Raw genomic sequence first — 72,089 nt, 5'->3', positions numbered from 1 at the left:
TGGGGAAAAAATAAAAATTATAATTTAAAATTTTAAAAAAATAAAAATTTTAATTTTAATTCAAATAAAAAAATAATTTCAAATTACTATCCCCATTTTAAATTAATTTTTTTAAAAAAATATCCTCAAAAAAATAACTCAAAAAAATTAAAAAATTAAAATATGCCATAAAAAAGGAGAAAATGGGAAAAAAAGGGAAAAAAATAAAAATTATAATTTAAAATTTAAAAAATAAAAATTTTAATTTTAATTCAAATAAAAATCAACTTTTCAAATTACTATCTCCATATCAAATTAATTTTTTTAAAAAAAATCTCAAAAAAAAAAAAATAGCTCAAAAAAAATTAAAAATTTTAAAAATGCCATAGGAAATGGCATGTTCAAAAACGTCATTTCTCATGGCATGTTAGCTGGTTAAGATCCAAAAAAAGAGAGAAAAAAGCATAACAAGAACTCACCTTGGCGGCGAGCTCTGGTGTTCCCTCCGGCATGTTCCTTCTCCTCTCCGACGGCACAGCGGCGAGCTCCGACGGTAGTGAGCTTCCTCTTCTCTCTTTCCTCTCCCTCTTCTCTCCTTTTCTTTGGCCCGCCGGCAATAGCCAGCCGGCAGCAGACCCGGGCGCCCCCTATGTCGTTGGCCCGTCGGTGGACCGGTGATGGCCGCCTCGCCCCTCCCCTTCTCTTGGCCGGTCACTCCATCCCCTTGCTTGGCCGCCCCTCCCCGCGCCCTTCCCCCTTGCTCGGCCAGCGGCGGCCGGCCAACGGTGTGTCGGCGGCCGCCCCTCGGCAGCGGCGCTGCGCGCCACCCTCCCTCCACATCCTTGGCCCGACGGCGGCCGCCCCCCCTCGTTGTTCCTCCCCCCTCGTCGGCATTATAAGGATCCAGCATATCAGGTTACACATCCAATTTTTTTTTTTAAGTTTAATGATTGAATCATTTATTCTTAATTTCAATTTGTTATCTACTAATTTGACTGCTAACTGTATAGAGAAGATGTGTCAGAATGCCGTGAATCGGGCGAGACAGACCGTACCGTATTGTGGGGGTTCAAAGTCGTTCGCTCGTCACATGGAGTAGATGGTAAGTAATTTCTAATTAGTATATAATTCTCTAACTATTTAAAAATTTTTGAATTAATTGTTCTCAAATTGCAGAGAGATGCTGAGAGTAGCAGGCTCCTAGTAAGATCGATATCTACTAGTGGACCCACCAGTGACGATTAGGGGAGTGGACGATGGGGAGCCAGAAGCTTTTTGTATATTTTTTTAATTATTTTTTTTATTCACAGTTTGATTTTCAGTATGAAATTAAAATAATTATAACTTTAATTTTAGGACCGTATGATAGACATCAGATCCCAACCTATCCTTAAGGGCTCGATCGTACCCATAAATGATGAAATCTGTGATCAGATGCTTGGTACGAGATCCTGTTATGTTAGGGATCTAGGGCATGGGATCACTCTCCCTCATCTTCACACTCGTCTAGAGCTGACATCCATGCTACCTGTGATGCTTGGCTAGTGGAGGTGTAGAGGCAGACTGAGCAGCGAGCTGATGAGTCGACTGCACGTATTGACGAGTACCAGTGACTCCGGATCCAGATGATAGAGCGATAGCACAGATGGAGTAGATAATGCAGCTGATGAGGCAGCAGCAGGCCGGTCCGAGCTCATCTGAGCGCTCTCCTTCCCTAGTCCGTTCTCCTTCTGCAGATGCCAACACTTGATGATCTATTTGTGTAGCTTTTTATTTTTATTTTAGATTTTTTATAATTTTAATTTAATATAATAAATGATAAAATTTATTTATAAATTTATTATATAATTTTTTATTTTTATTTTTATTTTTAATTTATAAAAAATATTATAAATATAAATTAAATATATGTATTCATAAATTATTTTTAAAAAATATCTGTAAATTATTAGCGATGGAATTATTCCCAATGAAATATTGGTCACCAAAAAATATATTAACGATGAAAAATTGATCGTAAATAATTTTTTAATAAATTTAAAAATATTAAAATTTTATATTAAATTAATAGTAATAAAATATTTTCATCATAAATAATTAAAAATTTATTATCGATGAAAATTTACGTCAAAAATTGAAATATTTACGATGTAAAATTTATGTCGCTAATATTTTTTTAAATTTAATTTTTATAAAAAATTTTAATTAAATTAATAGCGATGAAAATATTTTCATCACAAATAATTATATTTATGATGAAAAATTTACATCACTAATATTTTTTAAATTTAATTTTTATAAAAATTTTTAATTAAATTAACAGCGATGAAAATTTTTCATCGCAAATAACCATATTTGCTATAAAATTACGTCGCTAAATTTTTTTTAAAATTTGATTTTTATAAAAATTTTTATTTAAATTAATAGCGATGAAAATATTTTTATCGCTATTAATTTAATATTTATTAGCGATAAAAATTTACATAAAAAATTATGATAGTTGTGATAAAAAATTTACGTCACTAATAATTTTTTAAATTTAATTTTTATAAAAATTTTTAATTAAATTAATAGCAATAAATAAAATTCATCGCAGATAATTAATTTCATTGTAAATTATTTTTTTTATGACTAAAATTTTTCATTATAAATAGTTTTGTGAAAAAATAATTTTTTTTAATGATGAAAATTTTTCGTCGATAATATCAGTTATTTACGATGAATTTTTTTTTTCGTTGTAAAAAATTATCAATGACGTGATTATTTGTGATTAAATATTAGCGACGAAAATTTTATCGCTAATATCTGTTAGTAACGAAAATAAGTTATTAACGATAAATTTTTTTATCATTAATATTTTATTTTGTTGTAGTGTCAAATAACATACGAGGTTATTTATTCAAACCAATGATTGATGTATAGAAATGTATCTGAACCCGAAGTAATGCAAGTCCAAGTAGCAAGGCAAAGAATTATGAGAGGTGCAATAGGTGCACTAAAGCCATCTCCCTCATCCCTCCTCTCAACCTCTTTCTCTCACTATATCATAGTTAGACCATAGTGGCAAGTAGTTCCAATAATCTCAAGATATACCAGGGCTGATTTGGGCACACTAGGATCACAAAGCTAGGCAGGCCAAGGGTAATCTCATGCTCGATATTATGATGCCGATTCAAGCATGATGAGTTTGATATGCCAATTAAAATTTTTGGCTTTATGTTGAACGAAGGGCCAATCTAAATCTAACCTAGTCCGATCTACGTTCGGATTAGATCTACCGTGCTCTTGCGGGTTGTTATCCTCCTTTAAGCGTTGCCATAGAACTCAGCTTTTTAAATGCAACAATACCTATAGATAGAGAGTGTGTGTTCAACATCACATGTGGGGATATAAATAATGATTGTTACCATCATTGTAAGCGACAGTTAGTTGCCCATTATGATGGATTTGTTATTGTTATTGGAAGCTTATCTTGACCGAAGAGCAGGGAGGTTCCTTTCTTGAATTGTCGCTGGCATGCGATATTCGTGTCCGTCCATATGATTGACCCACGTAAAGGTTTCGTAAGTCTTGTTGACGAATACTTTCGTAGCAGACGTCACCCGAGGTGACCAAAGCATGCGACGTCACAACCCTGCGTCATCGGGTGACCAAAGTATGCGACGTCACAACCCCTGCGTCATCGCCATTAGTATGTGGAGAGACATTTCAATCGCCATCAGATGATCGGATGGCTGAAATAAAGCGTCTCGCTTTACCCATTAAATACTTTTGTCGGACTCTAATGGGGAGGTGCAGTACTTTATCTAATTAATTTAAAAAAATATTATTTATAAAAATAATTTAATTTTTAATTTATTTATCAAAATAATGCAAACAGAATAAAACGTCATTTTGAATGATATTTTATGATGTCCACATCATCCATCTTTTTCTTTCCATTTGTCACGTAGACGATGAAAAAAAATTAAAATCGTCAAATCAAATGACATTTTTTAAAACATCATTTCAAATAGCATTTAAAAAATATCATTTAATTTGATGATTTTATTTTTTTAAAAAAATAAAAAAATAAAAATTATAATTATAATTTTAAATTTATAAAAAAATAAAAATTTTAATTTTAATTAAAATAAAAATCATCATTTTCAATTAGTATCTCCATTTTAAATTAACTTTTTAAAAAATATCTAAAAAAAAGTTAGTATAAAAAAATAAAAAATATCATAAAAAATTAAAAAAAATAAAAATTATAACTTTAAATTTTGAGAAAATAAAAATTTTAATTTTAATTCAAATAAAAATCATCATTTCAAATTACAATCCCCTTTTCAAATTAATTTTTAAAAAAAATATCATAAAAGAATGAAAAAATGAGAAAAAAATAAAATTATAATTTTAAATTTTAAAAAATAAAATTATAATTTTAATTCAAATAAAAATATCATTTTAAATTATTTTCTCTATTTAAAATTAATTTTTTTAAAAAAATATCCTACAAAAATCTTAAAAAATTAAAAAAAATACCATAAAAGAAGAAAAAATGAGAAAAAATGAGAAAAAAATAAAAATTATAATTTTAAATAAATTTTAAAAAAATTCTAATTTTTATTTTCTTCCCATTTTTTTTATTTTTTTATTTTTTTATGGTATTTTTTATTTTTAAAGATTTTTTTGAGATATTTTTTAAAAAAATTAATTTGAAATGGAGAAAATAATTTGAAATGATATTTTTTATTTGAATTGAAATTAAAATTTTTATTTTTTTAATTCAAAATTATAATTTTTTTTTTCTCATTTCTTTCTGATTTTTCCTTTTTTTATGGTATTTTTAATTTTTTAAGATTTTTTTGGGATATGTTTTTAAAAAAATTAATTCAAAATGAGAAAAATAATTTGAAATTATATTTTTTATTTGAATTAAAATTAGAATTTTAATTTTTTTAAATTCAAAATTATAATTTTTATTTTTTTCTTATTTTTTCTTTTTTTTCTTTTATGGTATTTTTTAAAAAAAATAATTTGAAAAGGGGATTGTAATTTGAAATAATGTTTTTATTTGAATTAAATTTAAAATTTTTATTTTTTTAAAATTTAGAATTCTAATTTTTATTTTTTTCAATTCTTTTTTTATGATATTTTTAATTTTTTTACACCATTTTTTTAGATATTTTTTTAAAAAGATAATTTGAAATGGGGATACAAATTTGAAATGATAATTTTTATTTGAATCAAAATTATAATTTTTATTTTTTTAAAAATTTAAAATTATAATTTTTATTTTTTTTATTTTTTTTTTAAATTAATAATTAAAATCATCATTTCGAATGGTATTTTTGAAAATGTCATTTAGAATGATGTTTTCAAAAATATCATTTCAAATGATATTTTAAAAAATTCATTTGAAACGATAATTTTAAATTTTTTTCATCGTCTACGTGAAAAATGGGGAGAAAAAGTGGGTGATATGGCATCATAAAATTCATTTTGAATGACGTTTTATCCTGTTTGTATATTTTAATAAATAAATTAAAAATTAAATTATTTTTTAAATAATTTTTTTAAATTAATTAGGTAAAGCACTCGAGAAGATGATGTTACTTGTAGATGGCTCCACCACTTGCAGGTGTCCTTTTTGTTTAAAAAAAAAGGGAAATCGCACCCATGGGAAGCGAGCACGTATGACATGATGGCTCTCGTGGGCCACGTGGGGAATAAATGACGCAATCTCACGTGGGCCACGACATTTGGTGCGGTGGTGCCACAGACTGTGTCGTGGCGTGCCAGAAGAAAGTAGCGGCTCAAGTGATCATTGAAATTAATTAAGGTTGCGTTTGGTTAGTTATTAAAAAAAAAATTTTATTTTTAAATTTTTAAAAAATAAAAATTAAAAAATAATATTTGATAATATCTAAAAAATAAAAAATTAAAATTAAAATAATTAAAATAATTATTTATATGCAAATAAAAATTTTTTGTTCTTAAAAATTTATTTTTCTGTTTTTTTTTGTTTCCCGACGTTTAAAACGTTAAACCAAAAGTAAAGACCCGAACTCTTTTTTTTGTCGAGCTCTTCACCTTTCTACTTCTTTTTTTCTCCCTTCTCGAATCTTTCTCTCTCATGAGTTTTTCACCTATCATCTTCGAACGTTGCTTTTTCTTTATAGCAAGATAATTATCAAATATATTTTTATTTTTTTATTTTTATTCAATAAAAAAAAAAAAAAAAAAAAATTTTAAAAATCAACCAAATGCACCCTAAGTAGCTTAATTTATGTCCTTCAGTTATGTTTATTTATTTAATTTATGAGATTCCATTGTATGATTGTCATGTAAGATTTTTATGATTAAAATATCTATATTTTGATGGTACCATCAACACATGGTAGGAAAGCATCATCATATATGATGATACAATGATTTGTCCAACTTAAACTTGGCTTCAAGCGCTATCTTCCAATAGCTTAGCCTATAAGTACTTTTTTTTTAATTTAGTCAATAATCTATGAAAAGTAAGGATGTGCTTGAATCTTAGATCGATTTAGGATTTTCAAGTCGAATCAACTCGAATCAATTTTATAAAATTAAAATCAAAATCCAATCGATCATATAAAAAAATCGATTCAAATCAATCCAAAAAAATCGATTCAGATCAATTTGGTTTACTGAATCGCAAGCTATTAGGCTTCACCAAATAGACAGTTTATAGAATAGACTACAATTCATTTTAAGTTCTAATCAAGCTAAATGGATATCTTATGGAATGACCTAAATGAACTAAATAGAATATGACTACAGTCTTCTTTGAGGAAATAGGATAGCTTATGGTTTATTATATATATATATATATATATATATATATATATATATATATACACACACACACCCACACACCCACACACACACACACAAGTTGATTCAGTTTAGTCAAATTTTTTCAAAATTTAAATTGAAATCAAATTAATTTTTTTAATTTTAAAATTTTTAAACCAAAACAAAACTAAGCCCGAAAAAATCCAATCCAAATTGAACCAAAATTGGTAGTTCGGATCGATTTTGTGTTTTGATTGGTTTAGTTGCATACCCTTAATGTAAAGTATAAGTTTGAAGAGACTAGAACCACCAAAGCCCACCACTTATCTATGTCTTGATTAATCATGCTCATTGTATATTAATTCTACTATAATTATTATTTTGCCTAAAAAAATTCTATATTTTGTATGGACAAATATTGAAAAGTATAAGCTATGACATGGCCTAGCCAAGAAAAGTGTAAACATGTCATGGTATTTCTTAAGATTGTCGTCCTTGTTGTCAGAAGATATTGGTGACTGGATTGAGGGGCAAAGCTCTTTAACTAGTATGGATGGATCTATGAAAAAGAGTGGGGGCAAGAAGATGATAGAGGAGTTGAGAGAAGAGCGGATCAGAAGGGAGAAGAAAAGAGAGTGAGCTCTCCATGCATTGGTTGTGATGAAGGGAGTAGATCAATAGCTTCTTAGGAAAGAAAGTGGATGCTCATTACCTTATTTCTAAGGTCAACGACCTTACCACTGCCCTTGTCTAGGTCGAGCCCAACCTAGAATCCCACCTCCCCTGCACCTGTATTGTTATTTTCACCATCGACAATAAGGCCTTCTCCGCCCTCATTTAATCCTTTCTCCTGGTGATGTAGTCCACCCAATCAAGATCAATTAACAAGTAGGCACTCCCAATGAATCATCTCCATGTCACCTACCTATAGGCACATCTGATGAGCTAAGGATGGTAAACTATATTGCAACAATATGACAAATATAGTGTTGGTGTTATAGCAATTAGACATGTAATGAGATATTCGCAATTCAATACAAAATGTAGGAGGAAATTTATTTTTTAGACTATTATTTTTCATAAAAGAGAGCCCATCTTTTAATATAAACAATTACTATCTCAAAGGCGGATTGCGTTATATATAGGAGCCCAATACAATTAGAACTAGGTTCATATTCAAAGTATGACTGGTTAGCACAAATAAATGCACACATTATGCTATCCACCTATATATATATATATATAGAGAGAGAGAGAGAGAGAGAGAGAGAGAGAGAGAGAGAGACCTTGTCTTGAATATATGCTTCCAGCAAGATTAGTTATGGGAAATTTGGTGAAAATATTGTATGAAATTATATGTGGAGGGGTGAACATCCTATTTGCCACATGAGTGCCATGATTGTGGTCCCATTAGGGAATCTGCTGGGCATTTAGAACTCCTTATCTGATGACCACCAATGAGTAGCAGGATGAAGCAAGCGGACAAAGTCAAAAAGCCTTCACCACAGGATTTTCTCTGTTTCCCAACACGAATCTCGTGATGCCTTCCTTGTTCCATTGCTTGGTGGACCAGCTACCATATGTCTTCTTTAGAATTACTTGGCCGGTGGTCATCACCCCACCTCCCCTCCAAGGATCACATGAAGGAATTCCAAAGAATGACTTGTGAACCAGAGTTGACCTCTCCTCGAAATCCGAGAGCACAAACGCAATACCATGGCTTGAAGGGTACGTGGCTTCGCCGGAATCACGAGGACGGCAAGGGTTCTTCCAAAAGAGTGGTGATCGGTTGAATTAGATCCACCGACCAGATGATGATGGACTAGTCCAATCATAAAAGGATACATACAAATATAAATAAAAAAATTATTGGCGAAAACTTTTCTATAATTTAGACTTCAGACCGCCCAGTAGAAAGTTATCCAGCAAAGACTATCCTTAGAATTTTGAATAATTTTTTTTTTATCGTTATTCAAAATTGATTGAAAATTTTGAATAAAAAAAAATTAAAATAATAATATTTGATGAATAATATGATGATTTTTTGTTAGATGATGCAAATTTGGAATAGCTGGATAATTCTATCCAATAATTTTCAGTGTGAATGAGGAGCAATACTTTACCAAAAATAGAAAAAAAAGAGAGCAATTCAGATGGTGGACCTGGTCAAGCGATGGTTTCACCTTCCGAGCTGGTCTGAACGGGTGTGGCCGGTTGCGGTCTATTGCAGCGCTCTTTGGGGCGGGGACCCGCGAAGACTTGAAAGGCAGCGTACTTGTAGAGCAGCCAGCACGGCAGAGAAAAAAAGTATGAGAAATGGAAATAAATAATATAAGATGATTAAAACAGGCTTGTCAGAAACAATTTACATCCGTGATCCCCGACTCGATGCAATATGTGGCGGATGGAGGAATTTTTGGTTTGTATCAAAAAAAAAAAAAAAAAAAAAGCCTTGCGGTTGACCATCAAAGTGGTGCTTTTCTCAAAACATGCTATCTTGGAAACAATACCTAAAGACGAGTGAGGACACGAGGAGTTAGTTGCTGGATTTGAATCTATGAGTATGTTCCCATTTGCATGTGGTTATAAATTGCATATATTAGACTTGCGAATAATTTGTGATGTAGAAATAGAATGAATAATGATATGTTTTTGTCAACCAATCAATGAGCCTTAATTTTTTTGAATAAATTAAGTCTCTTTTTTTGATGCTCTGGTACCTTAATTATCAGGCAATAATTTATGTTTTAATCTTTATCTAGCGGTAGAATTGTGGATTTTAATCTCCCTTGCATCAAAGAAAAATAATTCTAAGCAAAAAAAAAAAATGAAGAGAGCTACGCAATTGGAAGATAATATTTGTTGATTCACGGAGGCAAGACATTTTATCAAACATAATAGTTTTTTTTTTTTTTTTCTTTGGAGATTGACCGAGGAAACCTTTCTTGGTCGGTTGGGATATTTTTCTCTTTTTTTCACTTATCGGTCAAGATTTTATAGATGCATGTTCATTTCTCGTACGGCTTCTTTTAGTGCACAATTTATCTATCTTAATATATAGACAAGTTAAATAATGAAATAGATAAGTTATATGCAACAATGCTTTCAAGTAATGAATGTTTTTTTTTTTCTGTTAGAAAGATCTTATCAAAATATGGATTGTACTAAATAAAAACTTAGAGAGGTATTGTCATGAAAAAGTATTCGTATAGATGACAACAGATTGAGTTAGATTAGTTCGTATCGAATAAAATAAGGAGAGCAATATACAAAATCTTGACCCATACTTAACCTTTTAACGGTCAGGATTTCTCGATCCATCCCTCTCACAAATCACTTCGATACAATACTCAACCTCTAATGGATATAAACTACCTATCAAATCCAACATATACAGTCTCTAGCAGTTAATTTCCAAAATCATTCGGGCAATCAATACCAAGTAGGAGACCAATCACTTTAATTTTGTTATCCAAGATGATGACCGAATCTAATCTAGAGTATTTCGAGTCCAACAGGCTCTACTCTTGATCTAGATTAGAACAAAACTTTGACTCGCACAACTTTATCCAAATTAGAAAATTTTATCCATGCACAATTCTAACTATAAATTCGATCCAAGCCCAACGTAAACAGAGTGGAGTCTGGACAAGTTTTTCAGGTCAATTAATTTTTGCCAACCCCAGACAATTTGGGTTGTTGTGACAACTAAGTACATTGAATTTTAATCTCAACAACAACATTGGACCCACAAAAAAATATCTCATGTTTTCTAAAATAGATTTATTGGAAACAATTTAGACATATGTTTACATTGTGGACGCGCACAAGAAGCAAAGTATTAAAAAAAAAAAAAAAGGACTTTAAGATTGAACCAAATACAGCGTGCTATTTCACTCAGCAGAGTTCAGGACGATCGGAACAGAAAATAAAACAAAATTTGAGTTGGAGATGTCCAATTAAATTGAAAGAGGCCCCACGTGACTGACACGTTGTGCTCACCAAAAGCCCAGGTTTTCATTACACACGTGGTCGTTGGCTGGCCTAACGCGGACTGGTAGACCCGTCCCATTCCCATCCCACTCCCTCAGTCATGTGGTCCTCCGGGAAACAACTTCCCTTCCACCTCTTTTCTTCCTTGTTTTCTTCTCTCTCTTCCGTCTTTTTTTTTTCCCTTCTATAATCTATACATAGCAAGTAAGTAGATTTTTTTTAGAGATTTGAAGATTTTTTTTTTTTTTGAAGATTGAAGTTGTAATAGAATTGAAACCAAGAGGGTGACAACCTCTCCCTTTCTTTTTTTATCCCCTTCTTTATCTCTATACTTCCCATTCCCTCTCCTTGCGTTCTCCTGGCTCTCTACATATAGGAGTGGACGCCAGCTGAGCTGCTCCTCAGTCCAGCTCACTTTCTTGCCACCAGACCACAACCAAACAAGAGAGCAAGAGGATGGATGACATGGAGGGCTACAACTCGTATTGGGAAACCAAGCGCTTCTTGGAGTCCGAAGAACTCGACAGGTTATCCCTCCCACCACCATGGCTCACGCCATATGCAAGTATCTTTCTCTGTTTCCATTTCCTTTCTCCAGGTTCTTCTCACCTCCACCACCTTTCCTATCAGTCATCAAACCAATAGGCCGTTGCACAGTAGCCTTCTCTCCTAATGGTACCGGATGCAGTCCTTCAAGAGCTTCTTCATCTTGGTGACTTCTGATTGGATTCCAGTATATTCCAGAAATTATCTTGGTTTATGGGATGAGTTACCTTCTTTTTCTTTGTATGCCTTTCTCCAACGAGACCAGACGCATTCCACCATCATCATTCCTCACCAAGGCATTGATGGATTCAGTAATTATCTGATGGCTTTTTGAGTCAAAAGAATCGCATACTTTGTTTTGGGACATCCCAATCTTTCTGTTGCTCTTGTTTGTGGTTTGGATATGTTTTAGATTCCCCTTGGATAGAATCCAATTGACTCAATTTTACGTTCTTCCTCACCTTTTTCCATTCGAATCCTTTTATTTGGAAGTGGATGTCTCTTTCTTTCTGCCTTCTTTTCTCTTTAAGACACTTGTGCTTTGACTGATGTTCTCTCAACTGAAGCAGCTGGGGATTGGATGAAGCTATATCTACCTACTATGATTCCAGCTCCCCTGACAATGCTGCGTCATCGACTGCTACGAAAAACCTCGTCATGGAGAGGAACCGGCGAAGGAAGCTTAATGAAAGGCTTTATGCCCTTCGAAGTGTCGTCCCCAACATTACCAAGGTAATTAATTAGCTAATTGTCCCCCAACAAACAATAAGATTCTTGTACAAAGAATGCTTTGATTGATTCAAATTCTCAATTGAAAGCAACGGTTTAATTGTGGTTTGTTCATTGCTTACTAATTGGTGGGATGGTTGGCTGCAGATGGATAAGGCATCGATCGTCAAAGATGCAATAGATTACATCCAGGAGCTTCAAGAGCAAGAAAGGAGGATACTAGCAGAGATATCTGAGCTGGAGTCAGGGAAAGAGGAGAAACTACCAATTGGTGACACCAAGCGCGAGGATGTGTGTTTCACGCAAAGGAAGAAGATAAGAACTTCACCAGCCTCACCCTTGGCTACTGGATCCCCGAGCTTGCGATCGATCCAAGTAATAGAAGTAAGCTTTCTTTCACTCTGTTTTTTTGGACTTGGGAGTAGCCAATGGAGGGAATGAGAAGATGAAACAGATTTTTGATTATGTTATTAATGTCTTTTTTTTTTTGGGGGTGAGATGCAGCTTAGAGTTTGTGAAGTGGGTGATAGGACTTTGGTTGTTAGCATCTCTTGCAATAAGAAGAGGGACACTATGATCAAGGTGTGTGAGATCTTGGAGTCTCTCAACCTCAACATCATCACTGCCAGCATCACCTCTGTCTCTAGAAGCCTCTTGCACACTCTGTTTGTTGAGGTATCCTCTCTCTCTCTCTCTCTGTTGAATCACCTGCTGAGGTCATGGGGTTAGAGTACACCAAAGAGGGATCCACATGAGACTTTGTATGGGGAGTCACATCTGAATTCCAAGTACCAAGAAAAGTAAAAAAAAAAATTATCTCCTCTACAAAGAGGTTAATTATTTTAATTAGTTGTTTGCTAGTTCAGTTAGCCCATGTTTTCAGTATGAAGTTTTGTTTGTAGGGACATAACAGCTGGTTTAGCTGCTTTGTAGAGCATGTGCCCTCTCCCTACAATGTTTTAAGTTATTCTTCATATGCTCTACCTCTGTATTTTATTCCCAATCCAGCATGTTCATGATCAACTAATTAAAAACACCATGGTTGCAGGTTTTTTGTTAATTCATTACTAACATAACCTAGACTCCAATTTTGGACATATGGAGAAATCTTATTTAACCTATTCAGAAGTCGTAACGAGATGCCTCATGAAGCTAATAATTTTATTGTCATGCATATCTGTGATAACTGTGGAGGCTTCCTCTGTAGCACTCTTGCAGTTACGCAACTTCCTGTAACTTTTGTCTCTGAACTTCTTCTGAATAAAAAACTAGATGATTAAACCTACCGCTTCATCAAAAAAAGGGGAAAAAAAAAGCCGATATGCGCTAATTTGGGTTCTTAAATTCTTTCCGCATTGTTCATCTTCTTTGTGAGGAAGTTGAACAAGTTCATTACCATGTGCTAGTTTGGCTTATTAAATTGTTTCCACATTTTCTTGCCGGTTTTCACAAGGTGTGCTTCCATGGCCTGCATAATTCACACATGATCGAAAGAGGCTTTGTCTGTCTGTAACCAAAAGAAAACTTTGCCTGTATGAGGAACTTGTCGGATTAGTTGGAAGTTGTAGTGAAAATATATGAAATCTGGGTCATATGTCTCATCACCTGACAAATGGCATGTTGCTATGGATTTTTCAAATCTCCACTGTTGCACATTGTTGAATGATCTATCGTGTGCTTTTAATCCATCTTGGTAAAAACATCATTATCAAGAAAGGACATAAAGAGAGGCATCAAACATGTGAATGATATAATTTGACAATATAGTCAACATTAGATCGATGACGCACCGGAAAGGAATTCTTTTACAAATTTTATCTCTGTCAAGTAATAGGTTTCTGTATGTAATCTGATAAAAAAATCCATTCCCACTTGAAAGAAAATGAGCACAATTAGAAGTACTGGCATCTATATGTTAATTGTTTTCTTTAGAACCATGGTGATTTGTGATCTAGGAATTAAAAGTGAATACCAACGATATTGATTTCCCAGTTGTGTTCTTTGAACCAAAATGACAATAATCCCCAACTAAGTGAAACTACTTGCAAAGTTTTTAGAATCATTAGCTGTTCAATAATTCACAACTACTGTGACTATTTTAAATCCATGGGTTTTAGCAGTTTGGCGTTGGCTGTTGATTACTTTTCCTGTGGCATCTCTCATGCTAGTCGTCTTTACATGAATTAGTATAAAGATACAGGTATTTTCCCCAACATTTTTTGAATATCTATTCACAATTCTTTCATCTTTCTGGTGAATTCACTATTTTCCTGATGTTCTGACATAGTCGAGGAAAGCCTGACATGGCGAAACTAATTAAGTAACAATTCAAGCTGTCTAGCAAAAGTCAAACTAAATTTAGCAGTAAGAAGTAGAAAAAATAAATTCTAAAAACTAGAGGAATATTAAGTAAATAAACTATGATGATTATATCTTACTGTCTTGCTATGGAGAGGGCTTCACCATGATGATTATCTCAAGGACTCCAACTAATGCTGCTGTAGATGCTGCGGCCTAGGAGTACTCTGCCCACTAGCCTCATCATTGATCCCCAGAATCTAATAGAGTTTGTGTAGAGTTCACCACGCAAAAATATTTTGGAGCAAATATGAGTTAATATGTACAATGGAAAAAGCAAACTTTATTGATTCATGAAGACAGAATATACAGGGGGTACTTATAAGCCCTGGGAGCCTTTGCAGGTGATAGGGTCAACTTAATGTCCGAAGAATTTGAAATTAAGAAATAAACTCTTAAATCTTACTAAGTATTTTTGTCATTATCAGTTTTTACAAGAGACTTTCTTTTGATTATTAGATGCTTAACCTGCGTCCTCGAGTCGAACTCAAACTCTGTGATCTTAAAATGGTGCTTTAGGATCTTCGGATGGTTGTGGGACTGCTGTTGGATATAATGGAGTCCATCTCAGATTTAGTTGCTTTAGGAACTAGCCATCTAGAATTTCCATTTTGATCATGACCTGAGCACTGTTGGTTGTTTCTGGTGGTGGTTGCACCATCATCCAAATAGTATTAGCAGGATTTAGACCCTCTTTGTTCTAACAATGGACTTGCAGCTGTTAGTTGCTTTCATACAGTGAATACCAAATCATTGGATGTAGTGACAGTGATCTTCTTACAATCGGTTTAGGGTTTGGTTTATTTGGCTTTACTGCTGCTATTAGGCCCTTCATCTTGATTATTGAGAATTCCAGAGCATAGAGCTCAAATGTAATTAAAGCCAAGATTGCAGAACCATGGGGTCTTTGATCTGAATCATATTCAGAATCCCCTAACAAGTTGTTCTTACATTCTACACTTCTGTCACTGTGGTCAGACTTTATACTTTTATTCCATATTTTCAATAATATCTTGACAAGGTTGTTTTCTGTTTACTTGGAAGACTGAGCAATTGATTTAAGCAATGCTTCCTTTTGTTTCCCATCCAAAAAGAATGAAAAAAAAGGGATTCTTTCGCACTTGATAACATGCCAAGATCCTCTAACCTTTTCCCTACAGCACTTGCTGTGTTATGACATATCAATAATCTGAAAGATTCCTTCTTCTGCACAATCTTTTATATTACTGATATATCGAAGCTCTATCCTTCCTTCTTCTGCACATTCTTTTATATTACTAATATATCAAAGCTATATCCTTCCCATAAATTAGCTGACTTAAACAAATCATTTGTGTGCAGACTGATGACATGGATCGTGCTCAATTGAAGGAAAAGATTGAGACTGCCATCGCCGAACTTGATGGCTTCAGAAGCCCAGTGAGTTCAATAAGTTATTAGTTGGAGAAGAAGCTACCCATGCCTCTGAATCCTCTTTGTTCTTCTTTCTCTATTGTTACCAAGAAGACTGGTTCCCTGTTGTTAAGAGGAAGATATTTGTAATAGGCGTTCGGTAACCTTCTGTTTTCCATATCATCTGTAACGGGCTCCAGAGGATTACTGGTGTAGTAGTAACTTTGTGACCTTATACGTATGCTATTCTTTTAAGCCTCCACCTTTGTTTACTTGCAGATATACTACATGAAGAAAGAAAATACAAAATAAGAAGGGAGAGCAATGTGGTAATAGGATTAGAGGGACTCCAAAGAATTCCTCAAATAAATACTATAGATTTATAAAACTTAAAGTGGGAGGCTAGTCGGAGCACCACAAGTAGCAATTTTACATGTAAAACATTAACTGAAATATCATGGATGAACTGATCCTGTTAACTTTCAACCAGCTCTGGCAACCAGTGTGCCGGGACTAATTCAAATATTAGCAGACTCAATACCTTGAAGAATTCAATTCTGCACTATTTTGGACGCATGGAGTGCTGAGATTAGTTCAAACACTAGTGTTAAAGTTAAAACTTATTTCTTCTTCAAACTCGCTCCCGAATTGAACATTCTCTGATAGGATTGGGATCCTATGGTCACTCCAGGGAGGTAGCCATTCTGGGATGCCCCCCTCTAACCCTTCTTACTTTAGCAAAAAAAAAAAAGTTAAAACTTATTTAGTAAATTTAGATTATGTGGATGCATTGATTTTATTAGCTTTAAGCTAATTCCTGCGACCAGTCTGCCGAGACTAGTCCAAATATTATATGGTGTTATGGATAGCAGCTTATCCCCTTATAATTGGACGGACTAATTGAAATTCACATGAAATATCAAATGTTACAGCATGGGAGCCTTTGGGTGTATTTTTAGTGGTCCACATTACTTCTTTGCGAGATAATCATTTCCTCCTTGCCAATAACCTAAGAAATCTAGCCAAGTAACTAAAGTTTGCAATTTGATTTGCTGCCTTGTTGTGATGATAATTGGCAACAATCATTACGAAGCAAACAAGATTCATATTGCAAGCCTAGTCTATTGCACTTCTAAAGAAATAAAACTAAAGAAATAAGAAGAGAAAATGAAAAAGACACCATATTAGATCTGTTCATAGATTGGCTGAACTCGAGTAGGACTTATCAAAAAAAAAAAAAAAACAACATAATTTTTTTAGGCCTAACCGACTGAGTAGAACCTTTGGGCCTATCTACCAGTTCGAGCCTAGCACCTGAACTTCAAGCTTGGGCTAGGCCTTAGGCTTCATTATCATTTTTAATTTTTTTAAGAATATATTAAAATTTCATACAAATGCTCAAACTATTTTAAGAAAATTGCTAAATGTCAATAATTAAATATTGCTAATAACATACAACATGGCTATTATCCCACTAAGTTTGTATATCAAAAATAATTATCAATTAAATATACAAGCAAATCAAATATAAATAAATAACACAAGCAAAAAAAAAAAAAAAGAGGAGGGGCAAGGCGCTAGCCAAGCTTTAATTCCAAAGCCCCAAGTTAGCCTATTTAGTAAATAAGTTTATTTTTCAAGCCCGACTTGGTCCAATGGGCCTAAATCTTTAGTCCGAACCCACTCAAAGTATTTCGAGCTTGAGTGAGTTGTCTAGCACAAGAATAGATCTACTTGATATGATCAAATAACACAGAAAGTGAGGCTTTGCACCCTTCCTCTAACCGAAGTGGGAGGGAGAGCAAGGATAGGCATGCTTGGAAGACATAACGATCAATAATTTTTTTCTATTTTCGTTTAACTATATAAAACCAACTTGATCATTTGATTTTTTTTTTAATTTCAAAAGTAGATCATATTATATTATTTAAAAAAAATCCTGATATTATTGGACTTCAAAATTCAAGATTTTATGTATAATAAGTCCTGCCACTATATAATCCAAATTCAAAATAATTTATTGGTTACAACAAAATTTTAAATTTTATGCAGATAAAATATAAGACAAATTTTGTCTAAAATTTGTGCAAAGGGAACTTAGGGCACGGTGAACCACTGAAGGAGAATTTAGGATTTCACTATTGTTTGAAGGTATTTTTGATTTTTATTTTTCCTAACAAAGAAACTAAGAACAGGATATTAAAGAAGAGCCCTTGGTCATTGGTGGATAACTCCTAGCTTTAGAGAAGTGGAGGCCTAATTTCTGACTGGGCTAGAGTGCTTTTAGAAAGGCTAATATGCGGATTAGAGTATCACGTTTGTAATTGGAGTCATGGGATAAGGATAGTATTCTCAAGACTATTTTGATGATAGATTGGTCTCTGTTTTTGAATGATTGAATCCTTTCCTCAGCTAGAATGAGCTTTACTAGAATCTATGTGGAACTTAATCTTTTGAAGCCATTGTGACCAGGAGCAAAGGTTAGTGTTAAGGGTTCAATAGTGTGGCAAAAGTTTATCTATGAGGATATTCCGGATATATGCTATGGTTGTGGCAAAATCGGGGTCTTGATGGAGGATTGTAACTATGAGGAGGTGAAAGATGGTTAGTTGTTGTTTGGACTATGGATTAGAGCAGCTTCAATTCTAATATCTCTGATTGCTTAGGAGAATGCTAAGTAGGGGTCAGCCTCCCCATCTACTTTTTTGATAACTCAAGATCCTAAGCTCAGCCACGGCATACGCTAAGAGACCAAGGTAATCAGATTTATATCTTTTCTTAATAATAAGAACTCTATTATTGGAGGTGCACAAATTATGGATTTTGCTTTTACGTTTGCGTCTAAGCTAGTTCTTCTGAGGTATTGGTGTTTAAAGAGAAATGAAAAAGATCCTTTGTGAAGGAGAAGTTTGCAAGATCTTTAGGGTCTGAATCACCACACCAAAAGGTGTTTGTTGTTCGGCTTCATCTTCGACTGGAAAGGTCAATGTAACCGATACTACTATAGGGGAGTTGGACAGATAGTTGCAGTCCGTGAAATTCCAAATGAATCACGTGGTGCTAGGTTGTCTATTTTGGAGACTTACCACTCCATCGTTGGGTAAAGATTACTCTCATAATTTTCTAGACTTAAGCAATCAACCTAGCTTCCTTTATCTCAAGATGGTTCAGAGCAGTCATATTCAAGGTTAGATAAGTGAAAGCTATGTTTGGGTTATCTGTTGATCAGTCTAGAAGTACTTCTAAGTTATCTCTTATATTACCTCATGAAGATTTTATCTTGAAATTGTAGTGAGTGTCTAAACCTTTTTTTTTTAATTATGCTAAGTTGTTAGTTCATACTTATCGGCTTGATATTTGTTGTTTCTTTGAAATCTATCTTTCTGATGACTTGTATTTATCGGCCTATATGGTTCCTACTATTGGTTTGTCAAGAGATATGGTTATTTCTTGATGCAAGAACTTAGGGTCTGTTGACTTTATTCATACTTTGTCAAATTGCTTTTGATCTTATTTCTTTCCATGATTTAGCCCCTTGGTTTTGGCGGTTCTTTATGCTAGTAATTCAAGTGTTTATCAAAGGATGGTGTGGGATCAAGTAGCTGCAATACAAGCATTGGGTATCCCTCTTGCTCTGATAGAAGATTTTAACTTTATTTTATCATCTAAGGACAAAAGAGGATGTAGGCCTTTTTGTTTGGATCAAGATATCAAGGAGTTGGGGAGTCCCGGTGCTTATACCTATTTGAGTAAATTCAAAGTGAGATTTTAGAGCCTTTCTTTGGGGCCATCATTTAGATCACAAAGGTCTTCACTGATTATCTTGGTCCTAAGTTTGATCTCCCAAATTAGTGAGTGGGCTTGGCTTGAAAACCTTAACTATTCGGAGGCAACCTTGCTTGGTAAAATAGCAGCCCAGTTGGTAATTCATCCAAATTTTTTATGGGCAAAGTTAGTATCTATTAAACATCATTTGTTGGGATCTTGAGCTTCGCCACCAAGAGGATGTTCCTCTATTTGGACTGCTATTGCTAAAATGTGCCCCTTGATTTAGTTTCAATTCTTGTGGTCAATCGGCAATTGAGCGTCTATTAATGTCTTGAATGATCTTTGGGTTTCTTCTCTCCTATTAAGGACTTGGTCAACATTATTAATATGTTGATGGATTGGACCCAAATGAAGCTTGATCACTTTATGCTGGCTGATGGACATTGGAATGTGCCTTATCTGAAAATTTTATTTTATGCCGATATGATGATAGTCATTGAAAGTATTTCTATTGCTTATAGCCAATAGTTTGATCAGTTAGAATAGTGCTCTACTTAATCTCCTCATGTCTCTATTAAGAAGCTTTTAGCTATTATTCCTCGAGAGCCTTCAAAGGGGCATGCCTTACCATTGTGATTGGATTTGGTGGCTCAAGATTTCTATGAGGGTTAAAATATTTTGCTGGAGATCATTTTTCAGAAATTACCTACAAAATAGTTGCTTTATAATAGAGATATTCTTTCTAGTGAATTGCTTAACTATAATCTATGCATAGCTGATATGAAGAATCGTAATCATATTATAGCTTTTTGTCCATTTGTTACTACAGTTGGCTGATACTTGCTAACATGTGCTGACAGAATTATTGCCCTCATTCTTTACCGGCTCTTATGCAAATCTTATATGGAGCCATTGTAGAGGACGACTATAATCTCTATGTGCATGTTTGGCTTGATTTATTTGGAATACTCGAAATGCCAAAATTTTTTAGCATACTTCTACTCATCCTTTGGCACTGATTAGATAGGCTTTTGCTAGGTCTTCTTCTTTTCTGTCATGTTAGCTTCACTTATTTGATATTGGTTAAGGCCCTCGATTGTTTTCTTCCTTTTCAATAAAGGATACTCTCCTCAATTTTGGTGGTATGGCAGCCCCCTCCCTTTGGGGTGCTTGAGCTGAATTTTCATGGAGCAGTCTCTTCTCATGTAGCTACACCAACCTATGTTTTTAAAGATAACAAAGGTAGATTAATTCAAGCTGGAAGAAGGGTTTTGCCACATTATTCTATGTCTTTTGCTAAATTATTAAGGACTACCCTTATGGGATCGGCCCTAAGTTTTATTCCGATCTACCTCCTAGCGAATATTTCGGTCTACTTAATTGTCTCAAGGGGTTGGAGCAATTATTCCGGAACTTCTTATGGGGCTTAAGATATGATGGTCATAGGCTCCACCTACTATCTTGGGAGGTGGTCTGCTAGTCTGTGAGGGACGGAGATCTTGAGATTCAGTCCCTATTGGTCAAAAGAGAGTCTATGATTGCTAGATATATGGCTAGATTCCTCATCCAGCTTGATTGCTTATGGAGTAGGATGATGATGATTCACTATAAGATATATAGCCAGAGGTCCCAAGTCCGGACTGATCACGCTGCTCCATCTAAAAGGAGATTTGTGCCCGTACTCCAGCGATGTTGGCCATAGGATGGTTGATTGAGGACGAGACATTGGTTGATATGAGCTAGGATACCTAAATTTCTAGTTTACTCTCCTATTGGCCAACCTACATCAGCATGGAGGTGGATGACCATTGTGGTTCTGTGACTTATTCACTACTAACAGCAGGGGTTGGAGAGCACAGGATATTATCTATCTTTTGATGGTCAACTCGCTGATCAGATTCTTACCATTCTAATCTCCATCTATCAAAGCCAGAACTTGAGGGTGTTGGGTCAATCGTATTGTCCAAAGGCTCCTATGAGGGCTCTCTTTGAGATGTGAAGACTACACCAGATATTGGGGCTGATTGAATTTGGAGTGATTGCTCATCTTAGGATGAGACTCTTTCTCTAGAAAGTTGCTTAAGATTAGCTTCCGATGCATGTATTACTCAGGGATAGGAGAATGGAGCTTTTGATTTTTTGTTCAGTTAGTAGATTGGAGGATAAGTGGACAGAGCATGTCCTCCTATATTATCTAAGGACGAGGTTGATATAGAGGATGACGGGTGATCAGTCTTAGGGGGCGAGCAGTGGTCCTTGGCTGGACTCCTTCCTAGACATGATCCATCAGAGTATAGCCAAGGTGTTGATCTATATTTGGAGAGGTGAAATGATGTATGTCGTCTATCAAATCTGGCTTTCCAGGAATAACCTAGTCTTCGAAGTAGAAGTTGTACCTACACATCGGATGCTGGAGAAAGTCATTTACTTGACTGTGAAATATTGCCGTTTCGACACTACTTGTTTGTCTCTTAATGCCTCAGATTTTTGAGACTCTCATGTTGCTGCTATAGCAATCTGAAGGATTTTTTTTTTAATTTCCTAGGAGCCTCCTTTGGGATTTGTCAAGATTAACTTTGATGGTAGTGTTAGAGATAGCAGGAGTGGTGCTGACTATGTCATCCGAGATTCGGACGTCAGATTGCTGGTGACGGGGGGCTCATATCTATTTGAGCTTTCCATCCCAGGAGTTAAGCTTCGAGTCACTTGGACAGATGTCATTTGCACCAGGCAGGAGTTACGGGCAGAGAGAATTCTCATAGAGAGAGATTCTCCCACTATTATCAGTTGGATCCAGAACAAGATGAAGCAACTGAAGGCTCATTCGCTTCTCCACGACATTTGGAGTTTTCTTTGTAATTCTCTCACAGTATCTATTCAGCATATCTTTCAGGAGGTGATCAACATGACAGCTTGGGTTGCATCATACATTACCAAGTATACCGAAGACTGGATCTAGCATCAGAGTGAGGCTTGCTTATGGGTCCTATAGGATCTTTTGTTTTCTGACTATTTGGGTTGTACTCATACTAAAGTGGTGTGATCGTCCGTATGTATCAAAAGAAAGAAAAGCATAGATGGACATTCATATAGCTATTTTCTCTTTGCAAATCAGTACCTTTGGGTAGAGGTGGATTCTCTAGGTGTTATTCATTGGCTCTATAAGTCTCAACCTGTAGATCACTGCTTAATGCCTTTACTTCATGATGCATTAGCATAGAAAGCAACTTCGCCACAAATAAATGGTCTTTCCTGTCTTTAGAGAGACCAACCAGGTAGCTGATTGGCTAGCGAAATAAAGCACTGTATCAGACTCTCACATTTCAAGCATCTGATGTTTTGCCTTCTCATCTATGTGCTCTATTATAGGCAGATGCCTATGGTGTTTCTTTTGATGGACCAATTTAGCTTTGGACTTCTTATGCTCATTCTATATGGCTGTGGCAATTATACTTTTCTTTATCTCCCAAGTGTTTTGGTTCACTATCCCACTGGAACTCTGATAATGTCAGTTGTGTTTCAGCTTCTTCGGTTCTAGATGTGGAGGTTATGTGTTGCAATACGATCTGTCTTGAAGATTTTATTCGCTAATGTGCTCTATTTGAATGCCCGGATGCTCTCTTTTTGCAGTTTATATTCTAACCAAAGCGTGCCATTTCCATGCCTCTCTCTCTCTTAGTACAAATGAGTGATCATACGACTTTGGTGTGAGTACACTCCATTAAACCAGAATACAAAACATCCTACAGGACTCGAGGGCATCATTAGCTATGTCGCCAAATCCAATCTCCCAAATACTTAGCGATAAAAGAAGCAACCCAATTTGCCGTTGTTCATCTCTTGAAAGATATGACAGACTGACAGCTTGATAAACTCTCCAATGAAAGCCCAGATGTCATGGAGAGGCGATGCACCTCCAGCTGTCTAGTATTATCTCAGATCTAATGGATAACGGTCATCAAATCACTTTCAATACAAATCCTCTCCGCCTGCAGTACTTGCATGCCTCTCCATAATCCAATTCAGCTGTTTATGTTCTATGTTTTCAATTAGTTCTGTGTGGGCTTTTGCTTTGCTTTCTGTCATTTTGATCTGGGCCTCGTTGGCTTTGTATCTATCTGTGCTCATCTTCACCCTTCAATATAAGCTTCACATTTATCCCCAGAAAGGGGCGCCACAAGAGAGTACTCTCTGGTACGCTTCCAAAAGCTCTGGGCTACCCCACAAGTCTACCCAAGAATTTTTAATAAAAAATAAAAACAAATATCAAAAAAATAAAAAAAAAAACTTCATGTAGATTTGATTATAATTTACAATCATAAAACCATGCAAAATACAAAACTTTGGTATAAATTTCTTTTTTTTAATATTTATACCCATTTATAAGATGCAACATCCGAAAAAAAAAAAAAAGACAAATATAGATTAGACCTTCTGCTCACCCTTCTACTCTCTCTCTGTTCTCCTCTCTTTCCCCTCTCTCCTCTATTTCTCCTATTTTACCTTGAAACAAATAGAGAAGAGCATCAGACTCTGTTTCTCCTCTTTTGTCTTGAAAGAAAGAGAGAAAAGAGCGTGAGACGCCTTTTCCCTCAAAACTGAGGTCCCAAATCAGTACAAGGCCCCACCACGCCCGGAACCTAGTAGTTCTGGGTGGTTTAGTGCACATGTTTGTACACAAATCCATGTTGAGACAATGCACCGGAAAAATTCCTGATCAGTACAGTACAGTAAACCTGATCGTTTGGTTCGGTACTGCATCCCTAATTCATCAATGCACCCATCAATACAATTAATCTCATGCTACATCCACGGAAATACTCAAGTATGAACTCATCGTTGTTAACCCAATCTTATTTAAATCAACAAAACTTTATACACTTTCGTTGCTCAAATATGAGCTTGGAGACAGGACGTTCTTTGTGATCGCTGCGAGTATATTCGATCCACTTTCATTCTTCTAACCAAGGACCTTCTCATGTTATGTCACGTTGACCTACAATCCCCCTTGATTATCTTTTGAAGTGCTTTCTTAGCTTCCTCCAAAGTCTCCACTCCATGCTCCACTTCGAATGATAGCCTCTGAATGTTGAACTGCATAGCCAACGTTTATGAGTCCTCAAATAAATTATAAAAAAAAAATCACGTGATCATTTAAAATATGACCGACTGTAGATTTACAGAGACTGCTGCAATAGCCAAAAGCATTCACAAAAGCATAAAAGCATATATTAGCTAATTCCCAGACAAGCAGGATTACAGGAAGATATGGTATCTTGACAGCGGAAGGATTGAGATTAGTCAGCATTAGAGAGAAAAGACGGATCACTTGGTAAGATACTCATATTTAGACACTTGTAATGAAAAACAATGTGAAACATAGGGTTTACAAGGACATGCCTTTTCTAATAAGCAACTCCATACCCCGCATGAGTAAAAACGTGTATTCGAAATGCCCAGAATGGGACGGTACCACTGAAACCATACTCTTCCAATACAAAAAGCATCAAGATGCCAAGAACCCGTGTACCAGTATGTAATAGCTGCATCAATACTTACTAACGGTAGCATACTCAAATCAGAGCAATGCTTACCAAAATATTTTCTTTTTCCTTTTTCCGAAGCTGTCAGTTTCATTACATACTCATCAGTGCCAGTTTCATATCATTCTAATCAAAAACTGGAACAGGATATGTTACTGGCATTAAAACCTTGAGTATAAATTCCTTATCAGGAGGAAGAAAAATATAGGAACTGGAGGAAAACATGCACGTATGCATATGCATGCGTTCAGGCAATCTTATTATGAACAATAGCATGCTTTTTAGATTTTAGTAATATGAATATTTTAGTAAGCTAGCTCTAGACACCCGAATTCAGAAGTCTATTGATCTGAAGTGGCTCGTCAACAAGCCACAATCTTACAAGAACATTTTTTAAGTCATTGCCATCACATATCTAATATTTCAAGGACCTTTATCATGATCAGATCATATTCATCCTTGCAGTTGACAACTTGATTTTACTCACTTGGAGTAGACATATTTATTAGTGTTTGGAGATCCACAACATACCCTCATATAAGCAGCTTTTTCAGTTAGAAACGCCTGTACTAAAACATCCATGGCTGACTTCCATAACATATATAAACATGACATGGATAAAGTCCCAATGCAAGTTTCCCGCTGAAATGTTATACAGAACAATACCACACAAAAGGATCCAGAGATTTTTTAGAGTTTGTGAGATACTAATCCCCTGAAAAAACAAACAACCAATAGACTCCACAAGCTGGATTACGAACAACTCTTGGTGTATACTTCCTAAGGCACCCTATTCCCATCAATGTGGGTCACAACTAGGACTCCAATGAATTGCATCAATAATTCCTCACAAGCTTTGATAGCATCCAGTCACCTATTTCCCACTTTCGGATAACCCTAGTTCCACGGTGAATGACATGGCAGGTGTTCACAACTGTTCACTTTTCTAGGCAGCTGGCAGTCATATGAACCAACGATTTCTATGGTGGTGCCTTTAATGAGCAGAATTTCCTCTTAAGATGGTTTCTTGAGTCCAAAATCATATTCATCTCCATTATGTTTAAATCTAATCACTAGACCACATATACTCTTATTTTTTATTTATCATATGGTTTCTCATTTATCACATGGATCTGATCCATTGCAGAGGATCATGATGTCTAAATGTCAACAGTAGTTGACAAAGCATAACATCCATCTGCTATGAGATAAGTCCTGATAGCAGTTTCAATGCCTGACAATCTTCGTTCACCATCTTGAGTTCAATAGAAGAATCCTAACCATCACAATAACAGATCACAAAACAAACCCGGCAACAACTAGCTAAATGTTTTGAGTTTTGCAACTCGTACCTGTGCGCCTTGGCGAACACGTATATCAGTCCCTTTGCTGTCTATGGATATGAGAGCTGCATCATCTATCTCTACTTCTGTAGATAAAAGTTTCTTAAGTGGTTTTGAGAAGATTGCATTCAGTTCCTGTCCAAAACATAAATATTGGGTTGCACATTAATGAGATAGTAGGAAGCTATTGGTTATTTCAAGATCCAAACCAGAGAAATAAACAAAGTGACAGTAATAAGTCAAATTGTTTGATGCAACAAAAGCAGCACTCACAAGAATACCTTAAGATTTTGTTCACCACCATCAGCAGCAATCTTGTCGGGTTGAATGGCCTCATATTCCTTGACATCTACCCATTGAACAGTACCAAAGCCTCCAATGAAGTATATATCACTGGTAATAATTATATGCAAGATCAAGACCATGTATATGACCGTGTTTGTAGCAGACAAGTGTAATAAGAGAAAAATAATGATAATTTGCAACAAAACAGAAAGGTAGAATAGAACATCCACTAAAAATGCAAAGGCATTAAAATAATGCCATGGCCTCAAGTTTCAATTCATTTGGAAATTAGTCCCCTGAAGAACTTAATACAGAGTGGAAGCAGAGTTATATTTGTATCATGATAGTGATACATACAATAATAAATAGAATATCATGTTAGGCAGTGGACACATGCATCTCGACAAGTTTGTAACAGTCATAAAAGGATTATTAAAATTTGATCATTTGGCATTGAAATACTAAAGTAGCACAATCTAATAGTTGACATTTTCCAGTAGAATCCAGAGCAGCACTGTCATGAGAGGCATGTAGTTAATTAGAGAGAGAATTAATCAATGGGTACCCTCAATGTAAGGAGCTAAACTGGATCAAACGCATCCATCATGGGAAGCCTTCTGCAGTCAAAAAGCAAATGATTAATTTAATACCTATGATTATCTAGTGAACTCTATCCAACTAACTTGCAGCTATTAATGCTATCATATGCCACTCCCTCCTAATTGCATTTGAGAGGGAAATTACTTGCCTTGCTAAAAATATTAATCAACTTGTTTATGTCACCAAGAATCTTTGGGAGAACAGAATAAAAAACCTGCCAGGGAAAATCCTCCTTACCCTGCATCTATTTCTGTTGCTCTTTTCTTCATCATGTTTCTCCAAGGTAAGGGATCCAATCTTCATCAATTTAAGTTTTAAATTTCCAGCCTCAGTCATATTTACCCCTCTTCCTGTTGTAATAGGAGTGAACCAATTCACATTTTCACCGAAATTGAAACATAAACTTTCCTGTCACCTCTTGCTATTCACATTTTCACGGAACTTAAAGCTGGCTCCCCAAATCTTCTACCCTCAAGCCCTCCCACCCATGCATGCACGAACAGATGGATGGATGGACAGACACGCACATACATACATACATATGTACATATGCATACATGCGCGTGCGCGCACACACAAAATTATATATATGTATACAAAAAATCATAGCTATGTCTTACATTGACAATAATTTCACTCAAGGTTACTCCTTTTTTCAACAACTATTTGTGTCTTTATGCAAGAGTGTCTTGGAATGAGTTAGTGGTAAAGAGTTTGTGCCAAAAACATGTCTCTGTCATCCTTTTTTCGTTGGCTGCTAGCATTGGTGAACATTAAATAATGCTCAAGAGCAGATAACTTCTGTTCAGGGAGTTTTTGACTACAAGGAGATAGATTTTGAAATAAAAATGCCATGAAACACATTTTCATGCAAAGATACCTTCTCTTGATGCAATTATTCCTAATTATTCCCATCCTATCACCAATATGACACCCACCAGCCACCATTACTCCCTTCGCCAGTTAAATTAGGTAGCACACATAGCTGAGTACCAGTTGTCAATGGGGGAGCAATGAAGCTAATGGATGGAGACATTAAAGTGGCTGCAACAGTGGAAGGTGAATGGAAGCAATGGAAAGATTGATGGTAGCTGTGCATCACTGAAGGTGGAGATGGAAGATTTGGAGTCCAGTAAAAGCATAGCACCAAAAGTATATACTATTTCTCCCTCTTTCAATCTCTTATTAACCTTATAACTTCATCAACAATCACAGTAATAAGGGGGGTAACCTATTTAGTCCAGGTGAAGATGTCATGTCACAGATGCAGCGGTTGCATCTGGCAATAAAAATGATTCATCAACATGGGAGAAAGATTTTTTATGGTATCAAAAGATTCTTCCAGTACATACAATCAAGGACTATAAGATCTCTCTTTTTTCCCTGAAACAAGGAGTATTCTTAAAAGGACAAACTTCGTGAAACTATTATGGTACATTTGAGATGAGTTCTACCATATGATATGATACTGAGTATGCTCTGCAGTTTTCAGATTTAGCATCTAAGGTTCATTTTTAAATTACAGGCCCTAGACAGCACACTCTAAATACCCTCAACTGAAATGCAGTCCAAAGCTGTATTATTATCATTATTACCTTAGCCATTTTCCCTAACAAAAGAAAACAACATCAGTTTACAGGTCCACATCTGAGCTATTTCATTGTTTCTTAACAATATAGGTAGCATGACGGAGCATAATTCCACTTAAACTACTAATTGTAATCTAACCACTTTCACTCAAATAACTTACATATTTTCTTTTTATTTTTCCTGGGTTTTTTATGAGTATACGCTTATAATATCTCAAATTGCATGTATACTATTGCAAATTTACTATTTGCATGTATATCCTGGTAAGTTATATATTTTTGCATCACTTTCCTTATTAAGCTATGTGCAAAAAAAATAATTTATAAGGGTACACATATCGATAATTAGTTTGCAAGGGCATACATACAATTTCAGAAATTTATAAGGCTATATATGCAGAACGAAAAAAATTCTAATGGTAGACATGTAAATAGAAAATTTGTGAGAGTATACATGCAATTTCAGATATTTATGAGGGTGAACGCACGCACGCATGCGCACGCGCGCACACACAAAGAAAAAAAATTGTGAAATGGCACAAAACCTGAGGCATTTTGAACTCAGTTTGATCCCTTAGTGGACCAAGGTATCAAACCACTAGACCAAAAGGGGCCTAACAGTTACAGTAATAGAAATTGTAAGAATCTTACATTAAGAATTAGAAAGCACTTAAACACCAAGAAAGAAAAATCATCCCACTTATATTATTCTACTAGCCCAGCAGATTTATTTTGCAAACTCTTAAAAGAATACACTTACACTTATATTTGTTAAAGCATATTTTGTATTTGTGATAGAAGACAAAATTTCAACATATGCCTAACCTTTCTTCCCCTTTTTAATATGTTTGATAGTTTCGTGCTCTTATATCAGCTATGGTGCATATGAGGATGCAAGATCCACTATCAGCTTTTTGTCCCCAATTTACAAGCTGGCAGCAATGATAACATGGGGAAAGCAAACAGTGGACGACCCCTGTTTGCTTATGCCCTGTCTGTTTAAAGAACTTTTGTCCTTATACATCTTATTTTTAGATTGTTGTCATGATGCAAGACTAAACGCCAGCAAGAAAAGTTCAGGACCAAACCTTATGTTCTGCATCCTATAATAGTAAAAGTTTCCCCATTGCTGGGATGCCCATTGTTGGTGTTTTGCAATATATTGCTTGCGAGCCCACTCCTGAAGTAGCCACAAAAATGTCATTTTAAGAAACATTCATGCATCTAAAAAGATCTAGAAAGAATTATTCGGTCGCATGCCTTTCATTAAAACTGAGGTTTGGATTTGGACAAGCAACATACCATCAAAAAGGTATTTACAATCACAAAGCAGTTGAGCACTAAACGGAAATTTCCAGATAGTTCCAGGCATTATTAAATGTTGCTCTACAGAAAGAGCATACTATAAATCATGCAAGCCCACTAAAGTGACAAACTCTTCCATATGAATTTGACAAAAGACAACCTCACAGATTCTGAGAGTTCCAAGGAGTGTGAAAGGTGCTCATATGATCTCAAATAATAATATGATAACAAGCAAGTTTGTACTAGTCAAAATTTGTGCCGCTTAGAAGTGTAAATTTAGCATTTCATCGAACTGAATCACATTCCTTTGGAGACAGAACCACATATAATGTGACACTTTGTATGCACCTGTACTACAGGCTGGTGCTAAAGGCTGTGGGAGAAATGTTGCATACATGTGCTGCATGCATTTACTTTCACATGTATTACTAATTCTTGTCTGGTAGCACTCAAGTGACAGAAAAAAAATATGCCTTATAAAGTTGTAAGCAACTGCACCATTCTAGTACACACTACTGTTCTTCAAGATTTATGACAAGATGATGTTGATTTTCCTACTACTGACACTTTTGAGAATCTTATAAGCATCGGGAAGTCCTTTGTGATCATAAATCAGATCAGTTGATTTACTATACTGCAAATATTCTTATTATTAGGTCATAAGAGTATAACATAAGTTTAATTTCATTACACCCGGTATTTTCTAAAATAATTGAATATGTTCATGACTAAGATATTCAGTTCCAAGCCAGAGACTACATTCACCTTTAATGATTTGCCTCATTCCAAGGAAATCCAGCTCTGATGAAACAATTTGTGAAGTGATTAATATCAGGTGAGGATTGTGAATCTGATAAATCCTTGTGTATAGACTTTATGATTTACATTGTAATATATATATATATATATTGAAGCATTAACATGACCTAAACTTATGGTATTATTAAAGCAAAAACATGAGCACAGATGGTGCAGGAACCAGAAAATCACCGGCTTAAAGAATGCAAAGATGGAGATAAATAGTTTAACTCTTCTAGAATGCATGCTTGTCAAGTGATTGGAAGTCTACATACATGAACCACCAGATAAAGAAAATCAATTAACTAAGGACATAAATCAGATATAGGATTATCCCATAGTGTATTGGAAGCAATTGCCAAAATTAATCAGCAGATGATAAATGGACATTCTATACCTAACAATACCTTGTTAAGATGTTCAAGTATACCCTGAAAAGTCATATTCAAAAAGCAAGACTTCTGTAATGCACCATAGCACAAGTAGAAAAGCATCATGATTTGTACCTTTTCTTCCGTTGGCTGGTGTATCTATTCAGTCCTTTGTTATACTCATACAGCCAGTTTTTCTTTTTCCTAATAAATTTTCTATCATTTATCAAATATATATAATTCTCTCCAGCTTTTGCTAAGTGGTATCATTTAAAGCTATTTCATCAAACTCCATGCACCTTTACAGAGCTTTAAGCCTAACTTATATAGTGGGCTTCCAAGACACATGGTTTTGACCAAATATAATACTAAGACAAATTGTATGGTACCGAAGTCTTCTAGTAGAAAATTGTGAAGCTTGTTAACTTTAATGGCAAGAGATCAAGTCAAACAACTTGAAGATTGCGAGATGTCGGATAGAAATCTTTGAAAAAAATTCTTATTTATTTATTCAAGTTGTTGTTCTCCAATAAAAATCTTTATCTTATGGGAGCACTTCTTTATTCTTCAGCTTTACATGTTACCATTGCAGCAGCATTGAACTTGAGTAGCGTGCTAAGGATGAAGACACTTTGATATGAATATCTTTTGCCTTCTCCTAGAAGCCTCCCTACTCAACATATCACTCTCACCATAATCTCCTTGTCCGGTTGTCCTCATCATCCTCTTTCATGAAATATAGATCAGTTTTATGCATCCTTGCAAGCAACAGTAGTAACCAGCTGGCAGTCCTTGGAATAGCCAATTGATGAAGTATAATAAAAGAAACACCTAATAGGTGCCTGCCCTTGCATTCAGACACCCACACAAACAAAAAGAGAGAGAGAGAGGAGCACGAGCTCTAAGAGATACTACAAGATGATGAAAACCACTGACCACTTAGACTTGATATGGGTTTCTTCCATTTGGGCATGTATAAACATGTCAAGTTTGAGTTATCTTGATTAGCATATCAGGCAGTTAGATCTGGTTGAAAATTGAACTACTTAGAAATAACTAAGATAAACTTCCTCTGTTTGAGTGTGTGCATCTATGTGTGCATGACTGACCATAAGCACAAAACTGATACAGCTAAAATATTCTTTTACCAGAAAATAGTTCGCTGGCATGAAAAGAACAAAAAATGAAATGAGTTAATCTAGTTAGCTATGAACCTGCTGGTCAGTTGGAAGAGGGATAACATCACCAAATATTGTCACACGTGCATTTGATAAACCACTCCATCCAGGTATCTGCAAACAAGAGAAAGCTAAAGACCGAGTGAAAACGGGAAAAGTGGTCCTCCAAAGATACTTCTAAGCATAAGAGTCACAACCTGTACAACAAGAGTGCATCTTGGATCTGCCAACAGATTCCGTGTGTGTATGGCCAATGGTGACAGTGAAAAGATTGGATCTGCATAGAATTGTAAATGATAGTATATGAGATTTCGAATAGATATTACACATATGCAATAAAATTTTAAGCTAACTTACGGCCCATTGAATCTGTTGCAAAGTCAACTAGAGAACCAAAAGGATATCCTGCACGACGATGATGCATCCGAGACATTACAGTGCACAAATGAGCAAATCTAGCCTGTTTTGTAAAAATGAACAGTAAAAGTAATATGGTCAACTAAAAAGAAACTAAAAGGCCTTGAGAAGCATTCGATAATTAAAATCAAAGCACTGAATTAACTAATAGAAAAGGAAAAAAGCAGAGTATACTACTTAGATATAACCTTACCTGCTCCATCAGATTACGAACAGCCAAGGCTGGTGGAGGTAAATCATGGGCAGAGGTTGCACTTTGCACACCACCAGAAATAGGTGTTCTAAAAAGCCCAGCTCTAGATCCACTTGTTCCACTTCCACAAGCGACAGGTGATGCCATCTCTGATTTGTCAACGATGCCAGCTTCATGGCTATTATTGTGACTCAGATTACTCTTTAATAGTACAAGAAAAACCATCAGAAAAACCATCAGGGTAATCACCCATCAATCATTTCCCATTTCTAGTTGCTAAATAAGCGATCTAGAAATCAAAGGTCATAATATAGGCAAATGTATAAAAACCTTCATCTGATTTGAGGAAAAAATGAGTCCTGATTTATTACAAGTCACAGTGTTTGCTTGCTTTAACTTCTCCTTCACCTCAATGAGCTTTCAAATACACAAGAGGTCAACTCAACATTGTTCCAACAATAAACAACCTATCTATGCAAGATATGAGCCCAAAATATATATATATATATGAAACAAGTAGAAAGCAATAATAAGAAAAGTTCTTGTATTGCTCAATAGAAGAGACTACGCTTAAAGAAGTTGAGCCCTTGCCTCAATTGTCAGCTAACTGTCATGTGGTCTTTTGTCTCATATGATGGGATAAGATTATAAAGTATAGCACCTTTTACACGGCTGGAAACGGGTGTTTTGAAGAGCAATGCACTATATGCAGTTGCTGCACCTACCTATGTAGCAGTACTTATCAGATGGACTTTCTTTGTGGGTGGGGGTTTGCGAAGAGAGAAGGATAACCTTAAAATCAGACAAGTTAAAACCATATGAATCAACAGCTCCAATCACAGCAAGTTGATGAGGCAACTGATTACAGACCTATTTGATCTGGAGGTGTTTGTCAGACTTGAAGAGATCAAAGATACAGAACTGGGGGTAGAAAAGCGCTAGGAATAAAATAGCTTTTCATGCTTTCTTTCAAAGGTTATACATGGTTGCAGAGTGGAACACATAGCTACCTTCTAAGAATTGTGGAGGCAAAGCAGAAATTGATAGGTTATCCACCCTTACATTACCAAAAGAATAACAGGGTAGAGAAGATAAAATGATTTAGATCTATTAGCCATTGAAATGAGGTTAATCCAGAAACTAATCAATATTTTAGGGCTCAGATCAGTGATCAGCAAACAAATAGATCAGTCTCTTAACATTATTCATCAAAGGGGGAATATAAAAGAGTGATTTCTTGGAGGCCTTGACAGGTTGCCCATCTGACCAAGGTGTACACTCTTCAATAAAGAACACAGTAGTGCAACTTGTAGGAGAACTCTAACCAAGTGATTCATTTTTCAACTTTGCCTTTTGTCTTTTCCCTTGTTCCTTTTTGCTGGTCAAGGGACTAAATAGAATGCTTTGAAGGCACAATAAGTGAGGATCTCAGAAAGCCTATATTCGCTAGAAAGTTGAGGGTATAATAGATTTGAAACTTGCAAACAACCTTCCTTTTTTCTTCATTTTCTTTTTCTTGCAGACTGAACTTTAATCAAGTGGTGATGTTGGAATCTTTTTTTCTTTTACTATTTCTAAGATAGCTCAAGAAAGAGAAAATCTGCAACAAGCATGACCGACAGTTACTTATAAAGCATTTACTGTAAGCCCTGCTTTAACTCTCTTTGAGTCTTTATTCATTTATGAATTTCAAATTTTATGACTCAGTTGCAGATTGGACATTATTTTTCTCAAAGACAATTATTTCAAGAATTCAAACTATAATTTGAGTTAAAACTAAGGTGTCTAACAATGCACCAAAAACCGTTCTTAGATCAGACCTTATAGTTCTTATCTCAGAAATCAAACTGTAGAAACAAGAAATCATCTCATATAACAAAGGATCAAATCTTTTGGTTGAGCATTGCTTTTCTCAAAGACAACTATTTCAAGAATTCAAATTATAATCTGAATTAAAACTAGAGCATCTAGCAATCCACCAAAAACTGTTCTTAGATCAGACCATCAATGTAACTCATATAATCAAGATACCATTCTTACCTCAGGAATCAATTTATAGAAACAAGAAACCATCTCATACAACAAAAGATCAAATATTTAAGGCAAGAAAAATACCTTAATCTGAAGCAAACCCTAGTCGGTCATGAAGCTAGACGTATTCCTGAGCGCCCCAACCCTCCATTTTCTTTTTCTTGAGAAGGATTTTTAAGAAAAAAGAAAAAAGAAGCAATATTGGGAATTTTCCGATCTACTGGTTTATCTTTATCTAGAGGTGAACTTTACAGGGAGATCAACTCAAGAAAGAGAGTATGTAGCCTATAGGAAGCAAATAGTTAGTTAGATGCATATTACTCGCTACAAGCCCTACTGCTACCCACTTCCAGTCTTCCATCATTTCTAAATATCGATTTCCTATAAACACAAATGCAGATTGTACTACTCCAATAATTCAAACAAAAAATTTGCGGTAAAAGTAGGGCATCTAAAAAATGCACCAAAAACCTTTCTTAGATCATCAAACCATCAGTTTCAATCTCACCGATTCAGTTCTTACTCAAGAATCAACCTAGAGAATCAAGAAATCATCTCATATAACAAAAAGATCAAATATCGAAGCATGAGGCGATGAGGATACCTTTTCCGGAGGCAAACCTTCGTCGGCAATGAAGCCAGGCCCGTTGCCAAGCGCCCCCTCCTCTGCCCCGCCGCTGCCGGAGACGTCATGGGCGAGAGCTCTGAACCTGCTCCAACTTCTCCAGGTGCTCGATTCCGACGATGACGAAAGCCTAAAGGAATCGAAATTCTCACGGGTTTTCAAGAACCCACCACGTCCAAAGGAAGGAGCTTTGAGCAGGGAAGGGATCGGAGGCTGGTGGGAAGGAGAGATCTCGGCGAGCCTTGGAGGAACAATCAAACTCGACAGGGCTTCCATGGATTCGAACCAAGAAGAGCAAGAATTCTACAAGGTATTATGGTTAGCAAGAGGAGGCGCTCGGGGGTTTTGGGGAGGGAGAAAGGAATCGACACGGGAGTGGGGTTTGGGACCCGTAACGGTGTAGGGGTTGTATCTTTCGCGCGAATGAATGATTCATCTTCCTTCTCGCGAATCCACCGACGGATCGCGCCAACATCGCTTTGAGAGCTGTGCGGGCTGATGAAGGAGAGAACTTCAGTGCTTTGAGAACTGTTTGACGTGCGATCCAACGGACGATATTATGAAAAAAGATCAATCATTCTTTTTCGCGAAAGATACAACCCGAACCTATAGTGTTGCCACCAACATAGAAGGGTTTTATGAGAGCCCCAAGGGGGGATGTACAAGGTTTTGGCGAAGAGATCAGATCAAATGTCTCCTATCACACTGGAAATAGTTATATGTACCAATAGGTCCTCGACATGTTTCTGGATTTCGTTCAAAATAACCCGTCTCGCTGAAATTATGACAATTATTAGCGCCATTGATGGAAAAATTTTTAAATATATTTAATCTAAGTCATGCAATATAAATAAATTTAATAAACAAATATCATATTGATATTTTAAATTAAATAATTCTACAACATCTCAATATATATTATTTAAACCACCTCAACACACTACCAAGGTGGTTGCAAAATTTTTTATCGATAGTATTTATGATAACTTAAGTCCATCCTAAAATTTCTCTATTGTTATTAACATACTAACAGCTAGTGTATATATACATATTTTTTTAAATAAAGAATTTATATATATTGTTGTAATTTCTTGTGTATGTGAACGATTATAAAAATAGAAGGAAAAAAATTTATACAAATCAAAATAATCCACAAAAACTAAAAACATAATTTAGAGAGAAACAAAAAAAAAAAACCTATTAACAAACTGAGAAGCAACTTCATATGCATTTGTAGCGTAATCATAATTAATGACTTCTACTCCATAAATCATTGTATACACTCTTATTTTTTTCTGCAGTATTCACATTCTTTTTTTTTTTTTATCACTGCCTTCTTTCTTCCCCTGATATTTCTCCTCATGCTAGTTGCTTGTCTGATAAGTTTATCATCATCTCTAACTCTATTGGATACGAATCAATTCCAATTTTCAATTGAGATGAATCTTTTGCTTTGGATAATTACCATATTCATTACCTCTCGCCAAGAATCCAGATTCAGCAAAACCAAATCTTTTGCTTATGCTTAGTCTTCAGTATGAGCATAAGCAGCAAGCCAGTCAGCTGATCCATTCCCATCTCTTTTTGTGTGAGAAACCTAAAATGCGTGAGACAAGTTTCCAAGCAGAGATGTCCTTGCGCAGAGGGCTGTTATCAGACCTAAAATAATAGAATCACCTTCCAGAGACTGCGAACAATTTGCAGTCTCTACGTGGGATTTACCGCTGAGGGACGTTTAAGTAATAGTTTCTCGATGCAGGGGCCCAGAAATAATTTTCGATCTTATCTATTATGACTTCGGCGACGAACGGTGGCTTCCCCCTCTTCCATACCCACTTTCTTGTCTCTCTCGCACCGTCTCTCTCTTTCTCCTTGTGTTCTCGAAACCAAGGCGACCTCCTCTCTACCCAAATCCGGATGGATTTCTTCCCTTCTCCTCGATTCTTTACGTTTTCCGGTCTGTATCATACTTTGGGCGGATGAAGGAATTGGAGGCAGCTGAGCCCAATCCACGAGGCTGGGGGTGAGGTGCTGAAAGAAAGAGAGAGGTAGTAGGAGGAGAAGTTGGTAGCCATAATTTAGCTTCTTGAGGTCCTGGAATATTACAATCCGTTTTTAGGTACGGTAATTTCTTTCAAAAATCCAATTTTTTCTTATACCTTTGCTCGCCTTTGGATTTTTTTTTTTTGGATCGGTTCTCGTTTTCATCCTAAAAATCCTATCTTCCCCTCCTCTTTCATGCTAATAAATTTCTGTACAAGATGAACCAATACATTTTCACTACTGGATCTAAGATATATATATATATATATATATATATATATATATATATATATATATATATATATATATAAATTTTTATGTAGTCGTATTTTATTTGGCGCAGTTGGGATTTAAAACAGAAAGATGGCAAACATGACTCATCTTTTTCAGTTGAAATGCTTTCCAATTTATGTTAAATCTCCATCTGAGGTGAAACCTTTTCACTGTGAAGGGAAAAAAAATCCCATGCAAAATCATATCATAAGCAAAAGACTTTCTATATAACAAGAGGGATGAAATATCATAGAGTAACTTGCTTGAATGAGCTATGTAATTCCTTCAATGCAGTTTAGTTGTTAATAAAGCTCATCTTTAGGCGGCCTAATTTTCTCAATCACTTACACAGAATCTAAGTGAATGAAAGCAAAAATATATTATGAGGGTTACATTGAGTCCCAGAGTATTTCCATATTATAGTTTCAAGCTAGTTTTGCAGAAGGCATGTTGTTCTAATTTTGCAAGAAAATGCATTTTGAAATATCTGGCCAGTTAATCTGTGCATTGGGTGGCACTTATTTTTATATCAGTTTTAGGTATCCTTTTTGTGGTTCCTTAAGAGGTTGGAATGGAGTCATGCAATAAATCTGAAGGCAGCCCAAAGCTTTTAAAGGAGGCTGTTGTTTTTTACAGCATTAGGGAGCTAGAATTATTGAAATTTAAATATCGTACCCTGTTGGTAGAGGGTCTGCCTGCGCTAACTGTGGCCATTGATATGCCTAGAGTTTCTGGAAGTGTTTCATAATTTTGATGCCCGTTTTAAGAAATTCACATTTTATTAGGGAATGTAGCAGATTCTGAAACAGGGAGTTGTGGTGGGATATCAGAACAAGGTAACTTTGAGATATGTTTGCCTAGGAGTACAAAGGAGATTAGCATACGTAGTTTCATTAGTATTGAAGTCAAGTTTATAATTTCTTGTTTGTCTTTTGCTTGTACAAAAAGCTGAGTTTTTGGATGCATTAGTCTTTCAACAGGCAATTTGCACATGTGAATGGTGGAAAATGTTTTCCCATCTTTTCTATTTTCATGTTTATGAAATTGTTTAAGAGCCTCACAAAATAATTGCAAATAATGCGGACTTATATATCCAAGGAATCAAAATATTGAGAAGGAACAATAATCATTTACTTTAAGAAACTGGTTTTAGAATTGCAAGCATACTATATTTAGGCTATACCTTTATGTCTTCCCTTATAGTTTCTGAATATTCTTAGAATCTGAATTTGAAATAAAAGAAGATGTAGTCAAATAATTAATGATATAGATTGTAAGCCTGTGTCATTAGGATTTAGAGATTCATGGTGATCATGAAAGACTTGTTTCTGGATTCCTCTGAGCTAACAAAGAGTGTTGCAGTTAAACTGTTATACTGGTAGACTTACTTTGAATAATGAATTCTCCCTGCAGACTGTTCAATTTATTTCACTAGAAACATGGATCATGCACTCACCTGTCTAAAATTGATGGTGATACCATTGAAATCAGCAGCATTAGAGGACCAGGTAATGCTGAGCTTGGTAGAAAAGTCAGTTACAAAAATGAGGGAGATCCTCCGAGCCCAGGTGCCAGATGTAAAAATAAAGGATGAAGCTTCATTAAGCACAGTGGTGGTTTATTGGCTCAATCCAAGATAATATATTGAATATTGACATGAAATACATTGGTGTATTATGGTCTCATTCCAAATGCTGGCCAAAGGGCAGGTTACTAAGTACTTTCCATTGGCTTAATAAGCCTCGGTAGGCCCTAATTGTTGGCACAATAAACATAATGACATGCTTGTTGGCTGAATCCTAGCCCATATGATACCAATGGTTTAGTAAGCATATATTGACATGCTAGTTGGCTTAATCTCCGTTTTGATTTATCAAGTTGTTTATCAACTCATGATGAGATGATATTTGTGTTTATGGGTTCAAAAAATCTAAGACCCTCATGTTGTCATCTATGTTTGCTAATCATTCTGAAAAGTGATGAAAACAACATATATTAGCCACCATTTATTTGTAGAAGTTATCTTCTCGAAACTCTGTCATTCTTTTAGAGAGATGTTCCATTCCAGGTTGATTTCTCTGGGAGGCACCTATTGCACAAATATATGTGTGAGCTCGGAACAGGACAATTTGTTTCCTTTATGCCGTTCTCTCTAATCTAATATTTCTTTGGACTATTATGTGTTTCTATTGTAGGTAAGTTATCTACATGTATAAATTCAGAAAATGGAGGCATTCTTATATTATGTTTCTTCTCTAGGTTATTAATATATTAATGGTAAAATGTTGGTTATCAATGTCTGTTTGGGAGCTTGGCAAATTTTTTGTGTTTTATATGTGTATTTATATGTGTATATCTTGATTCTAATTTCAAAGGTGGAGTTTACACTGGAGCAACAACTTTTGATCAGGACCTGCACTATTATTGGTCAAAGAACATTTAGATGTGTTTTTTTCGCTTGTCTTGAATCTTGAACAGTTGAAGGGATTGATCTTGTTGGAGAGAGAATCTGCTTGACCTCCTTGATTTCATTCTGCAGCCGTGAATCCATTGTTTCTTTTTTATGGAAAGTGCCATTTTGTCCAAATTTTCATGGAGCTTTTTACCCATGCAGGGTTAAAATTTTTTATGTGCATACCTGGATTGTCAATGATCTGCCATGGGAATTTGTTTTTCATGGTTATTTTAAATTACCATGAGACGTTTTTGTTTGTTGCTGGCTATCAGGAAATTGCAGTCTTTTCTAATTATTAAACTAATTACACTAACTGGTATATAAGGAAATTCAGCTATGCCACAAACTGAAAAGTAAGAAACAAATGCATGAACGTTTTTTTTTTTTTTTTTCTGTAATGCATGAAAGAATATAGCGTACATAATTTGAAACTTGAAGTCAATAGCATTTTTATACACTTCCATAATCTTACTCATACATTAATGTAGATAGATAGAAATTGGAAAATGAGACAAAATTTTTAACCTCATCTGCCATGTAACATGATTTTGTGAGCTAACTTGATTGAATGTTCGATGGAACAAGAATTATCAAAACAACTTGTTCAAAAAAGATTCTAGCATTTCTTCCATTATCTGCGATTGGACCTGTCAGTTTTTCTTTCTTCTATTGGACTTCTGCCTGCTAAATTAGAATCTGATGAATCAGAGAACAATTGCTTCTAAGAGGAAAGTGGTAAAAGACATGGCTTTAAACTCAGAACAGAGCCTCAAGGTTGAAAGAAGGATATGAGGTTATTATAAAATCCCAGGCTGTGCGTGGATGTGCCACAGAAATCTGATTACAATAGAAATCCATAATTTCCCTGAAATCAGGATGTCAAAAATTCTATACCATGTAGCAATCTCAAATTTATGACTTTTCATCCATATAATATTACCTTTTTTTTCCAATTTTAGATCTCTCTTTTGGAAATTTGGAGGAAAAAAAACTTCCACTCTGCCCGCATCTTTGCAAAATCGGTCCTTTTTTATCTATTTTGTAGAAACGACAGATTGTTGGACTTTACTAGGTCTTCATGTCCTTGACAAATGAATGGACACATTTAGCATAGTCGATGCACATATATTGGTATTGGATGCATGGTTAATACAGATTAGTGCACATGTAAAGATGTTCTTACAAAGGCAGAGGTATGATGATCCACTGAAGTACAAAAGGGACCTGTTTTGCTAAAATTTAAAAAAAAGGATTTTTCTTGCAAAACTCCCATCTCTTTTTAACAACCAAACATCTCTTGAGAAAATTTAATTTCAAATTTAAATTTTAAATCAAGAAGAGTGATGGAATAATGATGTTGAAATAAAAAACTCCAATCTTGGCCTATGAAACATTAGAAGATGTGTAGAGTGTTAAGGATCTAGTAGGGTCACATAATGCAAATGTAATTTCCCACGAGAAATGGAATACCAAAAAGTAAAAGCAGTGATTGGTTTGATGCTGTCCAAGTTCTAGGAAAGGAGACAAGGGTTGAAAAGTTGGAAGAAATCTGTTGCATGTGATCTTGCTACATGTGATACTGAAATCTGAGCCAAGAAAGACCGAATAATGTGGTAAAGATAGGACAGACCATGGTGGAAAGTGACAGCCAGATCCCGACACCTATCGACAACTAAAGTTGACACAAACATGGTATATGTGTGAACTGTGTAATTAGTGCAGATGCATAACAGTTACCTCATCATATTCCTTTTTCTTGCTGCATAATTGCATGATTGTTTCTTATCATACGTTTTCCTACCCGTTTTTACTCATCAAAATCAAAGAATTATGTTTTCTTTCCTGGATCATGTGTCATGATTTCATAAAATGACAGCACTTGAGAATGTATTTTTTTGTATGGATATAGAGAACCTTCAGTGAAAGAACCAGAGTTGTTTGGGGCTTTTTGGAACTTATGCCAATGAGTGACCTGTATTCTTCTGAAAACACTGTCCACATGCACACAAGGAACAAAGTGGCAGAGGGCACATGATATTTCTACTTTTCAACTCTGGACTGCAAGCACGACTTGGTTCTGAGACACTCATATCCTTCTCACCCACGTCAAGTGGTGCCATTTTTTTACCAGACATGCCATTCTTGGTCTACTATGTATCGCCATCCAACTCTTCAGTCAAATGTTGAAGCTTCCAGCACGCGCTACTCTATACCAGTCTTTGTCGGAGCTGACTCGTCATACGTGATGGTGATCAAGGGGAAAAGGATGTGTTCTGAGCCAATCATATGTTGATCAAAATGGTGATTCTCACAGAAAGACTTCCCTCTCTTGGTTTTTCTTCCGAATGTCATGTCCTAAGGTCCTTGTTATCGTGCTTTGGCATTCAAGTTGCTTTGCTCCTGATGTTTCCCAGCTACTGATTGCCCTTGGATATTTAGTTGATGTCTGCTAGTGCTCTATATCAAACTTGGATGGTTCTTTTGCTCTATACTGATGACTATCCTTTTGCTGCAATAAAATCTTCACTTGATGAAACTAGCATCTGATGAGAGATGAATGCATAGTACAACTATGTCCCAGAACACTGTTGATTACATACAGAAGCTACTAGCAGTGAGCCACGTCTCTTATGGCATCGGAAGTAGAGATTTACAGGCACTTCACATTTTATCAATTCCTCAGAAAACTAAATAATGTTGATTGCATGACTAATTAGAATTAAAGGGCAGAATTTTCTTTTGGTTTAACCGTTTAACTAGTGGAATGACTGAATTAAACCTTTCAAATTTGCATTACAAATGTTGGGTGGCAATAGTTTATTAAGAAAGTTAAATGATGATGATGATGAGGTAGTATGATCGTTATCACATTTAATTATGGTTGTTTGTTTTTCACTAGTCAGAAGTCTCTTATCTGATTATTTTTGTAATCTGTGACAGTTTGAAGGAATGATGCCCTGCTGCCTTCCATTACTTTGTCTTGGTAGTGCAAAAGGCTTCCTTTTCATTCTATCATCCAAGTGTTGCCATATCAGCAAAATCCATTCAATCCAAAGAGAATGAAGTGCCAGGCTCGCATGCAGAAAATGTTCAGGCTATCTTCACATCTATCTATTTTTACATATCTCATTGATCAAGCACTCATCTCGATGCATCACTACAAGAGTAAGAGGCTATGATTTGTCTGGTGTAGGATATAATTTAGGATATAATTTCTAGATACACACGAACAAAGAAGAAAGAGAATGGTTCTAGTTGGATTGGTCCATCATTAAGCTCGTGGATACGGTGCAACTAATAATTTCTCATGCATTACGGCTTTTAAAGCTGGCTCGAAGTTTGTTACTTTATTTGGATGGAGAAATTATAGCTTATACATTATACAGAAATAAGCGATTGTGATCGGAACGGGATGTATATATTGTAGGATATAAGAATATTACCGTATAAAAATCTCTACAAGGATTCTTTTCACGAGGTACATACATGTGGCATGGCAGCCTGCTTGCTCCATTTGTATTTGGAACCTCAGCTGTCTCTCTCGGCATCACTCCACTCTCTCTTTTTTATTATTTTTGGTGGACTGCCGCCTCTCCCTTCAGTCTTGAGACGAGGAGGAGAGATGGAGTTCTCCGGCGATCGGTTCGATGTAGTCGTCGTCGGTGCCGGGATCATGGGGAGCTGCACCGCCTACGAGGCGGCGAAGCGCGGCCAGAAGGTGCTCCTACTCGAGCAATTCGACTTCTTGCACCACCTCGGCTCGTCCCATGGCGAGTCCCGGACCATCCGAGCCACCTACCCCGAAGCCTACTACGCCTCCATGGTCCAAGAATCCTACCGTCTCTGGGAAGCAGCACAGTCGGAGATCGGCTACCGCGTCCTGACCAAGACCCCACATCTCGACATCGGCCCAGCGTCCAACAAGAGCCTCCAGTGCGTGATCGCCAACTGCGAGCCCGACTCCATCAATGCTCAAATCCTCCATCGAAGCCAGCTTCATGACATGTTCTCTGGTGCCTTCCAACTGCCCGACCAGTGGATCGGGGTGGTGACCGACGCCGGGGGCGTCATCAAGCCGACGAAGGCCGTCGCCATGTTCCAAGCATTGGCCATCCGAAGAGGGGTCGTTCTCAGAGACCGGATGGAGGTGAAGGACATCCAAAGAGACGAGGAAGGAGGAGGTATCTGGGTTTCAGCTGCCGGTGGAGATCGCTTCTGGGGGAGGAAGTGTGTGGTTGCCGTTGGAGCCTGGATGAAGAAGTTAGTTAAAGCGGTTACTGGTCGTGTCTTGCCCATCCAGCCTCTGCACACGACCGTTTGTTACTGGAAGATCAAGGAGGGGCATGAGAAGGAATTCTCGCCGGAGACCGCGTTTCCGACGTTCGCCAGCTACGGCGAGCCTTACATCTATGGCACGCCGTCGTTGGAGTTCCCAGGGCTGATCAAGATTGCCATGCATGGAGGCCACCCTTGCGACCCCGACCGGAGGGACTGGGCGTCGGGCTCCGGCGGCGTGCTGGTGGACTCGGTCATCCCATGGATCGAATTGGTGCTGGAGGGGCGTGTGGAGGCCGGGAAACCGGTCATGAAGCAGGATTGCATGTATTCGATGACCCCCGACGGGGATTTCATCGTCGACTTCCTCGGCGGGGAGTTTGGGAAGGAGGTGGTGGTCGCCGGAGGGTTCTCCGGCCATGGGTTCAAGATGGGCCCGGTGGTGGGGAGGATTCTGGCGGAGCTGGCGATCCTTGGAGAGGCCGCAGGGTTTGAGCTGAAGCACTTCAGGTTGGGGAGGTTTGAGGAGGACCCAAAGGGGAATGCCAAGGAGTTCGAGGACCAAGTATCCTCCCATGTCTCCCAAAACCATGAATAGATTTCCTTCTAGTTTCATTTGTCTACAGGTTCTGCTATAGTGGTTCAGTTCAGTGCAGCACAAAACATCACCAGTTGTAAGCTATTATTTCTTAGCCCTCTGCTTCTCCATGTTGTGATACCAATTGAACATTGTGATCTCTCTGGTTAATTTAGAATCATGTGTTGTTGGTTTATTGGTCTTATGTCATCATGGATTAGCCTTGAGCGTATATTGCTAGTAGCTTTCAGAAGTAACTAATGATTTGAAACCAATATTGTGAAACCAGTGGGAAATTGAACGTTGATTAAGCTACAGTTTTTTTTTGGGGCTTCTAAATACTGGGCATGGGATGATTCAAATCAAATACGAATATAACAGGGATGTGCTTAGAATTTAAATATGGAAAGATTCCATGTCCATATCCTGATTTGATGATCTGTGATGATCCTTGATGGCTGTCAAGACAAAGAAGACCTATTAAATATTCTTTTCTAATAATTGTGTTTGCAACTGGAGATCTCAATAATCCAAAATTATTCATTGGAAAGATTTTTGTCGGTCCTCTAAGATTCTCCGGTATCCGAACAAGATTTACATGATATTACCTCCTTAATCCCAAATTTCTAGTTCGATCCTTTTGTGGTCGCTTGTCGTCGTTCTATTTCTTGTTCCATCCGTCTGTGGTTCCAGTGACTCATCTTGTATCATTGATATGGAAGAGACAAGCATCGCCTACCTTAGCTTTATCTCATAAAATTGCAACCTTATCCAATTGATTGGAAGCTAGGACGTACAAAAGCTAACCTTTATCCCAGCGGAAATGCCGTGTTACGAGATGCAAGGTATGTTGCCTTGCGTGGAGACTTGCAAATGGATCGGATCAAATCGGATCCTGAGTGATCCGATACGATCTGATTTTTTGATCGGGCTTTGATATTGGATTCATATCCATTTCGATAAAAAATCCGATCGGATCGGATCGGATTCATGACCGAATTTATCGATCATTAGATCATTCGGATCGGATCGATTCCATACATAACCCAACCCCAATCTATGAAATGCAGATCCGTTTCGAATCTGGTTCAGATCGGATTGAGTCACGGATTTAATTTATTTGAAACCTACCATCAGTGAATATTAATGGTGGATGACAACTAAGAAAGACTTTTTTTTTTTTTTTTTTTCAATCCTTCAATAGTAACTTCTAATAAATAATTGTGTTAGATAGTAGAGCAAAACAAGCGGTTTCTGAGAAGAATCAAGATTCCAGAAAAAAATAAAAAAAATATAAATTTTATATAGTGATATAATTGTTCCAATCTAAAACATCATACAAGAAGAATACTTATATATGATTAAAAATGAGACTGCATATACTGTGGATAATACAACATCTGTGCACATTAGACATGCTATAAAATTTTTTAAAGTCAACAAAATAAATTGAAATTTAAGAAACCCTCTTGCTTTTGTACTTCATGACATAGTAAATATAAATCAGAAGGTTTAGAAAATTGAGCCCAGCAAAAAATCAGAAGAAGTAATCGAGATGTCCTTCATTTAAATTATCAGGAATCTATTTAATCTTTCCTCCTCGGATTACTATAGATATTACAACAGTCAGAATAAAAAAACTGAAGGATTTGAAAAATTTTTAGTTTTGGAGATTTTTAATTTGAAAATTAGATGGGGAAGATCGAAGGGTTTAAAAAATTTTGATCCAAGCCCAAACCCCTATTTGGGTGAGTTACTCTAACTAAGTTCGGATCCTATGTTTGGGTCTGGATCGGGTCGGGTCGGATCGGATCATATATCTTAAGATCTAAATTAATCCAAAAGTCTCCATGGGTCGGATTGGATCGGGTCGGGTCCAAATTCAAAAAATCCAGATCCGATCCGGAAAAGGGAATGGGTCTAATTTTTGAACCCGATCCGGCTCTATGAGTCTTTTAAATGGATCCGGATCGAATCTAATCAGATCAGGTCGGGTCGGATCATGGATCAATCCGACCCACTTGTAGCCTTATCTCCATGTGGTGGGGATAAGGACAAGAAAGTCGACTTGCATGCTGGAAAAATTTCTTTCTATTATATAAGCCGCAAACTTGATCTTCCATTCTCATTTATACGCAAGAGACTATTCAACATATATAAGAAATGATCACAAATTGAAATGCAAGGTCAGAAGCCTCGTTGCTGCGCCTCTCTCTCTCTAACCTCTCCTCAGCTTGTTCCGAGCACTGATCTTATATTTCTCATGTGTGCAGTGGATATGGTATATGGGCTAGCCAAGTATCAACCCGAGTGTGAACAAAGCTAGCTAAATGATGGAGCTAAACACTTACTTATGGCTCACCAAATTGGCATCTGGATTTGTATCTCAAAACATAAAGTCATGCCTCATAATTTCAAGCAATTTGGTTCAAACATCATAAAGAAGTTCAAAATGTTGGCTGAGTGAGCCAACTGCTTGTCTATGGGCACCTTGAGGTCCACCCAACCTTACCGTTCCGTGTCCATCTTTAATCCATGCATTCCATGAGCTCGTAGATCTGATGTACCTAATCCTAAGGGCTAAGAGCCTTGACCACATCATGAATAAGAAATATACATGCCGGCTTGAAGCCTTTTGAGCTCGTTTCTGACTGGCCCAGCCCAGCCCACCCTCTTAGATCCATAGAATATGCCTAAATCCCACAACCTACCTCAACCCACCACAAAAAAAAAAAAAAAAAAAAAAAAAAAAAAAAAAAAAAAAAAAAAAAAAAAAAAAAAACAACAACACATCGTTAATGGAGGATCCACCAACCATCTTCTTCTATGTATACAGGAGGGACGTTCATCAATTCTCTGACATTTAAAAGCGATTAAACTTTGTTGGCCCCCACCCCTCCTTTTGCCACCTAAGAACTGGAACTCAATGATTCCCAATAACCATATCTGGAAAAAAGCAAGATATCGGTGAAAGTATCTTCACATCATGTTTTTCTCCTAATGATGCCAATGCAAGAGACGTTCCCACGATGTGAACCACCAATTTATTTTAGCTGACCTCCTGGCACGCATTTTCTTACTTTCTAGAAGATAAAGTAAGGCTTTAACTCCACCAGAGGGGCCTTCTAGAATAGACAAGTGACCATCAATAGAGCAACCACCACATTTCAATAGAATAGCTCTTCATGCTGCCTTTTTATACCCGCACATTTGCCATATGGATTGGGTTGGTACTCCTCCAATTGAACCATCTTGTTTTTTTATTAATAATATTGTTTTAGAAGTTAAAGAGTTCCCACCATCTTGCTGAAGGAAAAGTGTTGGTGATGTCCATGGTCATCCATTTCCAGACAAAAGAAGTGCTCAAGCTGGCCATGAACAAAATGTTCCTTCCATTGGATGCCTATATTTTGTGAATCCCAAATGGTGGGATGTGAGTTCTTACCAAAAGGCAAAATGGTGGGATGTGAGAGGATTACTTATGCCTCGTATTGCAATGTGAATCTTAGATGCCGACCACATCCGCATGTATGTCCATGACTTATGCATCTCATAGAAAGGACAAAAAGTAACAAATCTTGGTATTTCTTCTAAATTCACCTCAGCTGGAGCATTGCCTTAAAATTAAAAGGATCTTTTGGTCTGGGCTGCAGAGTATTCGTCATTAGTCTTTTATTTTTGTTTGTGTTTTTGGTTTTGGGCATCTGGGCCCCTTCTCTGTCAAAAAGAAGAGGAGAAACTTGCCTCTTTTATAAAATTTAAAATGTATGGATTAGATAGTATGTAGGGTATGGACAAGGACTATATCTTTTATGCAAAAAAAAAAAAAAATCATCTTCATTCACACAAATCTATCGTTGAATAGCATAATAGCTATCTGATGATCTGTGCAGATACATAAATAAAAAAGTTCGGAGTGCTTCATGACCTATCCAGAATGCGTTCCAATTGTCAATGCTGTGAAAATAGAACAATCATTGTTCTATACAAAAAAAAAAAACAAATTGAAAGCAATCCTTGCAAAATGACACAGAGATTCACATTAAAATATTCAATAATATTGTTATAAGTTTTTCTTTATGACAAAATTCGTCACATGTAGCTTTCTAGTTATATAAAATCCATGAATTCCACAATCGTTGGTTCGTGGTTGATACCAATGTTTGTTGGTAACTTCAATTGTTACTGTTGTTGCTCCATCAAAAATTAAAATCCTTAACGAATGATGAATCTCTGCATTTCTTTTTTCATATCTTTTACGCTGCCAAATTATTGAGGGTTGATCTCGTGCCCTCGATTACAGTTGGACCGTCCAATTCAATGCACCCTGATATTTATCGTGAAATGGGAGCCACCTCCTAGAGATTCTGTTGAGAGAAATAGCATGAGAGGTTTTTGTCCATATATGCTAACCCCACTCGTTAAAAATAATAAAATAAAAAAACGAAACAAGGAAAGAAAAGATTGTCCGTTTATTTACCCCACCTCCCATATGATTGAAGCACAGGGGAATATTTTAATATATTGATGTTACAGTGGTTATCGTGAGTATCTCAGATTGATACTGGATCACGGGATATTTCAAGCTCTCGAATCGTCAACACGACGCTGACCATCATATAAGCTGAGGAGTCCATCTCTCTGCTGAGCTGAGGTGTACGCAAGGTCTAACCTGAGTTACCTCAGTCGACTTATCCCTTCATCATGTACGATAGCTGTCCATTCCGAATAGATAAGATCTGATATAGTCGTCTCTCCTGATCTTACGGGAGCGATTAAAGGCCGAATTACCTTGCCCAATTTGGTATATCCAATGGTCCGGCAATCTTGGGATCATATGATCTCACAGCTAACAATCCAGTTGTCCGATATCTTTTTATATAAACAATCAGAGTCCCGAGAATCTAGATAGGTCAAATCAAATCCATCTCAGAGAACTCGTTGCTGCTTCTTTGTTTTTTGCTTTTCTGACTTAAGCGTTGGAGGATTCTCGTCAGAGCTACAACCTCTGATTTGAAACTTATTTTGTAGGTCACTCCAGTGCCAGCATCCCTACACGAAGATCAGGTATCCGTCATCCAATCTTGACCGATTTAAGCAACAATAGATAAAGGAAGGGCATACATTAACAATTATGTCTCTAAGACGGACATCTTCCCGACTTTCCAATGCTGCTGCTTCCCAATAGACGGCCAGCCAGATTAACAATCAAGTTCAATCGATGGCACAGAAAATCCCTCCATCGGCTCAACCGGCCCCGCCGACACCAGTCACGGCTGACCAATTCGGCCAGCTCTCCCTGCAAGTTCAACATTTGACGACCGTAATTCAAGCGGTCCAAACCCCTCTTGCATCCTTTCAAGCGGTGCCACAGCCTCCCCAGGCTATCTCTACACCCCCTACAGCGGTGTGTCATACAGTTCCCTCGATGGTGCCATTTGTGTCTTCCACAATGGTGCCTCCGCAGAATCCTACTTTGACTATGGCTCTGCAACTACCATCTCAGTCAGAGCCGTAGGTGCCTCCTCGAAATTCGAAGAGAAGATTGATTTATCAAAATCACCCTAGGGCTCAGTAGCCGGCCAAGAGATGATCTCTAAGCCCACAATCGGGCCATGACTCAACCCTCGGATGCCGATCTCCTTTATTCTTCGAGGCTGGTATCGTCCGTGAGGTTGATTTTGAAAGGCGATTTTAGAAGCTCGACCAGCAGTTGGGTCAGAAAATAGAAAAAATCCTCAGCAATAATGGATCTTTGGTGCTGTCCTACGAAGGGTACAATAGACAGCCGCCCTTCGTCCCGAAGATTATGTAGGAGCCGCTCCCCCTGCACTTCAAGCTGCCTCAGCTGAAGGTCTATGATGGGACCACCAACCTTGTCAATCATGTAGAGACCTTCAAGGCAGTAATGCTCCTTCAGGGAGCATCAGATGCAATCATCTGTCAAGCATTTTCTTCAACCCTTAAAGGGGCCGCTCGACAGTAGTACTCGAGTTTGAGGCCGGTGTCTATCCATTCCTTTGAAGACCTATGCTGGTCTTTCTTCAGCCATTTCATCAGCAACTGACGACAGTAGAAGCAGTCCAACTAGCTCCATACCATCAAGCAAAATGAGGACGAGTCGATCCACTGCTTCATGAATAGATTCAATATAGCTACCATGGAGGTCCAAAACTTGGATTAGTGGATCGCGATGGCTATAATGATGAGCGGTCTGCTGAAGAATGACTTAAAAAAATCGTTAATTAAAACTTATTCTCGAGATCTTTCGGATATGCTTGTCCGTGCGAAGAAGTATGCTTGCATGGAAGAGGCCTTTTTGATGATATTCCTGCCAGTTCAGCTGCAGTGGCACCCAGCAAGGAGTGCCATCCGAGGTGAGTAGAGAAAAGCCACCTGCGCTCCCGATCTCCACCCTAGAGGTGAAATAATGGGGGTCGAAGTTGTCGATCTTGAAGTCCTCCGAGAAGGGTTAGGCAACCATCACCGCCAGAGTAGTATGATAACTACACGCCACTGGCTGTCCCTCGAAGTGAGGTATTGTTACAAGTGGGGTCTGAGTTATCTGCACCTTAGTTAATGAGAATGAGATCGGAACATCATCGAGATCTGAATAAATACTACTTTTATCATCATGATCGGGGTCACGATATTGAGGACTGCCACCAGCTTCACGACGAGATCGAGAAGCTTGTTAGGTAGGGGTGGCTGAATCATTTTATCTGAAGAGCAGCCCCTCAATATCGAGCTTCGAGAGTTCAATAGTCACCCCTTTTGCCTCAGCAGCCTCTCTCTCTACCTTAGCCGCAGCAAGCACCAGCACGACAGGAGCGCAGTAGATCGAAGGGCAGGTGGCAGAAGAAGAGCGACCCATCCAACGAGAAATCCACATAATTACTGGGGGGTCATCTGAGGCTTTCGATAGGCTCGGATTCTAAGGAGGGCTTGGTTGACGGACACCCCCAACCATCCGAGGAGCAGAATCCAAACAAGATGGTGAAAATCAGCTTATGTCCATATGAGGTAACCAAATGGCGGCTAACTAATCTTTTGTAGGAGAATACGAATCTTTTCGTCTGGACTGCTATAAATATGCCTGGCATCAATTCTGAGGTGATATCCAATCATCTAAGGGTGTACTCAACTTGTCGATCGGTAAAGCAAAAGAAACGGAGTTTTGCCCCAAAGTGTCAAGAAGCTATAGTCGAGAAGGTCGATAAGCTGCTCAAAGCCAGCTCCATTTGGGAGATCATGTACTCAGATGGACCAGCACATAGGAACTCATAAGCTAAAGTAGCTCGACGGACTCCAATTTGAACTCAACGAACCTCTGCATATATTACCAATGATGTAATAATATTTTATTTTTTATGAAAATAAAATTTGTAGGATCATCAATTTGTGATGAGCACCAAAGTCCTTCAAGAGTTGTCTTCTCCTTCTACTTCATTAATTTGTGATGGGCACTCGAGTCCTCCAAGCATCACCTCCTCCTCCTACTTGAGACCCTGAACCATAACATTAAGCAACTGGCACGAGGGAGAAGACCTCGACGACTCTGAGGTGGGGCTAACTTACAAAATTTCTACAAAGTCTGAGTCGCTCGAGAAGTGGAGGAAGACCTTTAGGAAACCTTCAGAGAGATAACTAATCAAACCCTCAAAAGACCGTCGAAAGTACAAAATGCTGCAGGCACAAGCTCGTCGCTGGCACATATTGCCTCTCGCGCAAAGATGAGAAGTGCTAGATATCGCAGGTACAGATCACCATAAGTACATAATGTCACTCGTGAGAGCTAACTTATCAGGCCCTCGAGAAGACTTCGACGACTCCGAGGCAGGGCTAAATTATAAGACTCCTGCAGAGTCTGAGTCACTCGAGAAGTAGAGGGAGATCCTTAGAAACCTTCGAAGAAAAAATTAATCAGACCCTCAGAAGGTCATCGAGAGCACAAGATACTGCAGGTACAAGCTCGTCGCCGGCACACACTGCCTCTCATGCAAAGATGAGAAGTGCTAGATGACGTAGGCATAAGATCGCCACAGACACACAACGCCACTCATGAGGACTAACTTATCAGATCCTCGAGAAGATCTCGATGACTCTGACATAGAGCTAACTTACCAGACCCCTGTAGAGTTCGAGTCATTTGAGAAGTGAAAGGAGACCCTTAGAGAATCTCCAATGGGATAACTAATCTTACCCTTAAACGTCGTTGAAGAACCCTAGATGACATAGGCACAAGCATTCCTTCCACTTGAAGTATTGTTCAAACTCAGGAATAGGGGGGTAGTGTTGAGATAATTATTATGATGCCTCAGTTATGCTAAAGCTAAGCTACCTAGAACTCTACTCGTGCTGAGCTGAGCAGTAAGCATCTCCTCGCATCGATCTAAGCATTTGCCTGAGCTATTCTCTACGAGCCAAGCAAAATTCATACAAAATTCACAGATATAAATTTGAAGTCGAAAACCAAGCATTTCTTTTTATTAAAGTCTTTACAAAGAAAAAGTTGATATACGCTTTACAAAGAAAGGATGATTGCTCCAGACAGTGTCTTGCAAACAAAAAAAGAAAACAAGGAAGGTAAGAGGAAGAAGAAGAAGATGAGAGAAGGAGAGCAAAATAAGAAAAGAAGATGAGGAGGGATATCCCACTGTAATCGACGGAACATCAGATCAGCCAAGTGAGTTGGTTCGATCTTTGTCCATTGAGGACTTCATCTCCTCACCATCCGAGTGAGCTGATTCAATCTTCACCCATCAAGATCTCCATCTCTTCATCGGTACTGCCATCCTGTATGTCGTGAAGTTGTAGATACGGCATTATCTTCTGTAGACGGGCCTTGCAATTGTCGAAGCTCTAGATGAAGAGGGCGGCGGTGACATCAAGCATTTTCCTCCTGAATGTCGCAGAATTTTGGAGTTCCACAATACAGCACTCCTGAACTGCAGGCGGGATGTGCTCAAGCGAAGGAAATAGTGATGGTGACGCCGGCGTCGTCCTTGAAGCGGTAGCTCTAGAAGAAGGGGGAACCCCACGAGAAGAGGATGCACTGGTCTGCCTAACTCTCTTCCTTTCATAAGCTAAATGCCTCTGATGGGCATCCCTTGCAAAAGTATTTCGCTCTCTCATCCGTTGCTTGATCTACTCCAAAGGTGACAGATTCGAAGGCAATGACATGGCAGCAGGTGAAGAAGAGGATTTTTTGCCACAGAAGGAGAAGTAGGGATTCTTTTGCTCTCTGGCTCTCTATTTATAAGTGCTGGCAACTACATCAATCGCCAATCGATGCTTCTTTGGAGTTAATGGCCAAGCAGTTAATGATGCATTTTCTTCGAAGTGGAAATAAATCCCTGCGATGCTTCGCAAAGTGGGATGGGCCTATGTGGCATATTTTCTTAGGTCCTGTGCCATCTCCCGGTGTGACCTTATCGAGTGAGTCATCGACCGTCATTCTCCATAATCATCCATATTTAAGGGAGTAAAATGAGGTTATCATTCAAATTAAATTATCTCAGATCAGCATAAGTAAGTCTACTAGTCGAGGTATAACAAAGAGATTCCACTCATTTTATTTTTTTCAAAATTTTCATACAAATGATCCTAAAGGGATCCAAACATGAAAAAGAGAAATATAAAAATTACAGAATGGTGCCTGGAACTGATGTGCTGGCCACTGAGACATTCACCGAAGTAGGATCCTAAATTTTATCTAAAAAATTTAAGTCCAGATCAAGATATTTGGCAGTAACTCAGATTCGGATAGACTGCCTTCCGACATCATAAGCATCAACGAAATATTCAGCCCTTTCTTCATCATATTTTTTAGAGGTTCGAAAGTCTTCCATAGCTTTAGAAGCAGCCTCGGCTATTCACTTCTCCTCTACCCCTAGTCAGACCTTCAGCTCTTTTATTTTTTCTAGCAGTCAAGAATTCTCCTCAATGGTCTTCCTCAACGCCGCCTCAGCATCTTCGGCTCTCCTCTTTGCGGTGTCGACTTTCATGGAGATTTCACTGACTTCCTTCTCGACCTTCTCTTTTGCTCTTTTGAGCATCTTAGCTTCGAGCCCAGACTTCTTCACCTCTTTAGCTAGCTCACGGGATCTTTCAATATACCCGTTCAGGTAATGGGTGAGCTGATAAGTGAAGAAAAATTTATAAGTGATAAATGAGCATATAGTAAGTGCTAAATGAGAAAGTTTCAATATACCCAGATGAGGCAATCCATGGCTCCTCTCCTCATCTCTCTCCGAGGGACGTTCAGCAGCTTGTTCGCATCAGCAGGGAGGAGTAGTCCAGAGAGTAGCTCGCTCGCTAGCATGAGATCCCTCAGCGCTGAGCATCAAGCTTCAGCCCAGGCGATGCAGCTCCAAATGGGCCAGCAACCTCAGCTAGAGCCTCATCTGAGGAAGATTCAACAGCGGGTGAAGCTGGTCGGGATGGTAAGCTGGGAGGAGCAGGTAAGCTCAGAATCACCTCCTCTAGGCCTTGGTCTGCATGGCTCATCTAGTAGCCTGCGGTGGCTGAGATGGTAGGCAAGTCCCCTCTCACCCATGTAATCTTATGGTCCTCTGGAGGAGAAGGTTTAGATTTTCTAGCCTCCGAGGTCGGTTATGCCGGATCTCTGACTCTAGCCCGAAAGCTCCACCCAATAGTGGGCTTGGCACCTCTTTTCCGCAAAATTTTTCTCTCCCTCTTCGACGGGCTCGAGCTCTTTCCAGCATCCAGCTCTATGATCATGGTGATCAAATTGTAAGACGAACAGAGCCAAAAGAATTAAAGCCAGAATATCTAACTTGCATACCTTGAGGAGCGACTTGGCTGATACTAGCATTAAACAATGTTTGCACCAACAACAGCTCTTTCAACTCTAGAATCCTGAAGCCTCATAGAGTTGCCATCTCTTGCTCCAGGCTCTGGTCCGTTGAAAGTTTCTTCAGCGAAGCCTCTCGAAGTTCGCCCCAAGTAGTAAAATTCCAATCTTTGCCTGACGTCTTCGAGACGAAGAGAAATCTCGGCTTCCAATTGTGTACGATGGAAGGCATAGCCGAAAATACTAGGCGAAAGCCGTCCTTCTTTTGTGGAGTCACATACCACCACCCGTGCGAGTCTAGATGCCGCTTGAGACTGAAAAGAAAGTGAAAGAATGTGATGTTTGGCACAACCCTGGCCAACATGCATACTGTGGTGAAGCCGTAGATATGCCATCATGTATTTGAGACCACTGTACACGGTGATAATTTCTAAGTATTGGAGGAGTGCCACAAAAAAAGGATAGAATGAAAGCCTCAGCCCAGCTCAAAAATACTTCTCATAGATTTCTATACATCCTGGAGGCGAATGGTATACTTGATCATCCGATCTCGAGATTTCAAGTTGAAATGTGGGAGGTATTTGATATTGCTCATGTAGCATGATTATGTCTTACTCTGTCACTTCTGATCTGAAGCCCAACTGCGCAAAGTTAGGCTCTGTGGAGGCCATCTCTCTCTCATGCAAGAAAGCCACAATAAGATGAAAAAAAGAGAAACTCATAATGGAAGGAGAAGATAATTGAAACTTTGCAAGGTCTGTGTCTCGTCCTGTCTGGAGATTTTAAATAACCTCGGACTCAAACGAGACCACCAAAAGCCACCTTCCATCTGTGTATTAATTGCAAGAGACATGCATCGTCAGAAAACTAGCGTACATGCGACACATGAAGACTATGAATGGACATGATTATTGCCGTCGATATGGTAGTTAATGCTAGTGGCAGATGAATCATACTTCATACCACTTTCGAAGGAATGTGTACAGACATGTACCAATTTTTTCCATGCGGATGCAATTCAAATTCTAATATTTTTCAAAATCTGTATGACAGATATGAAAATTCATCCCAAATCATAATGAGAATTATAATCTCATGCAATTCTAAACCACAGCTAGAGCCAGCTCAAATTTTTACCTTACTTTCAGCTCGGCCCATGCCTCGCTTGAAGCATAACACAGGCTAAGTATTCGTCTAGGCTACTACTCTAATCAAGTTTTGTAGTTATAGCTAGAGATCGAGCATATGCTAAAGATTTTGATTCACACATTTAAAAACATGATTTATATTTATCAAAAAAAGATTACATTTGTTCCTTTGAACATTTTATTACAAGACCAGGGACCTCAGATCACCAAGAATAAAAGAAGAAGGGGGCATTAATCATTCCTCAGCGGGATTGTCGGAGCAGTTGTCTGCGGGATGGTATTTGTCAGTGCTAATGATGCCTTCGGTCTGGATGGTTGTATCGGTCTTATCCATCTCATTTGGAAGGTGGGACGTCATCATAAATCTTGACAAGTTATCTAACAACACCGTCTGTAAATCTTTGTCCGGACAATCAATTTGAAGATGCTGAATGAAGTCAGGAGGAAGATGCACTTGGGCAATAGACTTGCACTTCTCGATGCCCGCGAAGAACGCTGCCCTGCAAGCTTGGTCTATGATCTTAGCCCCTTCTTTCTCCAGTTGCTTTCTCCTGCTTTCAGTATATTTGAGTAAAATCTCTTGATCTATAAATTTGCTCTAGAGAAGCTTATGATTTATCTTTCTCTCTTCCAACCTTTTCTTCAGGTGCTCCACCTTCGATTCGATCTCCTGGACTCCAGAGAGTGGCTCTGGAGAGACCTGAACTCTCTTGGAAGCAGAGTGTTCAGCTCCTCAAGGAGCTCTTTCTCCATGGCTCGTCTCCTCGAATGTCTGGCCCTCTTGAACGGACCACCACTGGGGCTCCTTCGAGAGTGTATCCCAAGATGAGGAGAACCTCTTTCCGCTTCGAATGTCCTCCTTAGATGCTCTAGGTCATCACGGGCCCAACGACCGTCTCTCTCGACCTCGGACCTCTATCTCTCGAGGGTGCTAATCTGCTCTTCAAGATCTTCGACCTTTTTATCATCCTTAAATTTCTATTGCTTGAAGGCCTCAAGTTGTCTTTCGATCTGCTGTAGTTCTTCATCCTGACGGAGAATCGACTCCTGAGATTCCTGAAGAGCCTCCTTAGTAAAATTGAGTTTCTTGACTAGCTCAGTATTATTTCTTTCTAGCTGCTCTAATCGATACTTCAGCAAGTTAATCTCCTCCTTCTCCATTGTCAAAACATTAAGATTGAAACTTACGAGGCTCGCCAAACATTCATCCACAAGCATAAGGGATCTTAAAGCATCGGCAGATCACTTCTCCTTTTTTTGTTTATTGAGGAACGACCTCTCGACTGGTGGTAGGAGATTCCTTAGGTTCTCCACTATCGATTGAAGGTTCTCTCCTACGGATGGAGCACGAAGCATCGGATCTGAGGATCCCGTAGGAGAAGTGGATGCAAGAAAGCATCAAACAGAAGTTGCTATCTCCAGAGATCTCTCAGTTTCCATCGCCGTCATCAGATCCTTCTTCGGGGTGTCAACCGCCTTCTCCATCCGTGCTGTCTCGATCAGATCCTTTTTGGAGCATCCCTCGGCACTTATTTTCGGAGCTATCTCCAATGGTGCCCCGTCGATCAAAAATTTTCTTGGAGAATTCTGCATCACGATTTCCAATGGTAGGGATGTGGGTTCAATGACAGGAGTGGCATGTTCTTTTTTTCTAACCATGAATTCTGCTTCAGCAATCGAAACCACAATCCGTCTCCTACGAGCCAGGATTTGCTCAAGTCTCTTCACGCGCTGTGAATCCATCTTGCCCCAAAGAATCATAATAAGATAAAATCTATGGCTACCGTGCCTTCAAAGTGCTGCCTTCAAAGCATAAAATTAAAAGAGGAAGAAAATGAAAAGCTATCGTAAAGTAATTAAAACTTCGAAGGGACCATCATTTGAGTGGTCCCATTAGTTATGCCCATCTGCGTCAGTCGTATTCAGCTGACGTCACGAGCCTTAAAAGCAGGCATAAAAATAAGAACGCACAGCATCAGATCTGAGGTACTTTTGGAGTACTCTCTTCGTCTGATTCTGACTCGAGAGTAGGGGGTAGTGTTACGGTGGTTACTGTAAGTACCTCAGATCGGCACTGCATCATAGGATATTTTAAGCTCTCAGGTCGTTAACACGATCACTGACCATCGTATGGGCTGAGGAGTCCATCTCTCTATTGAGTTGAGGCATCTACGAGTTTTAATCCGAGTTTCCTCTGCCGACTTATCTCTTCATCATATACGACAGCTGTTCATCCCGAATAGATAAGATCCGACGTAACCATCTCTCCTGATCTCACAGGAGTGATTAAGAGCTGAATTACCTCGTCCCAATTTGGTATATCCCATGGTCCGATAATCTCAGGATCGTGCGATCTCACAGCTAACAATCCAACCATCTGACATCTTTCTATATAAACAACTAGAGCCCCAAGGATTCAGGTAAGTCAAATCAAATCTCTCTCAGAGAACTCGTTGCTGCTTCTTTATTCTTTGCTTCTCTGATTTGAGCATCGAAAGATCCTCGTCGAAGCCACTGTTAGAAAATGACTACGATTTCGTATGTGTAGTTCAAAACTTTTTCTAGACATCTACGCAGTGAAAATAAATAAATTAAAATAATTTTAATTTATTCATGTATCAGATCAGATTTAAAAATCATAGTAAGAAACTTGATACAAATATATAACCATGATATGAAATCTGAAATAGAAAAATGAACCGCTAGAAAAAATAAACGGAGATCAGATCTCCATACCTCTAATCCTGCGGATGTCCCGGGTTCTGATCGTAGCCGCGCACGCGCCCGACCTCTGCTGGTATCCACACAGAGCTATCTGATCAGAGCACCGAGATCACCGGTGTGCTAGCACCTTATAGATCTCTCTCCTCATCCTTGGATCTAGATCTCTTCTTCTAGATCTTGAAGAAGGAGATCGCTGCACAAACTTTTTCACACAGATCTGACAGGATCTGAATCAAATCACCATAAAGAGAAGAAGAATCCTTCTTCTTCTCTTTTTCTCTCTTTTTTTTCTCTTAGATTTGATTTCTATCCGATCTGGGCATGAACATGAAGTGGAGAAGACAAGAGGAGGCATAGATATGAAGGATAGATATATGAAAGAAGAGACCTCTCATATCTCATGCACACACTCTCTTCACCCATCCCCTTTTTTTTAATTTTTGTCACACACACCCCCTATCCCACATGCCCCCTTAGAGATAAAGATCATATCTTATCAAATAGAGAATGTATGGTGTGTAAGAAAGGAAAGAAAAAGTTGGTGTGCCAAAACGAAATCAGAAAGATCTTTCACGCACAAAACCAACGCACATCCTTTTTCTCTAATTTTTTTGTCACACAAAAAAATACTTTCATGTCTTAATCTGAGAGATTTCTATCCTATTTTGAATCAAATTTAAAAATAAAAAGATCTAGATGAAAAAGAATTTCAGATAAGGCGGGGCACCAACTATTGGCGCCCCCTCTCCTTTCACGCACATGAAGAAAGAAGGATGAGAAAAATAATGCCTCACTTGTTTTTTTGATATGATTTTTGGAGAGAGAGTCTTAAAGAACTTGGGCTCTTGAGTCATAGTTCATCTGGTTCAAATAGAGCCTCAATTAGTTTCAAATCAAGTCCGAAACGAGCCGTATTCGAAAAGACTGTCAAGCCTGATCCAAGCAAGCTTAAAATCCAAATCTGATTTGGATAATTAAACCCAATTAATATTAAATTAAATTAAATATAATTAAATTAAATCTAATTTAAATTAATTAAAACTTAATTCATAATTTAATCAATCTCAAAAAAATTACAACACTTGCAATTAAGTTCCTGCGCTAACAATTAGCAGCTGTCAAAACTGTAACGCTTACAAATTAGCAGTTTCTAATATTTAAACTATCAATCCAATTGATAATTCAAACATAATCCAAGCCATTGATCAGGTCAAGCTCCTTTTGTGTGTGACCTCTTAAGTTTTATTCTGTCTGATAGTGAGACATACCATGATCTCCATCATAGTATCATCAAAATTCTTTTCAATGGATTGAAATGATTCTAACTCACCTCAACAAAGATTGTTGATCCGAAAATGATCTTAGTGAGTTCTCACGATCCACCAGTGATACTTAGCAATATGTAGTGGCAACCCAGAAGAACAGAAAAGTAAACCCCTAGGTATAGTTATCGTGTGATACAATCCCTCTATCGAGAGTCCTGACTTGACGGAGGTTATGGAGAACTCGTCAAATCCCATCGTCAGTCATATAGCTAGATTGACTCGACTCGAGTTTATTTATGAATCTCGTAAAAATTCTTTTTCAGTATTCATACTTACTCTAGCTAAAGATTTCCTGAATTAAGTCTTATGAATCACATAAGACTTCTCTTTTTCTACCAAAGTCGATAGATTCTATCTAGATGCATCCTACTCCAAACAGCGAATCTGAACCTACATAGCCAACATGCACAGCAAGGATCCATATAGCTAGGGATCAAAAAAAATATGCAGTCAAACTATATAGCCTCACTATGAATAACCAACACACCGCAGGTCAAAGGATCAATCAAATCACTGTAGCATCGAAAAAGACCACTGACGAGTGAGTAGACATCCAAGTGATTTTTCGTATTGGTCACGCTCAGTGCAAGTTGTTCTCTAACAACCACCTGCACTCTTATCCCAGTATCTCTATACCGCAGACTCAAAACTCATCCATCATAAAAGGAGGTGATCTGTACACCGATCTTGAATAAATTGATCACTGTCCTCTGTGACGACCTTTCGATTGGGAGCATTTAGAAATTAATCAATAATGATGTATGTCTTAAATTTTCAACACCTTAAAAATGTACAAAATCATCTTTGTTAATTTTTAGGATAAATTATGGACACAAAAGACATGATTGGTTATAAAGACTGCCCAACAAGTACAAAATATGCCAGCCCAAAATTTTGCATAATATTCAAATGGTAAATTATTTTCTCCAGTCGGTATCACTTAACAGTCAATGAGCCCAAAAATTTATTTTCTCCAGTCGGTAAATTATTTCTTCTCATACATGACCTAGTCAAAAAGAACCATCTATATACTTCAGGTTATTTGGTTTTGAATCTCTCAGACCAAATGGCATTCACTATTTTGCTCAAATAATTTTTACAAATACATCACACCATGCAAATGATAAACAATTAAATCCAAATGGTAATCATCAAGATTAGGTGCCCATAGCCTAGTATAATTTTTGCACCATTGCTGACTCAAAAGAGTCACTTCACCTTCCCTCAGTTCTCTTCCTTCCTTAAACTTTATATTAAAGTATGTAATATGCACTAAAGTCTAATGAAAAAGAGAAAATCATAAAATTAATTTTGAGCAATTCGATATACCTTTCGAAGGTAGTAAATATTTCTTTTAGGTTCTCCAGGTATGTACCTCTGAACTTCTCAAGATCCCTTAATTACTAGCATACCGACCAATTCAGTTAAGGTACTATAATATTTATTCACATAATAATTTTATAAACTATCTATATGAATCAAAAATTGTAAGATCAAATCCATTAGTAATTTCTCATGCATAGTCATATCGAGCTTTTCAAGTTTTTTAATGTCCTTGATCATCGATCATGGACAAACTGCCCATTACGCATTTTATGCATTGTGTGACTCTGATCATCTCACAATTATTACAGATGAATCAACATGTCATTGACAGTCTACATGTCCTTATGTATATATTGGATCTCATCGACTATGGAATCCAATTTATAGCATCAAACCTAATTGTCAATATCCAACCATTTGTCAAGTATAGCTCGTTGACTATAGATTGGATAAGCTGATGACATTGGATTAATCTGATCAAGAACATGGTTTAATTTTTAAAAGTTAAAAACTATTCTTAGATTTTTGAGCCAAAATATGTAATCGATTTCGATTAAGTGGTAGATATCTAGGATTCGAGCTAGAGTGTTAGAAACTGAAAGAATTGATCGCAGAGAGTAAAGATTGAATAATTGAATCTAATTAATATTAAATTAAATTAAGTTTAATTAAATTAAATCTAATTTAAATTAATTAAAATTTAATTCATAATTTAATCATCTAAAAAAATTACAATACTTGTAATTAAGTCCCTACGTCAATAATTAGCAGCTGCCAAAACTGTAATGCTTATAAATTAGCAGTTTTTAATATTCAAACTATCAATCTAATTGATAATTCAAATATAATCCAAACCATTGATTAAGTCAAGCTCCTTTTATGTGTAACCCCTCAAGTTCTATTCTGTCTGATAGTAAAACATACCATGATCTCCATCACAGTATCATCGAAACTTTTTTCGATGAGCTGAAATGATTCCAACTCACCTCAACAAAGATCGTTGATCCAAAAATGATCTTAGTGAGTTCTCACGATCCACCAGTGATATTTAGCAACATGTAGTGGCAACCCAGTAGAACACAAAAATGAACCTCTAGGTATAATTATCATGTGATACAATCCCTCTATCGAGAGTCTCGACTGGACGGAGGTCATGGAGAACTCGTCAAATCCCATCGTCAGTCATATGGCTAGATTGACTCGACTCGAGTTCATTTGTGAATCTCATGAAATTTTTTTTCCGTATTCACACTTACTCTGGCCAGAGATTTTCTGAACTCAATCTTACGAATCGCATAGGACTTCTCCTTTTCTATCAAGTTCGATAGATTCCATCTAGATGCATCCTACTCCAAACAGTGAACCAGAACCTATATAGCCAACATACATAGCAAGGACCTATATGGCCAGAAACCAAGAAAATATGCAGTCAAACTATGTAGCATCGTTGCGAATAGCCAACACACTGCAGGTCAAAAGATCAGTCACACCACTGCAGCATCGAAAAAGACCACTGATGAGTGAGTAGACATCCAAGTGGTTTCTCGTGTTGGTCACGCTCAGTACAAGTTTTTCTCTAACAACCACCTGCATTCTTATCCCAGTGTCTTTACACCACAGACTCAAGACTCATCTATCCTAAAGGGAGGTGATCCGTGCACCGATCTCGAATGAATTAATCACTGTCCTTCGTGACGATCCTTCGATCGGAAGCATTTAAAAATTAACCACTAATGATGTATGTCTCAAATTCTCAACACCTTGAGAATATACAAAATCATCTTTATTAATTTTTAGGATAAATCATGGACACAAAAGACATGATTGGTTATAAAGACCGCTCAACAAGTACAAAACATACCCTAGAGAAAAATATGTGTCAGTCAAGATTGATTTCTAGGACATACATCTAACAGCCACAACCTTCAATTTGAAACTTATTTTGCTGGTCACTCCAGCACCAGCATCCCTGCACGAAAATCAGATGTCCGTCATCCGACCTTGACTAATTTAAGTAGCAACAGTTGGCATGTAAGATAGAATTATTTTCTGCATGACCTTCTATCATACCAAACGTTAGCACTAATCGTTTAGAAGCTTATTGGCTAGGACTCTCTTAAAGGAGCAAATAGTAGTAAAAAATTATTAGTCGGATCTTGCTCATCGTGGACCACTAATAATCTATTAATTGAAAAGAGGAAAAAAATTTAAATATATTATAGCACATCTTATTATTACGCATGAAATGAAAGAGAATGTATTTAATTTCTTTTCCCTCCTTCCGACTAATAGATTATTAGTCGTCCATGATAAGTCGATCCAATTAATATATATATATATATTTTTTAAGAGAGAGCTTATAGCGACTCCTTCGACGAGATCAAAATCCCTTCTCATGTGCGGGAGCATCATGCAATGTTCATTACCGTGTTAAAACATTCCTTCTTATAGGAGCTCATCAACAAGTTTCCCTACACTTTGATCTAGGTTTGTTGGATATCCCTCATTCCAGATTAATGAAAGTACAAGAATTGGTATGGTGGTGCTGGATTCTTAATTAGAGAACCCTTTGATATAGTTCTCCTTGCTGGCTCAAGATGCTTCCTAATAATTTCAGTTTCTTTTCTAAAATTTATTACAATGTGGGGAGGGCTAATGGCAGCAGTTTTATATTGAACTGTCCCAAAAGTTTGCTTAAGAGAGATTCTAACGCTGTCATAGATTAGATGAATCAGAAATTGAACAGAACAATCCTCAATCCTCTCCTCATGGACATTCACCATATAATTTCAAATTTAGAGTTCTTCGTAGTTGCTCATGTGAACAGAGAGAGAAATTATGCCGCCAGTGATGAAGCAACTTTGATGAGTTGCAAGGTTCACTGATACCCTAAAATTTTCCTTTCTTTTGCAAATGAACTCCATGGGTTGCAATTATCTACGTCTTCCTTGATTTTTTTTGCCTATCTTGGCTTCTCTGTCTTCTTTTCTCTATTTTTCTATCTTCCTTGACACCCCCAACCCCTAAAAAGAAAAAAAACATTATTTGATGCACATCACTAGTTAGGCCTCAAGATCCATGAAAAATGGATGTTTTGTTCCACGCTGGCACACCATAGTTGGTTGCTGATTTTTATAAGTCGCAATTTGTGATTGAGGTTCAGCAATAAAATCCAATTCATGCCAATATCGAAGTCCATCTTTATCAAATCCATTGGTAAGGATGATTTAAGTATAGTTTAAAAACGTCATATGATTGTGACATCTATGAGCCGATCAATCCAATTTGAACACTCAAATCTTTATCTCTCCAATTTTTTTTACTTGCATGGGATACGTTACATGAAAATGATGGCCAGCCCTCTGGTCTAATAAGTTGAAGTCTTAGTTCTGGATTTTGGGTAGGTCGTCCCCACCTACGTGGACTTGGAATAGATCGCCAATGACAAGGAGATAAAAAGGAAAGAAGTTAGCCAGTCTTCCAAACAAAATCCTTATTGTATATTTATTTCGAGTTCGCAAGAGAATTTATTGCTAATTAATTCATCAAATTTAGTGGCTATGACACCGTAGCAACCTCATCTCGACCGACAACGTGCAACTTGAGTTAGAACGAGACAAAATCAAAAATTACTCCAACCTTTAGTTTATTTGGTTTGGATTTATATATTTCTTGGCTAAATAAAAAAATTATTGGAATTTATTTGATTGAACCTATCCGGATATGGCTCATATTAACATATATCAAAATTTATTTTAGTTATTTTTATTTGATCTAGATTTTGATTTAAAATAAGCTTTCGATAAGATGATAAGATATATTTTATGATAGTTATATTAAAGTTAAATTTTAAAAATAATATTTATGTTTATCTTCATATTGTCTCTAATGAACAAGGCATATTATAAGGAAATGCTCGCTATAAACTTGGGTTGAAAATATCTGGTGCTGTATTTAAAAAAATCAAGATGCTAAAATGCTATCTGTGGATGGCGAAAAGTACTTATGTAAAAACAGGCAAGTTGATTTAAGAGATCATGGTACCAATGTCTTCTTTATATAAATTTTATTGGCCCATGCATCCTTTTGATTTTGGAGTCATGTTGGATTCAGAATAGAGGCTTGAGTGATCCAAAACTGTTTAGTTTTAACCCATCATAAGTTAAAATCCAAATTTAGCTTTAAAATATTTGTCCATTTGAGTAATCCCTTACACATATCAACCTGACATATCTTAACTCAAACCCAGCCAATCCAATTCGCATGACACCCAATTTAACCTGCCACATCCTCAGTTACGTATAAATCAAATCTTATGCTATGGGTTCAAGTTGTCTGGGGCTGCCTAGAATTAAGAGCTGATGCAGATTAAATTAGGATAGAATAATATAGAAACTAGATTAGAAATGGATATCATAATATCACGCAGAAAGTCATAATTTTTATTCACAGAATACCATAATATAATGCAGGATATCATAATATGCACATAGAATGTCATAATTTTTTCTAAAGAATAAGAGTATTTTCGTCATTCAAAATTTTTAGATAAAAAAGTAAAGCTACAGGCAAATGCGCATTGGAATATGGTCGGACAAAAATATCTTTTTTATATTACAATATTTTGGGCCATATTATGATGTCCTGGACCATATTATGACATTCTGCATGTAGGAAGTCATAATTTGATGCAGAATATCATAATATGCATAGAATATTATAATTTTTTGGGTTGTATTATGACATCTTGCGTTTAGAAAGTCATAATATTTCACAGGATGTCATAATTTTTTTCAAAAGATATGGATATTTTCATCATATAAAATTTTTAAATGAAAAAATAGAATTATAGGCATTAAATGTGCATTGAAAAGCGGTAGCTATGTGGACCAATCACATAAAGTGGTGTACTTTACATCGGATTTTCTACATTGCCTGTGATGCACAAAGAATTTCTCGTTTTTAAAACTGGCTCAAAGTTTGTTACTTTGTCTGGATGAAGAAATTATATCCTATGCACCATACAAAAATAAGCGATTGTGATTGATGGTACGAACGGGATGTATATATTGTAGGGTATAGGAGTATTACTATATAAAAATATGGATAAATTATAAGAACACCCCTTCTACTTTAGTTCAATTTCACTTACATCCTCTGTACTTTAAAAAATACCAAACTAGTTCTTCTAGTTATCAATATATTCCGATGTAGTCGAGCCATCTACCTCTGTTAATGAAATTTTTTAAATGATAAAAATATCAATCTCCTTCCTCCTCCCTCCTTCTCTATGGCTGGTGTCCCTCTTTCTCCCACTTCTTTCCTTTTTCCATTCTCGTCCTCCTCTTCTTTTTCATCCATTTCTCCTCCTTTCTTTCCTCCTCCTTCTCCCTTCTCATTTTTCCACCCATTCTCCTCCTCCCCTTTCTCTTCTTTCTTCCACCATGATGGGGTCTTCCTTCATGGTCCATCAACCTTTCCTCATCTTAGCCTTTTGGCTACTGTTTATTTTTTTTGTTCGTAGTGTTTGTTAATTTTTTCTCTCATAGAATAGAATTCTTTTGATCCATCCATTTAGTTTCTTCCTCAAATCCCATAAAGTTTCATACTTCTACCAAAATTAAGCTCTCAAAACCTCATAGGACCTACTCACACTAGCACAACTCTTACAAAATCCTATATGGTTGAGAAAGACCCCAACCGAAACTTAAGAAACCCCTCCGATCTCCCTCAGGTGCTCTTTTTTCCCATAAATCTCCAAAAAAGAGAATTAAATGAAAAGAAAAGGAAGCAAAAAGAAAAAAATAATGATCAATCTATGTGGTAAAAAGTCTTATCTTTCAATTTTTTCTACCTTTCTTTTTGTTTTCGTCAAATTTTCCTTTATTTTTCCTGATTTTTCTTCTATTTTTTTTCTTTCCTCAGGAGTCTCAATTGGGTGGGAAGCTTAGAGCAGCCGAACAGGAAAGCTTAGATGATGACTATGGTTTTGTGTTGGGTATTAGAGGCTGTGATGAGTTGTCCTCTTATCTCATGCTTCAAATGTTGACATTATGTTGCTGCTGGACAAAATTTGTCCCAAAACATTATAGTGACATAATCACTATTTTTAAACCATCTCTATCTCTCATGCACCAGGAGAGAAGGCCGTCATATAGAAAAATAGTTTATAAGTGGTTTGGAGGAAAAGGATGAGAAGGAGAAGGGGATAGGAAGGAAGGAGAGGAGAAAAGAAAAGAGGAGAATGAATGGAGAAAGGGGAGGAGAAAGGAGAGGAAAAAAAAGGAGGAGGGAGAAAGAGGATGAAGGAGAGAAGGAGAAATGGATGAAAAAAAAGAAGAAAAAGAGAAAGAAAAATGAAAGTGAGAGAAAGAGGAACAATGCTATGGAGGAGAGAGGAGAAAGAAGATGAATTTTTTATTATTTTAAAAATTTTATTAACGAAAATAGATGATTGAATTATATGAAAATATATCGATAATTAAAAAAATTAGTTTGATATTTTTTTAGAATACAACCGATGTAATTGAGCTAAAATATAAAAAAATATTTCAGTAATTTATCTTAAAAATATCTCTAAAGAGATCTTTTCACGAGGTAAGCACATGCGGTATCGCACCCAGCTGGCTCCACCTGTATTTGGAATCTCAGCTCTCTCTCGGCATCATTCCACTCTCTTTTTTATACAGCCGCCCGGCCGTTTTTTTATTTTTGGTAAACTGCCGCCCCTCCCCCTCAGTGTCGAGACGAGGAGGAGAGATGGAGTTCTCCGGCGATCGGTTCGATGTAGTCGTCGTCGGTGCCGGGATCATGGGGAGCTGCACCGCCTACGAGGCGGCGAAGCGAGGCCAGAAGGTGCTCCTACTCGAGCAATTCGACTTCTTGCACCACCTCGGCTCGTCCCATGGCGAGTCCCGGACCATCCGAGCCACCTACCCCGAAGCCTACTACGCCTCCATGGTCCTCGAATCCTACCGTCTCTGGGAAGCAGCACAGTCGGAGATCGGCTACCGCGTCCTCACCAAGACCCCACATCTCGACATCGGCCCAGCGTCCGACAAGAGACTCCAGTGCGTGATCGCCAACTGCGAGCCCAACTCCATCAATGCTCAAATCCTCCATCGAAGCCAGCTTCATGACATGTTCTCTGGTGCCTTCCAATTGCCCGACCAGTGGATGGGGGTGGCGACCAACGTCGGGGGCGTCATCAAGCCGACGAAGGCCGTCGCCATGTTCCAAGCATTGGCCATCCGAAGAGGAGTCGTTCTCAGAGATCGGATGGAGGTGAAGGACATCGAAAGAGACGAGGAAGGAGGAGGCATCTGGGTTTCAGCAGCCGGTGGAGATCGCTTCTGGGGGAGGAAGTGTGTGGTTACCGTTGGAGCCTGGATGAAGAAGTTAGTTAAAGCGGTAACTGGTCGTGTCTTGCCCATCCAGCCTCTGCACACGACCGTTTGTTACTGGAAGATCAAGGAGGGGCATGAGAAGGAATTCTCGCCGGAGACCGGGTTTCCAACGTTCGCCAGCTACGGCGAGCCTCACATCTTTGGCACGCCGTCGTTGGAGTTCCCAGGGCTGATCAAGATTGCCATGGATGGGGGCCACCCTTGCGACCCCGACCGGAGGGACTGGCGATCGGGCTCCGGCGCGCTGGTGGACTCGGTCATCCCATGGATCGAACAGGTGCTGGAGGGGCGTGTGGAGGCCGGGAAGCCGGTCATGAAGCAGGATTGTATGTACTCTATGACCCCCGACGGGGATTTCATCGTCGATTTCCTCGGCGGGGAGTTTGGGAAAGAGGTGGTGATCGCCGGAGGGTTCTCCGGTCATGGGTTCAAGATGGGGCCGGTGGTGGGGAGGATTCTGGCGGAGCTGGCGATCCATGGAGAGGCTGCCGGGTTTGAGCTGAAGCACTTCAGGGTGGGGAGGTTTGAGGAGGACCCAAAGGGGAATGCCAAGGAGTTTGAGGACCAAGTATCCTCCCATGTCTCCCGGAACCATGAATAGGCTTCCTTCTTGTTTCACCTGTCTTCAGGTTCTGCTGTAGTGGTTCAGTTCAGTGCAGTACGAAACATCACCAGTTGTAAGCTATTGTTTTTTAGCCCTCAGGTTTTCCATGTTGTGATAACAATTGATCAGTGTAATCTCTCTGGTTAATTTCGAATCATGTGTTCTTGGCTTATTGGTCTTAAAAGTATATTGCTAGAGGCTTTCAGAAGTAGTTAATGATTTGAAACCAATATTGTGAAACCAGTGGGAAATTGAACGTTAATTAAGCTACAGTTTTTTTGGGGGGCTTCTAAATACTTACTTATGAACAAAGCTAAACAAAGCTAAACACTTACTTATGGCTCACCAAATTGGCATCTGGATTTATATCTCAAAACATAAAGTCATGCTTCATAATTTCAAGCAATTTGGTTCAAACATCATAAAGAAGTTCATAATTTCAAGCAATTTGGTTCAAACATCATAAAGAAGTTCAAAATGTTGGTTGAGTGAGCCAACTGCTTGTCTATGGGCACCTTGAGGTCCACTCAACCTTACTATTCCGTGTTCACCTTTAATCCATGCATTCCATGAGCTCAGCTCATATAGTTCTCTCACCTAATCCTAAGGGCTAAGAGCTTTGACCACATCATGAATAAGAAATATATATGCCTTTAATCAAGCAAAAGCATCTTTGGAAAAAAAGAAAGAAGCAAAGAAAGGCTAACATATAGCCGACTTGAAGCCTTTGAGCTCTGTTGATGCTAAAGTTCGTTGGCACTAGATTAACTGAAGTTGTGGGTGTGAATAGGGGCCTTCGACTGGTATACCTACAAAAAAATTCGGATCGAAAATTATTCTGGTGGAGATTCTCTGACGCTCAAATCAGCTAGTAGAACCAACAGATAGAGGAGCGTGGGGCTTAGAATTGTTACGTACCTGGGATCTGTCGAAGTCATAGTCAGTAAGTGGGATGGCAAAATTATGTAAAATTTGAGGTAGATTTTGCGTAATATTCAGTCAATCTCTTCATATTATTGATCCACTCCAAAATTTTTCCAACACATATCCTCCTACTCCCTAATCCGAGCTCTGGTCGGGCTACGTGAGTATTTACTTGGCATTTAAATGGTAGAGGATATGAAGAGATTTTTCTGATGGTTGTTTTCAAACAGATATCTATGTACAGTTTTTCAGATGAAGCCGACGATGATATAATCATGAGCTTATTTTGAAATTTGTGCGGACGCCTCATCTCACTGTGGTGTATTTAATGCAGAGA

The 72,089-nt window shown here is 37.5% G+C and overlaps 4 protein-coding genes across 9 annotated transcripts; 3 read left to right on the top strand and 1 right to left on the bottom strand.

Annotated features, from left to right (window-relative positions):
- The first annotated feature begins 11,043 nt into the window (after window positions 1-11,043).
- LOC105049326 (transcription factor bHLH35) lies at window positions 11,044-16,070 on the top strand. Its single transcript, XM_010928949.4, has 5 exons — window positions 11,044-11,312; window positions 11,901-12,063; window positions 12,208-12,444; window positions 12,565-12,735; window positions 15,760-16,070. Exons 1-5 carry the CDS (start codon window positions 11,242-11,244, stop codon window positions 15,856-15,858), a joined length of 741 nt encoding a protein of 246 aa, XP_010927251.1. The 5' UTR covers window positions 11,044-11,241; the 3' UTR covers window positions 15,859-16,070.
- An 8,326-nt stretch (window positions 16,071-24,396) lies between these two features.
- On the bottom strand, window positions 24,397-36,230 carry LOC105049325 (uncharacterized). 2 transcript variants are annotated; one of them, XM_010928947.4, is made up of 10 exons: window positions 35,836-36,230; window positions 33,531-33,617; window positions 33,201-33,401; window positions 32,948-33,050; window positions 32,788-32,867; window positions 32,627-32,704; window positions 30,027-30,118; window positions 26,746-26,857; window positions 26,474-26,599; window positions 24,397-24,672 (listed from the first exon to the last, which is right to left on the bottom strand). In XM_010928947.4, exons 1-10 carry the CDS (start codon window positions 36,130-36,132, stop codon window positions 24,565-24,567), a joined length of 1,284 nt encoding a protein of 427 aa, XP_010927249.1. In that variant the 5' UTR covers window positions 36,133-36,230; the 3' UTR covers window positions 24,397-24,564. The 2 variants fall into 2 exon arrangements, with proteins under 2 accessions (XP_010927249.1, XP_010927250.1); XM_010928948.4 differs by lacking the exon at window positions 33,531-33,617 and having other exon boundaries at window positions 35,836-36,225.
- Window positions 36,231-37,645: 1,415 nt separating this feature from the next.
- On the top strand, window positions 37,646-45,675 carry LOC105037094 (probable sarcosine oxidase). Of its 5 annotated transcripts, XM_073260212.1 has the most exons (4): window positions 37,662-37,975; window positions 40,241-40,367; window positions 42,537-42,928; window positions 43,568-45,675. In XM_073260212.1, exon 4 carries the CDS (start codon window positions 44,121-44,123, stop codon window positions 45,498-45,500), a length of 1,380 nt encoding a protein of 459 aa, XP_073116313.1. In that variant the 5' UTR covers window positions 37,662-37,975; window positions 40,241-40,367; window positions 42,537-42,928; window positions 43,568-44,120; the 3' UTR covers window positions 45,501-45,675. The 5 variants fall into 5 exon arrangements, 3 of the variants coding, with proteins under 3 accessions (XP_073116313.1, XP_073116312.1, XP_073116314.1); XM_073260211.1 differs by lacking the exon at window positions 40,241-40,367; XR_012142457.1 differs by lacking the exons at window positions 40,241-40,367; window positions 42,537-42,928; window positions 43,568-45,675 and adding an exon at window positions 40,548-40,893 and having other exon boundaries at window positions 37,646-37,975.
- A 23,844-nt stretch (window positions 45,676-69,519) lies between these two features.
- LOC140859478 (probable sarcosine oxidase) lies at window positions 69,520-70,998 on the top strand. The gene has a single exon (XM_073261392.1). It carries the CDS (start codon window positions 69,578-69,580, stop codon window positions 70,823-70,825), a length of 1,248 nt encoding a protein of 415 aa, XP_073117493.1. The 5' UTR covers window positions 69,520-69,577; the 3' UTR covers window positions 70,826-70,998.
- Window positions 70,999-72,089: the final 1,091 nt, after the last annotated feature.

This window comes from Elaeis guineensis, chromosome 7 (assembly GCF_000442705.2).
Source record: "Elaeis guineensis isolate ETL-2024a chromosome 7, EG11, whole genome shotgun sequence".
Classification (NCBI taxonomy): Eukaryota; Viridiplantae; Streptophyta; class Magnoliopsida; order Arecales; family Arecaceae; genus Elaeis; species Elaeis guineensis.
This window is presented reverse-complemented; position numbering and strand designations above follow the sequence as displayed.

Excerpts from the sequence above, each read along its gene's own strand:
- LOC105049326 (XM_010928949.4), top strand. The coding sequence starts at position 11,242 with ATGGATGACATGGAGGGCTACAACTCGTATTGGGAAACCAAGCGCTTC. Across the intron at positions 11,313-11,900 it reads GAGTCCGAAGAACTCGACAG|CTGGGGATTGGATGAAGCTA; the intron begins GTTATCCCTCCC and ends CAACTGAAGCAG. Across the intron at positions 12,736-15,759 it reads TGCACACTCTGTTTGTTGAG|ACTGATGACATGGATCGTGC; the intron begins GTATCCTCTCTC and ends ATTTGTGTGCAG.
- LOC105037094 (XM_073260213.1), top strand. The coding sequence starts at position 44,121 with ATGGCAGCCTGCTTGCTCCATTTGTATTTGGAACCTCAGCTGTCTCTC.
- LOC105049325 (XM_010928947.4), bottom strand. The coding sequence starts at position 36,132 with ATGGAAGCCCTGTCGAGTTTGATTGTTCCTCCAAGGCTCGCCGAGATC. Across the intron at positions 33,618-35,835 it reads AAGGTTTGCCTCCGGAAAAG|CTCATTGAGGTGAAGGAGAA; the intron begins GTATCCTCATCG and ends TGTATTTGAAAG. Across the intron at positions 24,673-26,473 it reads GTGTTCGCCAAGGCGCACAG|TTCAACATTCAGAGGCTATC; the intron begins GTACGAGTTGCA and ends TTGGCTATGCAG.
- LOC140859478 (XM_073261392.1), top strand. The coding sequence starts at position 69,578 with ATGGAGTTCTCCGGCGATCGGTTCGATGTAGTCGTCGTCGGTGCCGGG.